This window comes from Cannabis sativa, chromosome X, assembly GCF_029168945.1.
Source record: "Cannabis sativa cultivar Pink pepper isolate KNU-18-1 chromosome X, ASM2916894v1, whole genome shotgun sequence".
Classification (NCBI taxonomy): Eukaryota; Viridiplantae; Streptophyta; class Magnoliopsida; order Rosales; family Cannabaceae; genus Cannabis; species Cannabis sativa.
Window position 1 is genome coordinate 43927215 of NC_083610.1, and position 72089 is coordinate 43999303.

The 72089-nt window shown below is 31.6% G+C and overlaps 3 protein-coding genes and 1 long non-coding RNA gene across 5 annotated transcripts; 1 reads left to right on the top strand and 3 right to left on the bottom strand.

Moving 5' to 3' along the window:
* Positions 1–5013: 5013 nt before the first annotated feature.
* LOC133032123 (uncharacterized) lies at positions 5014–7047 on the bottom strand. Its single transcript, XM_061105967.1, has 7 exons — positions 6863–7047; positions 6452–6777; positions 6210–6374; positions 6027–6131; positions 5875–5947; positions 5676–5777; positions 5014–5572 (listed from the first exon to the last, which is right to left on the bottom strand). Exons 1-7 carry the CDS (start codon positions 6941–6943, stop codon positions 5471–5473), a joined length of 954 nt encoding a protein of 317 aa, XP_060961950.1. The 5' UTR covers positions 6944–7047; the 3' UTR covers positions 5014–5470.
* A 2528-nt stretch (positions 7048–9575) lies between these two features.
* LOC133032191 (uncharacterized) lies at positions 9576–11934 on the bottom strand. Its single transcript, XM_061106058.1, has 3 exons — positions 10641–11934; positions 9984–10338; positions 9576–9888 (listed from the first exon to the last, which is right to left on the bottom strand). Exons 1-3 carry the CDS (start codon positions 11932–11934, stop codon positions 9576–9578), a joined length of 1962 nt encoding a protein of 653 aa, XP_060962041.1.
* Positions 11935–15195: 3261 nt separating this feature from the next.
* Positions 15196–17576, top strand: LOC115711178 (uncharacterized). 2 transcript variants are annotated; one of them, XR_009684955.1, is made up of 4 exons: positions 15196–15365; positions 15448–15559; positions 16890–17057; positions 17241–17576. It is a non-coding gene; the product is annotated as an uncharacterized LOC115711178 (long non-coding RNA). The 2 variants fall into 2 exon arrangements; XR_009684954.1 differs by having other exon boundaries at positions 15196–15559.
* A 3688-nt stretch (positions 17577–21264) lies between these two features.
* On the bottom strand, positions 21265–22757 carry LOC115709185 (protein FLOWERING LOCUS T). Its single transcript, XM_030637236.2, has 4 exons — positions 22466–22757; positions 22321–22382; positions 22107–22147; positions 21265–21879 (listed from the first exon to the last, which is right to left on the bottom strand). The coding sequence occupies exons 1-4, from the start codon at positions 22661–22663 to the stop codon at positions 21647–21649; spliced, it is 534 nt and encodes a 177-aa protein (XP_030493096.2). The 5' UTR covers positions 22664–22757; the 3' UTR covers positions 21265–21646.
* Positions 22758–72089: the final 49332 nt, after the last annotated feature.

Below are 72089 nucleotides of genomic sequence, written 5' to 3' on the forward strand. Positions count from 1 at the left end.
TCTTGTTGTTTTGTGTATGAATGTGTGAATCTGTTCTAAATCATTCTCATCCTCTTCGGTCATTATAAATACATACATTATGAACTAAATCATTCTGTCACAGAGCTTGATTTTTGCTTCACATTCATTGACAAAATTTACAGAGACAATTGCGATTATTATGCCATAAAAACATGTAACAGCACTAATGGGTGCGCTGGTTTAGTGGTTTGCTTTAATACTTTGTTGTCTCATTGGTTTGACTTATATAAGAATCTGTAGCAAAGTTTCTATATGACAAACTAACATTAAAAAACAAACATAAATAACAAGCTGGGATTGGGAACTGTAGTAAATGATGAGAATGATAATGTTGTTGTTGTTTTGGCTATTCCTGCCCCAAAGGGCTTTTGACTCAACTTATGCTGAAGGACTTGCTCTCAAAGCTGCTGTAAAGTGGTGTATGGCAGTTAAATTTTCCATTTTAATTATTGAATCAAACTCGAAGTTACTTGTTTATAAAATCATAGTGCTAAGTGAGTTAATCATTCATTATATTGTTGGGAGTTCAGAAGAAAGGAATACACTCCAACTTATTTTAGATGATGTGTGAATCTCTGTAGTTCGGTGTATATATCTTTTATTTATTGTTTTACTTCCTTTAAGTTTGTTCGAATTGTATTATTATAACTTGTTCTTATTTTTGTGGCTGTACTTTTTGATTTATTTAGGGATTTGAGATTGGGTTTGGATTGAATTTCCAACAGTAAAGATGCAAACTTAAACTTAAAGTGAGATTGGGTTTGGATTTATTTACTGATAGTTTCAGTCTTTAGTTATTTATCTTCACGCTGCAGTTTTCACAATTCTTCAATCTCACATAGTTTTAGTAGTATATCTCGTTTGAGAGGGTGAATAAAAGCATTTATGAAATAGCTTTGCATTATGTGTTAACTGCAGATTTGTGATATCTGGTATTATCTGCTGTTTGTGTTGTCCAGTGCCCACATCTGGTATAATGAAATCTCACTCCTGTTTTTTTTTTTTTTTAAGTATGGTATATTGGACTTGACTTTTGCTCTCTCGTACTACTCCAAGTATTTTAAATATAGTATATGGTCATTTGCCTCAGTGATTATGTTTATAGTTGGTTGTTTTGGACATTGACAGTTTGGGAGATTTGAGCCACTGTGTTAAATTATTCAAAAAATTGAACTACATGTATTTTTGTGGTCCACACTGTTTGAAGTCTTATGTTGTTGACATTAATGAAATGTATCCAATTTTATTTTTTGTGTTTTTCTTTTCGATGTACACTAATGTTTAATCATCTGATTTTCTTATTCCCTCAAGATGTCTATTTAATTTTAATATTTACTTTTGTTGCTTTAACTCGAGGTAAGGTCTTTTAACAAAAGTTTAATCAACTGAGTGGTAGTGGTGTTTGACATTACATAATGTGAGATTCATGGGCTAAGCCTAGAATGGGCTCGATTTGAGTGCTCATGATTTGAAACTGGATCCCATTTTAATTATTGAATCAAACTCAAAGTTACTTGTTTATAAAATCATATGTAATGAAGTGAATCTTGTTGGGATAATATGCTTATTATTATGATATTGGTATTTTAGGAAAACAAAATGAGGAAAGAGAGTAAGAAGGTTCCTAACTTTCTATAGCTATGCAGCTGTAGTGCAATTATTAGTTCCATTCAACTTCAAATATTGGAAAAATATTGGTTTCTTATTTTTATTTTTCACAATCATGTCTTGCTCTACTGCCCCTTAAAGGAAAAATGTAGGAGCTGGCTGTTCACAAAGAATATTGAGTTTCACATTTACTTTTATTTATATATACATACATATATTTGATACAGTGGATTGTATGAATATTTAGGACTTCATTGTGTATGAATATTTCAGTCTTGGCAAGTTAAGTGTAATTATTAAATAGGGTGTTTCTTATCTCTGTCATTTAGGACTTCATTGTGTATGAATATTTCAGTATATATATATATATATATTTTTTTTTTGTGATATGATGAAGAATTATTTAGTGGATTGTATGAATAATGGTAAGTTTCTTTTGCTCAATTATTGTCATTGTAAGATAATGGCTCGCTTAACTGTAAGTGAAAGACAAATTTTGAGAAAGAAGAAGATCATGATTATGCAAGATAATGCTCTGGTTTCTTACTTTTTCAGTGTCCCAGATGATGAGAAGGATGAATGGGCGAGACTTTTGATTGATGGCTCTCTTTAGTACATAGCTCGGGAAAGAGTTAGAAAGATCATGGTTATTCACTTTGGTCTAAAATAATTTGCAGGACAATATATATTGCCTTTGACATTCAGTAGTATACAAATTATAATCTTTTGGATCTGGTGTAATGTGTTATGCTCATAATTTTGCAAACAATTATTTTGAGCATAAATATGGGAATTGGACATGAATACTTATACTTTTGAACAAGTTTTTATGTGATTATATAGTTTTTTTAAGAAAATATATGTTAGGTTTTTTTTAAAGAAGTAATATTTTATAGTAAATTCAATAAATATAAATTTATGTATATCAATTTTTTTAAATAAATATTAATTTTTTTTAATACATATTAGTTTTTTTTTTTTAAAAAAATATAAATCAATTTTTTTTTTTAAAAAAAATATAAATCAATTTTTTTTTTAAAAAAAAATATATATACAAGTTAAATATATTTAATTTAATTTTTTAATCATGTTTTAAAAATAATAGTATTTTTTTTAAAAAAATAATTTATTCCATTCCATTCTATTATATAGTCAACCAAACATAAGAATTGTATTCAATTATTGATTCCATAAATCTAACCAAACAACCTAATCCTATTCCTATTCTTATTCCATTCCATTACCATTCCTATTCTTATTCCTATTCCTATTCCATTGCTTTCATTACCTCCAACCAAACGGGCCCTTAGTTCAAATGCTGGAAGTATAGCTTGGGAATTGGTTTGCAAAACAAAAAGACGGGTGGTCTTGGTCTGAGAAATATTGTAGCTTAGAATACAGCTGCCATGAAAAAATATGTTTAGGTCACTGCCTCTAAAAAAGATGATTTATGGGTTGAATGGATACATAATGTGTACATAAAAAATGAAGATTGGTGGGACTACTCTGCACCTATGCAGAGTAGTTGGTACTGGAAAAAAGTAGTGGTTGTCAAGGATGTTTTTCGATATTTAATGGAGCAACATCATCGTTAGATAGAGCACTACAACATTCGAGATGGATACTGTTTGATACGCCCAGAAAATAAAGATTTAAATGGATTAATGTGGTATGGAATAGATTTAATTGTCCAAAATATGCTGTTATTTCTTGGTTAACTGTTCAAAATTGGCTAAAAACTTTAGATAGACTACTCAAATTTAATATAGTGCATGACTCGACTTGTCTGTTACATGGTTTAGAAGCTGAAAATATAAACCACTTATTTTTTAATTGTAATGTGATTATGACATGTTTAATGGCATATATGGAATGGGTGGAATGACACACTTGTTCTAGCACTCTTGTTGCGATTTATATAACTCGGTCCAAAATGAGTAAATTTAGAATGAGTTGTTTTTCAACAATTTTGGCTTCTTTCGTGTACCATTTGTGGAGAACTCAGAATGAAGTTTTGTGATCTTAAAAATTAACAAGATTAATTATTCTTGTAAAAAGAATCATTGAAATTGTTAAAAGTAGAATTCTATTAATTTGGCCTAAATATGTTAGTAGGAGAGATAGAATTTGGTTTGAAAATCTTATGTTAAAGTAAGGTTTTGGTATAGATTTTCAGACTTTTTAAAGGTGTCGTTAGTTTGTAAATTAGTTTGGTTTATTGTAATACACTTTTAATTGTTGGGATTTTATGCTCTAAATAAAACTCATTTCAATATTATCTGATTTATTATCAATAGAAGATTAAAAGTCATTTATGTTTACATGTAGTTTTCATGTTTATTGTAAGTCCAGAACATATAGTTATTCACAATTACAGTTATGTCAACACAGTGGAAGGTAATTGTGATTATATGCTTCAAAAGATAATGTCCCATGATTCATCATTGTACTGGGTTTACACTGATGTGATAGTCAGCAATAGGGGTGAGCAAAAAATCCAAGAAACCGACCAAACCGAGTAAACTGACCGTCCGAACACCGAAAAAACCGACACCGAAAAAACCAAAAACCGAAAAAATTGCCTTCGGTTAAAACCGCCTTAACATGGTCGGTTTTAGTGTCAATGGCAAACCGACCGATTAAACCGAGAACCGACCGAACATATATATTATATATAATATATATTATTTTTGTACATATTTAATATACAATTTTATTAAACTAATTTTACTTATATCATTTTTATTTAAAGTCTCAATTATTCATTATTTTATTTTATTATAATTTGATGCATTTACGTATTATATACACACATTCATAAAATAATACTAATTTTTTAATATAACTCATTATCATATTAGTAGTACAAATAATCACTACAAGAAACCAACTTTTTAGCAACAAAATTTTAGCTACCAAATATAGTTGGTAGCAGTTAATTAATATTAGTTACTAAATTTTCGTAGCAAAATGATTTTGTAGCAAGTTCTAATAAAAAAATATTATATGAGTTTCCTACCAAATATTTTAGTAGCAAATTTATATTTTTAGCTACAATTATCTTTGGTAGCTAACATTTTGAGCACTAAATAAAAATTTGCTACTAAATTTTAGTAGCAAAATGAGTTTTAATCAAAATGACACTAAATATGCTTGTTACTAAAAATTTTGGTGGCATATGAATACTTTTAGCTACTACTATTTTTTGTAGCTAAAATTTTATATTGGCGTAAAATATAAAGTTGATGCATTTTGTGTATATTATTAGAATTTATTGCAATTATAAATTTATTGCTACTAAATTATATCATATTTTTACAATAGCAAATAAATATTTCTAGTTAAAGTGTTTTATATGTATTACCAATTAATAAATGTAGAATATAATATATTATATATGTAAGAATAGTAAACATAAAAACATAATTAAATCTGTACTTGTGCTCCAAATTAAAAAAATTAATCTATATTTTCTTAAAAAACAATATGTATATAAATTATATTTTGTTCTAATATTAAAGAAAGGTAAAAAGAAATAATTAAGTTTATAATAAATGAACAAGATAAACTAAATTTAAAAAATTATAAACGCCATATAAAAAATTGAAAGAAAAATAATGTAATAAACAACTACATAAGTCATATAGGATATATATAACTTTGTTGAAACAAAGATACTAGATGGACCCTCTAATAAGCTTCAGTAAAAATTTCAAAGAAACCAACATAGATAAAAGCATCTTAGGGAAAAAAAACAAGCACTTACTACCTTAAAACAAATTAATAAACTGAAAGGTTTGCATAACACAATAACAATGTTTCTTTTATTGTGATCACTCAATTAAAGCACTCCATCTTCTGTAATTTCTTCTAAAAATTGGTCAGCCCATTCCAAACGAATTTCATCAATTTCTTGTTTTGTATAAGTTTTTTTCCCATTCCACTGCAATGAGTAAGGTAAGTATTAGTTCATATAGTAGTATTTATAATAAAATAGAAAAATATTTTATCATAGTGTATATACCCCAAATATATATATAACTTACTTGAGTGGTTAGCCAATTGATAGGTCTAGAATTCATGCAAAATTCACGCATGTATCTCATTACATAATATCCACACTCAAAATCCGATATTTGTTGAGGACACTGCACATATTTATGAAATAAAAACACATAAATATTTTAAAATTTATAGAATAATTACTATATTGTTATATTAATGTAATTTTATTTTACAACTTACTTTTATAGATTTCCATGTAATGCCAGACTTTTTTGGCTGCCTATTACTGGAAGCATTGTAGTAATCAAAAGTCCTAATAAACAAAAGAAATATTAAAATAATTTAAAAAATAAAAATTAAATTAGACTAAACCATAATATTATTTAACTTACATTGCCATTAGAGATTTAATTTTATTAGGCGGGGGTAATCCAATTGAGTCAAGCCAATAACATGTTTCACGCAATACATCAATAATTGCTAGCATCCAATGGTCTCTGTTGACCACCAAAGTAAGATATTATATGTAAGTCAAATATATTGATAACATAAATAGTTAACTAAATAATTCTTACCCAGTATTAACAGAAAGCAACCAAAATTGTCCCGCTTCTGTTCCTTCCATGCGATCTGCCATTGTCATTGCATTTTGTGCTTGACATGAATCCAAAGCTAAAATTGGATGAAAGAAACGAAAATATTGTGCTCGATTTGCCTTCACCAACTTTTCATGTAAGATCCTAAATATTACAATTAGATTAATAAGGAAAAAATATTATTTAGTGCATTAAGTGTAATTTAAAGATAAATTTTTTACCTAATGTAAAATACTATGCAAGCAGCTCCAATCCGTTTCATAGTGCCTAGATGAATTACATCAATAGGTGAAATATGTAAATATTCATCATTATCCAAAATTTCTGGGTCCATGACCATGGAAAAAGTGTGTGAAGCTTTTATAAATCGAACAGCTAGTAATGCAGCTTTTACACCCTTTGGAGTGTCCTTAGGAATCTCAAATTTAATTGGAGAATCTCGCACTTCTTCTAAATTTGAGGACGATTTAGTGGGTTTTTGTGAAGATGAGGGTTGATCTTTTTCTTTACTTGGCTCCAGTTGCGTGAAAAAACTATTTTGTTTATCCTGAATCAAAAAAAAAATTGTTATAATTTATTTTAAAGACATGAAAAAAAAAATATGTGAGAGTAAATTTATGTTCTAATAAAACCATTGATGGAATTCTGATTGGTGACTCTGATGATCGTTCCTCTAATAATCTGCCTTGTTGTGATTCATAGAATATTTTCATATTCTCTTGAACGATTCTTGCAACATTATTATCTTGATCCTTCCTTAGATCTTCAATGATTTTCTCTAATTTGTCCAAACGTTCTTCTTCAATCTCTTTATGTTTGGATGATAATTCCACTGAGATCTTTTTTCCGTGTGTAGGACCTAAACCTCGTAACCAACCGTATTTTCCTTCACCTAACACCTGCCTATATATAGCAGCCTCATCAACTACTAGTAAGCGAAGCCATCTTCAAATTGAATAAGTTTGTCTCGTCGCAACTCAACCATTTCATTCTACAATAACAATAAAATAATAATTTATTACTTTTACAAAAACGATTAAATAAAATTATTAACTTTTAAAGTTAACATACATATTTTTCCTTGGCTATTTCATTGATCCATCCATTCTCAATCGTATAATGAGTTTTTCGAAACATTTCGATCTCTCCACACTTCATAGTTTGTTGTTGTACTTCATCACCTATGCTTTGTTTTGATTTCTGTAATACATTTAAATAATAAATAAAATTAAAATATAATAATATTTTAATGCTATTATACGAAAAAAAAATACTACCTCTTCATGTAAGTATTGAATAAAGGATTTTGTTCCACCAGAATGCATAAAAGAAACTTTTGCTCTATTTTTAGAACCTGCAGCTGACTTTTTCTACATAACATATTTCATGTCAGTATTAAGAATTTAAAAGTATTAAATGTGTACGAATTGAAGAAATATTATGATACCTTCCATTCTTCATTAGAAAAACAGTTTTTACACATCCATTCCCAGTCTTCGTCTGTTAGCACCAACTTTTTAGGTCGATGTTCTAATGGATTTTTACCTTCCTCGATAAGAGATTTGTATTTACTGTGGCATTTGTTACGGTAGCCCCTATATCTCTCTTGACAATAGTGATTGCAAATAGTTTCGAGGTATGGATCTTTTTTAAAATCTATGTCAAAGATGTCCTAAAAAAGATAATTATTAAATGAATTATAAAATTATAGCTTTATGTACATAAAAATTGTACTATAAATATGTATACCATGATGCGAGCATATCTTGCTTTCTTATCTTCGGAGGAATTTTGGCCCAACCACTATACCGAAGTGGAGCATGATGACGTACTTTTACACCAACAGTGTTTCCAAATATAGTTGCATTTGGCCCATACACTCTAAGTTCACCTTTCCTATAAGAAATTATTTTCTTACTTGTATCATTTTTTGATGAACGTCTAACTCCATCCCCACGAGTAGGGCCACGGGTGTTCTTCTTTGATTCTGTCCATAATTACAATATAATTTGTGATATAACTATATTTATGTATATATTATCTTAATTAAGTCATGCATGTATGAACGGTTGTACCTAACAATTCTTGAATTTCATCATCAGATGGTGTTGTTGAATCTTCATTTGGAGAACAAGGCACAGGAGGTGGAGATTTTGTAGATGTTGAATCATTATTATGTGTCTTCTTTGGACCAAATGACCTTGTACGACTTAATGGTAGATCACGTGACTTCTTATTTGACATGACTGTAAAGCTGAAAAATACCAAATTAATTAGTATTGCATGTAACAAATTTTTATATTGAAAAATTAAAAAAACAAAAAATTGACGCACTTTATACCTAATTAGTTTTATCACTCAATATTATATCTTCAGAATCATCAAGTTACGGTTCTTCTTCTGTATCATCATTGTGATTTATTGGAATATCACTAAATACTCCATCATCACATTCTATATCTTCGATATCATCCCGAATAAGATTGATATTACTTATTGTTGAATCAAAATTTAAATCAATATTATTCGAAAATTCTTCTTGATATGCTTCAGAACCGATGATAGTGGGATCTTCATCATCATCTTCACCATGATCTGGCTTTGGTGGTATATCCCAAATGTGGCGATGATTCACTTTCCGCACTACTTTCCAATCTTTATTTTTTTTAATATCATCTAAATAAAAGATCGAACATACTTGATTAGCAAGAACAAATGGTTCATCTTCAAACCATTTTGAGCTAATGTTTATACTAGTAAAATGATACTCAGTATACATTTTATTCCCATTGGTATTGTACCAAGAACATTTGAACAATACAACTGTATTCCAATAGAGGTAGTGTACTTCCAAAATTTCATCAATGACGCCGTAAAAATTACACATTTTTCCTTCATATTCTGCTTCAACCAAAACACCATGATTTTGAGTTGTACGTTTTTCATCTCGACTTTTTGTATGATATCGAACTCCATTAACCATACAACCATCATATGAACAAACCAACAAATCGAGTTGCACCTTGCAATTGCATACAAATCTTCTACCGCTTGACCGAAGTTGTTTCGTTCATTTTTTTTATCTGTGAATATTTCAAATTTCATATTGTCATTTTATGATGCGAACACAAATTTATGTTATAAGATATTTTAATTTATATTTTATACTTACTTTATTTTCAAACCATCTTGAAAATTCATTTTTTTGTACTTGGTCAATGTCGGAAAATCCTTGAGATTGTAAGAATAATCTATGTTCTCTGTTTTCATAACAAGTACTATGAAATATTAATTTTATGCTAAAACATAAATATTATAATATTTGGGAAGGAAAAACAAATTAACTTACGTTAAGTATGTGTCTAACTCAGGACAATTATTCAAAATGTACCATTGAACTTGGTTTCGTTCCTCTTGAGTTAGTGTGAAAGATGATTGTTTGCCAAATGGTCTTGTAGGCATGTTGAATATAGACAAGGTAGATTCTTTTCTGACGCCAAGGTTTTCAGAATTACGATCAGGGCGATTAAATCGTGTCTCTATTCCACGAAGATACATGGAACAAAAATTTAATGCCTCGGTAATAATGTATCCTTGAGCAATACAACCTTCAGGTCGAGCTTTGTTCTTTACATATTTCTTTAAATGACCTAATTCCCTGAAATTTATTATGTTTTCAATGTATAATTTTAAAATATTGTACTCAACAATTATCGCATAATACAAATTTAACTAAAATACACTTTATGATACCTTTCGATTGAATACATCCATCGCATTTGTACTGGACCTCCCAACTTAGCTTCTAATGGCAAATGCACCGCAAGATGAATCATCACATCGAAGAAAGCAGGAGGAAAAATACTTTCCAATTTACATAAGGTAAGTACAATGCCCTCTTCCAATTCATCTAAGTCTTTCACATTTAATGTCCTCGCACATAGTTTTCTAAAGAACAATGATAACTCAGCAATTGCATCCATCACCTTTTTATTCAAATATGGCCTTAAACCAATAGGTAACAACCTTTGCAGTAAGATATGACAATCATGGCTTTTCAACCCAAATAATTTTCCATCTTTCATGTTAACATTTCGAGAAATATTTCCTGCATATCCATCAGGAAATTTTACAAATTTTATGAACGTACCAAATTCTTGTCGTTCCTTTGCCGATAGTGTATAACATGCTACTGGTTTCAACCATTTATTCCCTTTCTTTTTCATGTGTAGCTGTTTCCGAATATTTAAGTCTTGTAAATCAAGTCTTGCCTTTTCGCATCCTTAGACTTCCCATCGATACTAAATATTGTACCGACCACACTCTCACATATATTTTTTTCAATATGCATCACATCCAAATTATGTCTTAGTTTTAACTTAGGCGAGTATTCTAACTCCCACAAAATACTTTTTCGCCTCCAGTTTGTTTTGTTTTCATAAGATGCATCCTTCATTTGTTGCTTATCTTCCTTAATGATCTTATCATTTTTCCCTGGCCTACATTTCCATAAACCTTTTACTTTGTCCAAGATTTCATCTCCTGTTAAAATTCTTGGAGCCGAACGTCTTTCAATTGTGCCATCGTACTCTTTATCCTTGCGCCATTGGTGGTTCAGACTCAAATATCGACGATGACCCATGAAACATGTTTTTCCTCTTACTCGAAATGAAGATGTGTCTTCCTCACAAACAGGACAAGCCTTATACCCTTGAGTGCTATACCCAGACACAGTACCATATCTTTGGAAAATCATTAATCGTCCATATCTTGCAGCACGCATTGTAAAATATTCTTGGTCAACAATATCAAAAGTACGCACCCCATTTTCCCATAATTCCTTGAGCTCATCAATTAGAGGTCGTAAAAAGACATCTATGTCTTTGCCTGGAGCACTGGGTCCTGGAATTAGTAATGCCATCATTACGAATTCTCGTTTCATACATTTCCATGGAGGCATGTTATATGGCATTAGCAACACTGGCCACATACTATGTGCGTTTGATAAATCACCGAATGGATTGAATCCATCTGTTGCAAATCCCAACCTAACATTTCTAGTTTCTTTTGCAAAATTAGGATATTGTCGATCGAAATCCTTCCAGACTTCTGCATCAGCTGGGTGTCTAAGTTCACCATCAGTATCAACACGTTCTTCCTTATGCCACCTCATATCAGTTGATGTATGGCGAGACATAAAAAGTCGTTGTAGACGTGGAGTTATGGGAAAATATTGCATCTTTTTGTATGGGATCTTCTTGCCTTTAGTTCCTTGAAATTTGTATCGTTCATGATCACATACAGGACATCTTTCAGCATTTTCATTCTCTTTCCAAAATAAAGCACAATTGTCCTTACATACATGAATGGTTTCATATCTTAAACCAAGATCACGCAACATCTTCTTAGCCTCGTAATATGACCGTGGAATCTTATTGTCTTTGGGAAATGCTTTCCAAAGTAAGTCCAACAACAGATCAAATGATTTGTTACTCCAATCACACATCACTTTAATGTGCATTAGATTAACAATAAATGTTAAGCTCGAGAATACTGTGCATCCGGGGTACAACTCCTTTTCAGCTTCAGCAAATAAGTTAGGTAATGAATTCCTTGCATTGTTGTCGCCATTTGAATCTCCAAGGTTCACAAACTCACTATTTCTATGAGATTGATTAGCCAAATCCTCTAATGCTGGTATCATATCGTCATCATCTTCATCATCACTATCATATAATGTGTTGTCTTCCTCAACGATTGATTACGCATTCTCTTCATCCTCGTGTATTTCTGTGATATCTTCCCCGTGGAACTCCCATAAAACATATTTTGTATAAAATCCTCTTACAAATATATGGCGCTCAATCGTCTCCAAGTCATAATAGTATAAGTTCATACATGAAACACATGGACATCGAATCTTATTTTCATCATTCAAGTGAAAGGATGATAATTTGAGAAAATTTTTAAGTCCATTGAAAAACTCCTCCGATAATCTATCCTTTTGGAAAATCCAGTTCTTATCTATCATTTTTTATTTTATCTTCCGATAAACACGATGAATTATACTACAAGAAAAAATATTTAATATTAATAATTTTGATAAATACTATATTGTATTTGAAAAAATATATGAAATAATATAATAATAAATAATATGATTTTTTTGTTTGGGTTGCTCTGGTAGTTTATATGTGAATTTTTTTTACGATTTAGGTTGTTCAATTACTATGAGGGTTTCTATGTGAAATTATGTGAAGATACAAAAAAAATTATTTTCAAGTGTAAAAGTAAAAAAATCCTATCAAATATTCTTTAGTTATTAATAATTATAGGTGCCGTTTGGTAACACTTTTTTAATCACTTTTCTGTTTTTAAAATTAGAAAAATCAAAATATTTTTCAAAAACATATTCTATAAAACTGTTTTTACTTTTCAATATTTTTAATTGAAAATTAAAATTTTAAAAACAAAAAAGTCACTTTTACTATTTTTTTAAACAATTTTTTTAATCAATGTTTTAAACTCCGACTCAGACCCAAACTCGGCCCTAGCCCTGGTACCGAACCTAGCACCCGATCCAGACCCGGACCCAGACCCGACTTAAATAAAATAAAAAAACAAAATAAAAATAAATTTTACAGAACACACTTTTGTTTTCAGCTTTTAAAATTAAAAAACAAAAGTAGTTATAGAAAACATTTTTGTTTTTCAGAAACAAAATTTTAAAAACAAAAATTCTACCTCATTTTTGTAATTTAAAAATTAAAAAACATAATTGTTACCAAACGGCACCATAGTGTATAAATTTTATTGGCACAACTAAAGTGACGATCTAATATTTCTTATTTATTGTTGAAGTGTATAAATAAATTCATATTTATATTTATAATTGATAATTTATGGTTTATATATAGTTTCAACTCAAAAATAAGTGCTACACAACTAAGTATAAAGAATATAATACTAATTTTTGTTTCAGATATATATACTTAATTGCTACTATTTTTGAAAATTAAAAGTTATGATACTCTAATTTTTTTAGTAATTAATTACATTTGTCATTTAAAAATAAAACATATTATATTTTTTAAAAATAATGTCACTCAATTTATTTTTTGTTAAAAAAATATTTTTTAAAATAGATTACATTTAATTAGTTTTGGTAGGCTAATAATAATAATAATAATAATAATAATAATAATAATAATAACAATAAAAAAGAGTTATACAGCTGCAAATATACGATATTCAATATCAAAGAGCAGCCGTTTCAAAAAAAAAAAAAAAAAATCAAAGAGCAGCTGAACCCTAAACTGCTCTTTCCCTTTGTTCGACTTCGCCGAAGAACGGCAGCTACGGCAGCTCTCAGTCTAAAATCGATCTCAGTATCAACCCTAAAATCGATCTCAGTCTCTCCCTCTCGTTCTGCTCTGTTCGATCCCTCTCGTTTTGCTCTGTTCGACTTCGGCGAAGAACGGCACCTCAGGCAGTGCTCGTTCTGCTCTGTTCGACTTCGGCGAAGAACGACAGCACGAAATATGGAGAGTTCAAGAGATTTGGCGGTGGGGACAGTGGTTGTGGGTGCATCGTGTTGCTAAGTCTGTCTCTCATCAACGTGAGATTGAGAGGCGGAGAATGAGGGATCAGTTGGAAGATCGGCTACAAAGAGTAATAATTTGTTCTACTGTCAATCTATATCTGCATTTTATTTGTTGATACTGTGTTGCTTGTGTTATATGCATATTTTCTAAAAGTTCTCTTTCTATGATTATCAGGCAAGGAGACAAAGAGCCGAGTATTTAAGGCAGAGAGGAAGGCTTCATAACATTTTTTTCCCTTTTTCTTTTACTCTAACATGATCTTTTGATCTTTCTCTTTAATTATATAAACTATATAACCTTGTTGATCTGTGGCTCTGACTTCTTTTTTCTTTTTTTCATCCAGATTGTATTGGATTCAGACGACTCATTATTTGGAGGGTTTAATAGGCTTAATCACGAAGCTGAATACTTCTCCTCTGTAAGAATATTATATTTCCATCATCCTTTTGAGTTTTATTGAGATATATTTTTAGTATCTTGATTGATGAAAAAATTCCAAGGTTCATGATGATTGTTAATTGTTTATTGAGGCATGTTTTATTTAAATATATGATTCAGATTTTAATATGATTCAGATTTTAATATTTATTTTTATCTCTGTTCATGTTATTTCTAATTTAGAAGATTGTAAATTCATTAGCCCAACAAAGAACAACTATACAGATAATTAATCCATGTCAATTCTATATTTCCTAGTTGATTTCAATGCATATTGTTTTAGTGAAATAGTATAGAAATTTATTCAAACCTGTTTGTGTGTACTGACTCCTTGTATCCTTTTTGAAATTCTTTGAAACACCTCACCAATTGAAACACCTGAAGGGATTTTTTAATTAACAATCTAATCAATGCAAGATTATAATGTCAATCATGATATATATCAAATATCATTTAGCTCATACCTTAACAACTATGGCACTGAATTGCTCTTTAGATTTGTTGAGACTGTTTGAGAGAAAAAAAATACAGTGAATATCGTTAACTGTGAATAGAGTAATGAAAAAAAAATGATGATAAAAATTAATGTATATACACGGTATATATTTAAAATCAAATTCAAATTTTAATTTTTGAAATACTTATTTGTAATTTTGTTATTTTGTAACCTTGTTTTGTGGGACACTTATCATTTTGCAAATTTAAATTTAAATTACTGTGTATACGGATTGTTTGTTGTATATACGTTTTTTTTTTAATTTTTTAGTTTTGGATAAACTAAATTCAATATTCTCAAAATTTTTGGTAAATTTATAACTAAAATGTTCTACACTTTAATTATTTTTAGGTATAATTTTTAATTTAAAAATAGATTAATAGATTTTTAAATATATTCTCCACATATATTTTTAATTGGTCAGTTCTTCACGAGCCTCATTGTAAGCATCAAGAGCTTCCCCTGATAAAGCCATGACAAAGGGTTGAGACATGTTTTCACATTCTTCTCTAGCAGCAGGACTTTCTTGCATTGAGGGATACTTTAGTGGACTGATTGAGAGCTCTCCCCAATTTCTACGTTCTGATTCTATCATTTGTATTTTTCTTTGGCTGTTCGAAGTCTTTGTCTCAAGTTCATTTACACGTTCTTCTAGTCTTGATTGAATAACCTCATGCAGACGCAAGCTAAGCTGCCTGGGAGAAACTGCATAATTTGCAGAGTGATGAGTGGTATGGGTGCTAGCTCGCATCTAGGCCTATGGCACTGGCCAAAATCTATTGAAAAGCATGGTAATTTTTGCTTTACTCCATTATTTGTTTGTGCAGCAGTGCTTATATTGTCATTCCTCATTAATAATTTAATTATGCGAATGTGATGTTGTATGCTTATAATCATGAAAATTGTTAATGTTTTATAAAACATTTTTGGGATCATTGCTTGTGGGTGATGTGTTTGTTTCAAGTAATTTTGTTTCGTTTGTGTGGTTATAATATATAATGCACTAACTTATTATGTAGTGGTAAGGAGAGACAGAGTACCAATATTTGGTATCTGTTCGTTTTAAATAACACTCATATAATAAGGTTGTTATAAAAATATATATATTTATTTATATATTTCACTGGCTTTGAATATCGTTGCGTGATCTTATGGCCGTGTTAGGTGGATACTTTAGGTCTTACATAGGCCTCTATAATAATTATTTATATATATATGTACGAAACGCACCTATACTCATCTCATTATTTTATACAACTATCACCTAAAGAGAAAAGGTATATATTGAAGCAGAGATATTATATATAGGCCATCCATAATGAGACAAAAACAAAATCAAGCTCAGCTGGGTGGGGTAGACTGATCTATTTAGTCAAAGTCGAGAATTAATGTTGATATATCTTTATAGAGCATATGTACTATATTACTACTACTAGTCAATAATAATGCTTTTGCAGACAGCTGAAATATCTTACTATTTAGATTTGAGATCGTATACAGACTCTCAGACCGCATGCTTTATTTTTCTTATTTAAACACTTAAATAAATAGATTGTGTGGATGAGCTGATCAAACCAGCAGCTATCATCTTCGTTCCCCAATTAATTAAAGATGAGTAGACCTTCTTTAGTGTGTTCTGATGATCTTTTCCCAGAAGAAAAACAATAGTAATAATAATAATTAATAGAGAAACAGTGCCCGCTTTTTCTTTTATCACAGTAAACTGTTCTTGCTAGTGTTTGTACTCTCTTTTTGCATCATTGACTTGGCCAAAATTGTCAGTTAATAATACAATTGAATTCACATACTGACATGATTTTTCACTTGTTCATATAATTGGTGTTGTACTGTTCACTGTAATTTTAAGCTTGGTCACATTAATTGGATGTACCATTCGTGGAGTACAATAGGATGCCTATCCATTTTTATACTAGTATTTGTTTTGTGTAATAAAGTTGCTAGCTGATACATTTAGTATGGATGTTTAGATTAAAGTTTCTTTTAGAATTCTCTGTTTTTTCTCTTAATCTTTTTTCCATTATCGAATTCCTCTAATCTTGTAGAAATGGACTTATTCTATGTACTAATCAGATTATGAGATACTTTTTTGTTTTTTTCCAGGAAGATCATCATATGCCATATTTCATGGAAGAGTATGTAAGTCTGAGCCTTGAACGGCTACATGTTCATCACAAGAAGTACCCTTGAAATCTCAGAAACTGTTGTTTTTTGAAAAGGAAGACAATTATCTTTCTGCATCACTATCAACATAAGACATTATCATAGAAGGTATATTAAGAGGATCAACCATAGATAGATTTAGCACCCTTTGTGGCCCTTAAAATCTGATGTGAAGTTGTTTGTACCCGATGAGAAGTGGTTTGTCGGCATGCAAATTACTTCTGTTAGCTCCCTTTTTTATTACCCCCAATTGTCAGCACTCTTACAATTAACTTTTCACTGTGGATGCAGGAAAGTTGGTGAGGTTGGAGGATGTGTCAAAGTGGGCAACAACATCCAGTTAACAGCCCACGATGGCAAAAAGCAACATAGTCATCAAGCGGAAATCTTAGAGCAAGAGCAGATGGGTGTCACTAATGCTTTGATTAAATGGTATATTATAGTTTGCTAAAAATAGCCACGAGATAATGCAGCAGACCTAAGATGAAAGATATATTAGTTTAGTCAAAAGAAACGTTGTCCTCATGCCTAAGATGAAATATGCCTTCATAAATAGATTTTTATAGATTTGTGTATGTTATATATTTTGAATTATGTTAGAGATTTTGTATTATCAACAATTTACTAGTTGAATTGTATATATATATATATATATATAAGTTATTAATTCTATTAAAATGAGTTTTGCTATTTTAATTATTCTATAAATATATAGTTAGAAATTCTGCATTAATGGAATAATTAAAATTAAATATTAAATATAAACTTGGTTGGAAAATCACATATAATTTAATTTAAATTTATTTTGCAACAAAATTTCAGTAGCAAAATTATTATATTTTTAAGTTCTAAAGTTGTATTTGTTACCAATTTTAAAGTGATTTGCTACCAAAATGTAGTAGCAAAAAAGTTTTAGTAGTCTTTCAAAGTAATTATTTTGCTACTAGATTAGATATTTTTTGCTACAAAAATATTAGTAGCAAATTTGCTACAAATTGTCTTGGTAGCAAAAAACTTTCAGCAACGGAGTATTAGCTACGAAGTAGCCACCAAAAAAAGTTAGTAGCAAAAAGTTTAATAGCTACTAAATATGTATTATTTGCTACCAAATTTGTGGTAGCTGAATATCCTTTTTTTTGTAGTGAATTTGAACAAATTTAAAAAAGTTTATTTTACATTATTTATTTAACTAAGAAAGTTTTATTTTTAAATTATATGATATTTGATACAATACTTTATTTTTTTTGGTTTTCAAATATTTATAAAAAATTTAAAAACTTATTTTTTTTAAAAAAAAATAAAGTTCAGTTTGGTCGGTTTAAACCGACCAAACCGTGGATTAAAACGGTCGGTTTTTTTATATTTTTATAATGGTCAGTCAATTTTCGGATTAGAACCATAAAAACCGAAAACTGAATTTTGGATTTTTTTTGTGTAAAAAACCGACCAAACCGACCGTTGCTCACCCCTAGTCAGCAATAAAGCTTACTTACACCTTAAATAAGTGTTATGTTCTTTCCAAAATATTGGCAAAGTATGCTAGTATCGGATGTATGGACTATACATTGGATTGTGACCGATATTGATCTTAGTAAAGATATTATAATCTTACCGTTGTATCTTTCTAAATCAATATTACTGGTTGATCTTAAATCAAAAGATCTTAATCCTGACATGGTTAGGTTTGATCTCAAGAGTGTTATTTGTTCTTTAAGTTTTTAGTCAAAGCCAACCATTTGGTTTGGGTCACACATACAACATGGGAACATGATAGTACAATTGAGCGGGAGCGTTAAATATAGATATGGAATCTATAGCTTCCATCTAGACATAGAAGTGAAATGATGATTTCTTTCGAGCTTGGCTTAATATAAATGGAAGAGCTGTTATTTCAGTGATTATATTAGTTTACTAAAATATCATTTATATGAAGCTAAGTGTTTTAAGGATTAAATACATTGAGGGGTGAAACGGTAAATTTGTCCCTACTCGATGTAAATCATCTATAGAGGATCCTTGATTATTGGGATTAGAGCGATGGTTAAATTTTCATAGCGTATCTATATCGTGGAACATATAGAGCGTTCTATATAATTGAGAGTGTATTCAATTCTAAATCTATAGTGGTGCAAGGAGGAATTAATAAGTTAAGGAATTTACTTGGTATAAATTCTAGAGCTACTTATTGGAAGCTCGGTTATATAGGCACATGGTCCCCATACTAGTTGAGATAATACTGCTTGTAAGACTCAGTTAATTGATTTTAATTAATCAATTATAATTCTAAAATTAGACTATGTCTTATTTATGAATTTTCACTAAGTTAGGGCTTAATTGTGAAGAAAAGAGTGTCTAGGGTTTATTTGTTAATTAAGAGACTTTATTAAGTCTAATTAATAAATATATTAAATGACAATTTTATTTGATAATTAATTTTAATTATTAAATAAATAGTTTTGGCATTTAAGTGGTTGAATTGGAAAATATGATATTTGTGAAAGAATAGGATAAATAGTTGAAAAATGGCAAAATTGCAAATGGTGGGCCCACATTCTATGGTCGGCCACTATTGCATGATTTTACCATTTATTTATCAAGTTTTTAATGCCAAATAATTTAAACCTAAACCTAGAAGGATTCCTATAAATAGATAGTGATGGACTCAAAACTGATAGTTGATGATAGCCTAAGTCACACTAGCCTTCAGTCAAAACTTGAGTCTTCTATCACTACAACAAAAGGGACTTTTTATCACACTTTTTACATTTGAAAAAATAAAAAGTGGAATAAAAACTTTTGATCCCACTTTTACATTTGGAACTTTAATTAAATAAAAGATAGGAGCAAGGGCCTTGTTTGGCAATCGCACAAAAAAAGGTGTTGGAAAATAAATTTTTATGCATTTGTCAAACGCAACCTTAGCATTTTAAGTGGGACTTTTTATAAAAATCGGGATAAAAAGTCCCACCCAATTTTCTTTTTTATAGCTGCACATATATAAAGAACATTTAGGTTTAGGGTTTCATTTATATGTTGTCTCTTCCGCCGCTCTCTCAGCGTGTAAGCCCCTCTCTCTCACTCCATGTTCTTTATCTACTGCTCTCTCTCCTTTCCATGCTCTCTCTTCCTTCTCTCTCTCTCTCTCTCTCTCTCTCTCTCTCTCTCTCTCTCTCTCTCTCTCTCTCTCTCTCTCTCTCTCTCTCTCTCTCTCGCTCTCTCTCTCTCTCTCCATGTTATCTCTTCTGCTGCATGAAGGACCAGCTTGTCCAACCGCCTTTCTCCAGCCACGGACGACCCAACGGAGGGCGAATCTGAGCCTCATACCCTCCAAAACCTCCAGGTATTATTTTATCTTGTTCTTATTTTATTTTTTCTGCTAAAACTCTGATTCTCGGTCATCATTCTGGATCTATCTCCTTCTTTCTTTTCTTAGGTAAATAGAGCTGATCTGTGGCCATTCGTCGGTCACAGTGCTTGTAGGTTCATGGCGTTTTGTGGTGCACGAAGCTTCGTCATTGGTGGTCCTTGATGAGTTTTTTTTTTTGTGTTGTGAACCCTTGATGGTGTATTAATTTGTATATTTTGATATAAATTTTTGGAATCTAATTGTAAAAATTATTTCAAAGAACTGATATAATATTTTTGGGTTTATTTTCTTATTATATTTTTTACTTTTAATCCCGGTTATTTCATAAAAACTGGGATAAAAAGTCCCCCTTCTATCCCGATTTTTATGAAATAACCAGGATAAAGTTTTTATCCCAGTTTTTCAAAGACTTTTTATCCCACTGGCATATATCCCGGTTTTTATTTTAGCGAAAAACCAGGATAAAAGGCCTTAAAAACTGGGATTAAAGGCCTTTGTTTGTAGTAGTGTATCTTCTCAAAATTCGAATCCTTCTCTCTCTTTCTCTCTTCTAAATTTTCAAATCCTATAGTGATAGAGTACATGCTCACGCATAGCAAGTTGATATTCAATCATAGTGTGTAAGACTGTGAATAATCCAATCAATTGAAAGAGAATCGGGCTCAGATCTTGGTGATACTCTGCTAGAGAAAGGATACAAAGGTTAGAGATCTGAGTGGGGAAAGAGTCATTTAGAAATTCATATTTAGGATGTTAAATAACATCATAGTAGTAAAGATCACGGTAAAATAATCTCCAACATTAATTTTCAAAAAAAAAAAAGAAAAAAGAAAAAAATCACGTGTACTATAGTTTTTTAATTTTTTTTCTTATAATATTTTTATTGGTTAAGTATATACAAATTGAAAAACAAAACTAATTAATAATAATATATAATAAAGATGGTAATAAGTAACAAGAAGCATCCATATATATATTATTGATGATACATCATAAACATTTACAACTTAACATCTAGTAATTTTAATATTTATAAAAATATTAAATATTGCTAGATGCGTAGTACGTGAAACATTTACAACTCAATTTCATATATTATATATCTGTAGTACAATAGTGTTAGCTAGCTTAATTATAATACTACTGTTTTATTATTACAAGAGAAATCACAACTATATATAGATATATCAATTACTTAGAATATATATAAATATTAATAGTTGTAGTTGTTGTGTCTCAAGCATTATTCAATATATAATAATATGACATATATAGATAGATAGATGGATAGATTATGATTAATATGATTAGTATATTATATAATTAATATTTATGATGTTGATGACCTCCTTCCACCACAGCCAAGTTCCTTTTGGCAGTTGAAGTAAACGGCAGCAACAGGCAATCCAAGGTTGTAGATTTCAGCAAAATCTCTTGTGTTGAAGTTATGTCGCCACCCGGGTGCATACACTGTCTGCCTTCCTAACTGTCGAAACAGAACAAACACAAAGCGATGAATTCCCACCGTCGGTCTTGGGCTCTCGTAGCACATCACTTCTTGTCCTACATATATGCGTACGCACATCATTAAATCATCACACACACTATATCTTTATATATTAAAAGTAATTATCTAATGATAATTCTTAATTTAACATTTTTTTTTAACTTCTTAAAATAACGTTGTTAACTTATCGTTAACTTATTGGTGTTATTAGTTCTGTAAAATAAATTATAATTGTGTTTTGTGCATAAATATTAACAAAAAAAATGAGTGTATTAATATGTACCAAAGCCTGTTCCCGTAGTTGCGGGAATATCAGTCACCAACCTGACAAAATTATACACTTTAATTAAATTTAAACTAAATTAAGAAAAATAAAAATTAATAATTATTAGTGGCACACACTTATTGATGGTGCCTTGTGATTCCTAAGTAATATATCTAAAAGTTATCAAATTAAATTATATGATACTCGAAGTGATATATTACTAAGTACATACCAATGCAAATATTCTTTAAGATTAGGTTCGCTAGGGTTAGGAGCATCAGGATCAACCATAACCTGCAACATTAACAGTATTAATTATACATTAATTTATCAATGATTTATTATGAAGATAGAGTAGTGAAGATATATATATATACCAAAGTGTAGAAAGTCCTGAGATCATCTCCACCAATCTCAACCCTAGGTGAGTTAGCAACTTGAGAAGGTCTAAGGTCAGTACCATTGTTAATAGCCCTATTCCCACTATATGATACTTTAAGAGACACAGTTTTTGTGAAAGGGTCCAACACATCACTTATCACTCTCCCAACCACAAGAGGATCCCTGTTAGCCATTTATATATATAACAACTATATATAAATATATGTAGAGAGAGATCAGAAGAGGGTTTGATGAGTTTTGGTTATATAATTTGGTGGCTGACATTCAACAATTTATGGCTCTATTTATAGTTATAACTTATATTCTCTCTTTTAGCTTTTGTAACATCAAAAGGTTCTAATATATATTGTGGATTCTCTTAATTAGTAAAAACATTTATTTATTTATATAATTCTTATAGCAATGGCCGACTACTGTAAAGTTATTGGGAGTTGTGTGGACCAATTTTTTTTTTTTTTTTAAGATTCATTTGATGATCATCCTTATTTTTCTGTCCAACGTTGTCAACTTTTCATCTTCTCATATATATATATATATAACATATATCCTTATATATATAATATTGTTATATATCTTCATTTTTCTTTCTTTATCTCCTCTCTTAATAATTAGCTCGATAAACAAATAGAAACATGAATGACATATTATGTTGTTTCTATGTTAAAATAATAAATCATATAAAAGTTAATAAAATAATGTTTGTAATATTCAAAATAAAATAATTAATGTGTTCCAAATAATTTTTTTTTTTTAAAAAAAAATTGCTAACATATCATAAAAAATTTACTCATCTCCCACGTTTAATATATTTTGGAACAAAAAAAATTATCTATATATCCTAGATAGAGAGCCAAGTCATTCACGTTGGTGTAGTGATGTTAAACATTAATTAATTTGAGAGTGTTTCTTGGAAGATTTTTCACTAAATAAAATATAGTTAAATGTCATTTTTGGATCCTATATGTGTTTACAAAAGTTATCGATCAAATTTCATATTTTTGTTAAATAAAATCAGATTTTGTATTTCTCAAAATATTAAGAGTTAGTCTCACATTGCTAATGTGTGGAAATAAATTATGATATATAAGATAAAAAGGCTACTCCTCCCATAGCCAATTGATTTTGGGATGGAACTTCATTCATCTTATTTCTCAAATTCTAACACAAAATAATACATAATCTCAATTTTAGTCAAAAATAAAAAATAAAAATAATAATAATAATAAGATATAACTAGCCTCGTTATACCACCTCAAGGATTTTATTAATCTTTTTTGTAATCAAATAAAATTGTATGCACTATCAATTAAACACTTTACAAACTTGGAGCTACAAAAGTTCAATTACAAATGGGTAAAGTATTGCTCGATCAAATTCGATCTGCATGTAACTGATTTTTTCTCTTTTAAAATGAGAAAATTAATCTGATACAAACATCTCTTTTGACATTCTATCTATAATTTTGTTTATAATATATACATGTTTGTTTATCCCACAAGGTTACACTTCGAGTCATTGCATTTAATAAAAACTGGACTTAATATTATATATAAATATATATATATATATTTATATATATGTTTCATTTTGAAAAACATATATGGAAATTTATATAGTCGATAATTTTTACTAAATATAAATATAGGTTTCAATAATATTTACCCTTAAATATATAAAAATTATTTATTTAATTATAATCTTCATGCACTTTACCATAAGAATCATTACATTGATCACGCACCCAACTCAACTATCGTGTATATTCAAAATAAATCTGAAGATGTTTTTTTCTTAAAAAAAATTGATAATAAAAATAAAATAATAAAATATTTTACGAGTAAATATTATATATTTTGGATCTTGTGTTTTGCAAAAGTTATCGATTGGACCTTATTTTTGTTAAATGACAAAATGGACCTTGTATTTTCTAAAATAGTAAAAATATGACCCTGAACTTAATTTTTGACAACTTTTTTTTTAATATAACCAACTTGAAGACAATTCCTAATACAAATAGATACAAAATATATAAACAGTTTTGTCATAGCAATTTTAAATCAAATTATAATTAAATTTTATTTTGACAAGATTTTACATAATCTTCGATCATTTATTTTTCTAGTTATACTCAATCAATTTTAACATCCTCTCAAACCAAAAAAAGTTAGTATTTATATGTACATTTTAAAAAGTTGATATCATGGAATCTCTTGAGTCATTTTTATGTGAGCCAAGAGTTTCTACACAAGTATTTTCTTTAATAAAGTGATTCAAGATTTCTATTCTTTTTTTTTCTTCTACAACTTTTATAGCCATGAAAATTACTAGTCTAGAACTTTCCAAGTGGCTTTATTTTGAACCAATCAAACATTAATTTGTTCAATTCGTGGCTCACAAACAATCGACCTAATTTGCTTTGGTTTTTTTCGATCGACTTCTTTAGATATTTTTATTATTATTTTATTTGCATGGGATATATATATATATATGGAGTTTTTACGTATTCTTTTTTAAAAAGTTAGGATTGGGATGAATATTATATAAGTGGATGAAAGGTCCAAGAATATTTTGCTTGGTTTTTTTAGTTAATTAAATCAATGTTATTGTCATTGTGAAATTGAGATATAATATGGTTCAATTTCATTACTTTATTCACTTTTTCTGTGTGCTTACTAATAATTCTAACACTAATAATAATAATAAATATTACTATACGTACAGAATATAGGATTATTTTGCGTCGGTCGTCGTCAATAATAAATAAATATTACTACAAAATAAATTTTGCGTCACCTTAATGCGTTAGACAATGTTGTTGACGTCATAAGAAAAGCAAAAAAAAAAAATTGATATTAATATATATATATTATATACATATGTCACACATAATGCAAATATGTCATAATATGGTCCAATATTAAAAAATAAAAAAGGGAGAAGGGGAATCGAAACCCCACGTGATAGACGTCGAAAACCAACCACTAACCCTAATTCCTCGAGCATGCTATCAGGACCTTAAATTATCCAACACCACATGAGATGGCGCCTTATAAATTAATAGCATGCGCAATTTCTCATATAACTTATTAAATTAAATTAAAATAAAAGGAATATGATATTATATTTACACCAATAATAATACTAACACTTTTTTTATAGTGTTTTAGCAATTCTCTAACCCCTCACCCTCACCCTCACCTTTTTCTCTAACTTATATATTTTACTTAATTTTTGAAATGATCTATTATTCATTTAAAAGTACTATAAATGAATGTAAAGTGCCTGATAATTTCCTTTTAAATTTCTAAAAATTTTGTGTTTAATAATTGAAAAATAAATTACAGAAATTAATTTATAGTGGTTTCGCTTAAATAGTCAACCTAGAGATTGACAAAGAGTATATGTGGATGACCTTATTATTATGATAAAATTTATGGAATTTTTTCTCAAAATTAACACATGTTCTTAAAAATAGTTCAATATTTTAACATTTATTTACATGGCATAATATTAATCAATATCTTTCATCAAGATGGTGGTTATTTTTTTTTTCTTTGCTCACCCAATCTTGATCACCGTATCACTAGTATAGTCATTTGCTCGCTTATATTTTATTCAGATTTCCAAATCGCACTATGCATATCTCATGCGGTGTACTTTTTTTTTCTAGCTAGTCTTATAAACTGGATAGGTATGAATCAAATGGATATGGCTCTCTGATACAATGTTAAAGTGAGTGTATAGTAAGATGCATAAAGTTCCATTTCAAAACTAATTGACAATGAGAAAAGTAGTTATGCAGCTTATATATGGTGTCTTGGGTAAGAGAAGTGATGTGCGACCAAGTTTTTTTATAAGGAATTGAAAATATCCATTATTGATAAATCACATATAGTTTATTCACTGCAAAAAAAAACTGTTACTTTTAGTGACAATTTTGTAATCACAACATAATTTTTTTTTGTGACTAAATGTGATTTTTAATCACATCAAATGTTATTTTGTGACTAAAACATAGTATTTAGTTACAAGTTGTCACTAATTTAATTTTAGTTACAATAAGTATTGTGACTAAAAATACATTTAGTCACAACAAATTGTAATTTTTGTGACTAATACTTTTAGTCACGGACCTTTTAGTCATAGCATAGGAATCATATAATTATATGAAGATAACACTCATATACATGCATGATTTATAATTAGTCACAAATTTTTTACTTTTAGTCACAAATTTTGTTGTGACTAAAAATAAAATTTTTTGTAGTGATTATATGAAGATGACACTCATATAGCAAAATCATGTGATATAAGTATACTAAGTTGTTTACAAAAACCCTAACAACAACTTCAATTAAAATTCTAATATCTACCAAGTATCAAGCGTCCAACAAGTATAAAGTATGTTAAGTTTCCAACTAATGAGCAACCAAGTTTTTTTGTTAATAAAAGGTTAACTTTTCTTTTTTTAAAAGAGGTGATGGACAAAATCTAGTATTATATATTATTCTCTCAATATATATTCACCACTTTATTTCATTGTTCACTTTGAAAGACTTCCATATAATTTCCCTAAAACTTGTATAATTGATCTTAGTTTCCATAAGCTAGCTTCTATCTATATTTTTAAAGATTTATTAATTAAATGTTTTCTCTTTAGTGGTAATCTTAATTCTTTATTCCAATTTTGGAAAGGAGGAGATTGTAGGTATACCTCATTTTTCTTTTTCTTTTTATGCTTCTTAATTATTTAATTATTAATTATCATATACATAATTTTAGTAAAATTACATAAATATCTTATGAAAAATAAAAATTATAATTATTTAGCACTTCCAAAATATACATCATATTGCTCATATATTAATAGTTTATCATCTTTTAAAAAATAATTTTATTGATAAGGTCAACTATATTACTTGGTGATGAACAAAAATCTAATATATATTATTCTCTTTAGATATTTCTATTCAGCCTGCACTTTCTTTTTAGATTCACAATTGGATCATTTATTGTAAGGTATGACTATTGTCCCACCAAATTTTTTTTTTTTTTGAAAAATTAAATTCATTCCAACTAGAAAGGAAAAATGAGAGCAACAAGAGGTGCTCTCTCCCCTTGATAACACTTAGCATTTTGGCTAAACATCTTAGCACTCTTAGCTAAACCATCAACAAAAGCAATAATACTACAACTAATGTAAATTAAACGGCAACTTTTAAACGACTTAATCAATTCTAAAACTTTTAAAGATAAATTCTAAAATCTCCAATCAAGGGGACAACTTGAATCATTAAGTGCTTTAACCACAATTTGAGCATTCGATAAAATAGTAACTTCTTCTAATCTTTTACTTTTTGCCCAAAGAAGAGCTTGAAAGATAGCTTGAGTTTTCGCTTCCATGGCCGAGATCGGATCTCTCTTAAGCATCTTGACTTCCCATTTAATATTGATTCTATCAATTAAGAGTACAGCGAGACCAGCAACGTTTCTACACCACGATGCATCCGTCATTAAATAAGTTTTGACAAGATCGAAATTTATTGCAGGTGAACTCGAGCCTAAAATATGACAACCCCAATGAACCTCATCCTGACTATGCGAAAACTCCTTGAACTTCGATTGAATTCTGTTGATAAGACTTTTAATAGCCTCAGTTTTTCCTGTTAATCTATATTGATTTCTTTGTAACCAAATCTCAGTGAAAAAACAAGCAGCAAACTTTAAAAAATCAACTTTCTCCTTGGCAGAAAATCCTTCAATTAGATTTTCCATGAAATTAAGCATATTTGTACCTGGAAAATGATTCAAATGGCACGGAAAAGAACTGGAGAACCAAAGGGCCTGAGCCAGAGGGCACTCTTTGAATAAGTGCATACAAGATTCCACTTCAGCATCACAGAAAAAAAATACTCTTTATCATTCAAAAAAGACAACTTCGACTTGGTAGGAATAGTTTCATTGATTGTGTGCCACAACATCAAAACCAAACGAATCCTTTACATCTTCTCTTTCTTATTTTTTTATCATTTTATCATAAAGTAAGAAAATTTATATATTTAATATATATTAAATAATAATATAATATTATTTTAATAATTTTTAGAGATGCTTATCATTAGAATACTTTGACCATTAGCAGAAGACCCACTAACATTAACATATTGGTATCTCTAAAGATAGTTAATAGCCCAAGGACCGACTATACTATCTGAGAGATCAAGCTTATGATCATGACCAAAAGTATTATGCCTATGCCAAATGTGTCAGCTAAGGGCAAGGAACTCCTCTAATTTCTATTTACTCAAAATATCCACACGACCCAGTAACAATTTATAAAAGCAAGAGGCGTTATTTAAAGAATCGAGACCTTTCAAAATCCAATCTAAGCAAATAGACTTAAGCGAAGGGAAAAGCCAAAGAACACGAATAATAGTCTCATTATTCTAGAAATAAATAGGACAAACCTTAGACGCTTTCATATTATGACGAGTCAAATTGGCAGATGACGATAAGAAATTCAAACTTGCCTTCCAAACAAACTTTTTAATCTTTGGTGGGAGGTTGAGTTTCCAATTAGCTTCCACCAACGAGAAGTCCCTGAGAAACCTGAAACTTGTCACCAACCCAAACTCGAAATTGTGCTCCAGTAACCATTCTTTACCGAATAAATATTGTTATCCAAGAAGTGCCAAATAAGCCTATCTTGTCGATGAAACAAAGAACAAGGATAGACAAGATAACACTAGCTTCCATATTATCAAACGAATATTGAACTAAAGAGGAGTTCCAACAACCAGGATCAAGCTTGAGATCACTAACCACTTGAAGATGAGAGCTACCAGAGAACAAATAAGACCAACCCACACAGTCCTTCGAAATCCAAGCATCCTCTCTAACTTTTACAGATTCCCTTTAACCAACAATCCAACAACATCCTTTTTTTCAAAAAATCACGACCCCATAAAATACTTTTCCAAAAGAACGAGGCTCGCTTCATCTCTTCAACATCCAGCAAAAGAACCATTACTATAATAGAAGCCCTTCATAATATGTAACTTTTTATAATTATATTTATTAATTTTCAAAAAATTAAAAAAAAAATATTCTAAAAGCTATATTAAGAAAACAATAATCAAACACTTTTTGTTATTTGAAAACTACAAAAATCGTTTTGTGTTTGCATTTTTTAAAACAAAAATTAAAAATAAAACATAGAATATATAATGCCACACATGCCTGTAAGCATTTTTCATTCTCATATTCACTAGGTCTCACTTATGTTAAGAATGTCGAGTGAATCTTAAATATTTCTTAAATATTACTTCGCGAGTTCACACTTATTTTGAAGTTGTAAGAACATTTTGGAAGACTTATGAGTCACTCACAAATATAGTTAATTGCACCAAAATCAAAATATCAATAACATTTTCTTGTTTTATCTCATTAATCAGTTACCGGAATTTGAATTATATTCTTAACATATTAATCAAATAAAAAAATCATAAAACTTCATGATTTCAATAGATTTTAATCATAATGGGAGAGCGCTAATCGAATGTATCATATACGCAAAATTTCTTTGGTATATCAATACTCTACCAAATTGTGTGCTCAATAGCTTGCAGAGAAAACTCGATAGCACAATATTTGCTTCTAAGAGTTAATTTTCACTTTTAAAATTTTTGTAGGGTTCATTAACATTTTTATCTACGTAACACATACTATACGAAAATGGGCTTTTATTGTCACCCAATTACGATAGTCAACGTTGTTGATTGTCATTATTGAGGATCGTATCTCTATATGGCAATAGTTAATTACTGTCAAAAAAAGAGAGCAAGTGGCAACAATAGTAACTATCAACAAGTAAAAAAATAACAACGATAATTATTAACCATCGTTGATGCTCTTTAGCGACAGTTATTAACTGTCAACAAAACGACATACATAATCAACACAAGCTATGGCAACAACTATTGTATTGACCATGTTTCTAAATATATTGGTGAAACATGTTTTTGGCGTAATAACAAACTTGTCGTTTGCCCTATTTTTGTCGTTAATCGAAATATGGACTACAACTATAAAAAAAAAATAGATATGTCTAATCAAATGTAAACTATATGATTGTAAATATATATAATAATGTATATATAAACCTTTTGAACCCCAAGCCTTAGAAAAAGATGTAAAACCAAGTAACTTTTCATTGAATATAATTGATCGATATTCATGTTAATGTTCTAGCTATAGTTCGTACTTATTAAACCTAGCTAGTTAATAAGCCAAAGATGATTATGACAACTAAATTTAATGTTGCCAACCAAAAAATCTTGAAACTTTTGGTATACCCCTTTTATATATCCCCTTATTTGGATCCAAACTAGCCAAGGAATAAAGTTTTAAAATACACATACCTTTTTTCAAGCAAAGAGAGAATAAAAATAAAAGACATGCATAGAGAATCTAACCCCATGCTAGTTGTAATTGATGTAACTAGCTAGACCAGTTGTGAACCAAAAGAATATGAATACATTAACTTGAACTTTTGATAAAAAAATATATATTTATTTATATAAAAATTATACGTTGTAATCATTTGGCATATTCTTATTTTATCGTGAATTAATTTATTCGAGAGAGTGATACATATACAAAGGTTTTGTATTGTAGTGTGAGTGGCATGATCATATACTTTGATTTGATAACGTAGGTACCAAATTAAGGATTGGAGAGTGTGACTTATATATATATTATACTATATCACTTTTTTGGTTTGGTGCATGGTTGGAGATAGAGGGTCTCAAAATTTAAGAAAAGAAAGAAAGAAAGAAAAGTATATAAATATATATATTAATTAAATGTTAATTGATAATTAATCACGACGGCACCATCTCATAGTGTTATTAGATATGAATGATACCAAATAACAATTAATCCTGTAATTCTTACACAATATTTACTAGAGAAATAACAACAGTTACTATTTGTTTCTTATTTTACAAATTACAAAAAATTTAACAATAATGACGACTCGACCCTAAATATAGGCAGATTAGGGCACTGACTATTGAGGAGTGACCATGCATTTAAAGTAACAAAGCAAGCTAATTAAGTAAGTAAAAGTAACCCATGTGTTTGTGTTGATGAGCCTCACAACTTGCAACAATATTACTGCTGAAATAAAGGCAACATAACGTAACATAACATAACAACAATTACCACTTGGCTGTAAATAAACGTGACGTAATGAACCAATATTTCAAAATTACATAATAATACTATATATATTTGTGATGATGAAGTTGTTAATTTATACATGTATTACTCTATATAATTTATGATGATAAGAATATTTATTTTACTAACGTTATTATATAACATTTATGGACAGTTTATTATATGTTATGTTAGAGAACAAAGTCACGCTTTGCATAACATATAATAATTTTAAATTATATATTTAATATGTATATATATTTAATTGTTTGATGTAGTTTATAAAAATAAATTAATAGTATATATATATCTATTCTATATAAAGTGTGCCTATATAACCGAATTTTTGGTCTATGAGAAATTCATGGGTGACTTTTTATTTATATTAAAATAAAATAATTTATGAGAAATTTATGGGTCACTTTTTATTTATATATAATAAAATAAATCTCATTAATTCTAAAAAAAATACGATTGGGTTTTTACTGTTGTATATCTACGATTTTTCTCTTTTTCTCTTCTAGAATTACCATTTTCCTATAAAAGTTATATTTTAGCACATACAGTATAATTTAGAAGCCATAAAATTTATAATTTCGTCTTCTGTTAAATAAAAATAAAATCAACTTAAAGCATTATTATAATTATGCTGCTTTGTACATGCTGGGACAAAAAGAAATGTCAATCTTATTAATTTCTCCATGTTCTAGCTATTCATGCAAATCAGAAAAAGAAAAACATTTACTAAAACCCACCAAAACTTATCATAATTAAACCTGACGCATTAGATGCAAACAAAAAAAAAAAACAAAAAAAAAACAAAACAAAACAAACCAGAGAGTACATTACAGCACTGTTTTTGATCACGTGCTCATAAATTAGAAGGACAATTAAATATATTAGCAAAATAGTGACTAACATCCAAATTTCAGAGTTGACGAAAAATCTGCAACTGAATGAGGTAAAGACTACTACAATATTTACTTTATAAAACTTTTGTTTCAATATCTTACTATTATTAACACCATTTGATTTGGATGTAGAAAAAATATTTTTAGATTGAGGCGGCAATAAAAATAACTGATACTACCCAGAGTTTTCATTACATGTCATGTGACCCATGTCATAAAAAAATAGATTTATACAATCGCAATGAAAAAATTATATGTGACAAGCCAACATGCGGCCAAGAAGGATTTCCTACACCACGGTATATTACAAAAAACATATGATGTTATTAAAATTAGGGTAAATACCATTTTGGACCCTTTGTTTTACAAAAGTTACTAATTAGACCATGTGTTTTGTTAAATGACAAAATGGACCCTGTATTTTCTAAAATAGTACAAATAGGACCCTGAATTGATTTTTTGTCAAAATAAAGTTTAATTATAATCCGATCTAAAAGTGCTACGACAAAACTGTTTACATTTTTTGTATCTGTTCGTATTAAGTATTGTCTTCAAGTTGGTTGTATTAAAAAAAAAAATTGTCAAAAATTAAGCTCAGGGTCCTATTTTTACTATTTTAGAAAATACAGGGTCCATTTTGTCATTTAACAAAACACAGGGTCCAATCTGTAACTTTTGCAAAACACAGGGTCCAAAATGGTATTTACCCTTAAAGTTAAGTTAAAATAATAATAAAAAAAGATACTAACAATCTTATTATGCATTTTAGAGTGCTATAGCATATGTTGAACTTGATGACAATACAAAAAGCCTATCTGGTGTCATGTTCGCAGATATTGTGGAACAATATTTTCGTGTACTGCTGCCCAACTAATGAACTATACTGCAGATGTGTAATTTTAAAAAAATAAAATAATTTTACATGTCTTTCATAAGTTGATTTTTTTAATTAAATAAGCTATGCACACCATGTCTAATCATTTTAAATGAAAATACATCACGGTTTGCAGGAACACCGCTGTTTTGTCGACACTACCATATTCAATTTATCAACGAAAAAATGGACAATCCAGATATATGCGGACCCGGCTAGAATAAAAAGTGCAAAATACAAAAATTACACTATTGTCTCTGTCAAAGCAAATGAAGATTGAAATCTACCAATGACTATCATTAGTTTTCTTATCTACAATTTTTAGACAAATGCTATCTTCAATTATCAATAATTTAGAGATCGATTTTTAATTTTCTTTTTATCTTACACCCATTTAAGTAATGTTTCTTTAAGTATTGGAACATCAATTTTTAATTTATTTTTAGATTAACTTAAGAACATATTTAAATCATCAAGCTTTCTTAAACATTAATTGACAACATTATAAACTATAATATTTAGATACACATAATAATAATCTCACCTAATAACTAATAATATTTTTTCTTTAATTTTTAATTGTATCACTTTCAACTAACATAGAAAAAAAACTAGCATAAAATTTAGTATACGTGCCTTGCACGTATATATATATCTATTCTATATAAAGTGTGCCTATATAACCGAATTATTGGTTTATGAGAAATTCATGGGTGACTTTTTATTTATATTAAAAATAAAATGGTTTATGATTCTTGGTTTATGAGAAATTCATAGTAACTTTTTATTTATATTAAAAATAATATTGTTTATGAGAAATTCATGGGTCACTTTTTATTTATATATAATAAAATAAATCTCCTTAAATCCAAAAAAAAAAACATCATTAAATAAAAATAAAAAAAATAACTCAACATCAAATCTTCAATTACATGATACATGTAATTACTCAAACATCACATCTTTCAATTATAAAAAAAAATGACTTTTTAGAAGGGAAAATATGGTTGTCTAATAGAGCTAAAACAATATGTTTCCAGTGTGATGAAAAATTAAAGCAATAATTTTGTTAACATCAAAAAGTTTGTAAAAGCCGAAAGAGTTTGGGCACAAAGAGATGATGTTTCTTTTTCTTACTCTTTCTAGAATCAATATATGAACAATAATTTGAATTAATCTTATAATCTTAACTTTTTAATTCAATTAATAATTATTTGTCACGTAATTATTAAGCCTTTTCCCTTTAATTTTCCTTTTTATTGATGATGCTAATTTATTTATATTTTGATTTCTATAATTTTTGTGTTCAGACCATTAAGGTAGTGTTCTACTAGGGGATCTAATGAGTTTCGCCCCTTCGCTAATGGCCTCTAAGAGTTCAAATTCCAGTATTGTATAAATCTTCAATTTGTTCTATTTCTTATATTAACTGAAATTTTGCTACTTTTTTTTTTAATTTACAACTTTATTGTTTATATCTTATTAGGGACATTCATGGAAATTAAGGTTTCTTTGAAATATACAATTAATGAGCATTACTTTTTGATCATAGTGTGTTTTCCATGGCTAAAAACCTCAATAATTTCTATCCTTTGATATCAAATAAAATAAAATTATCATGATGTATACATTATGGTTATTTAATGAGTAATTAGTGTGTTGAAATTGTCAAGATCATATTTAGAATTGTTTATAATTGAATTGTTTCTTTGTCAAAATTAATATTAAGTATACTTATATGTTTATAGGTTTATCTATTTTCTCTTAGATCAATCATGCTCATATAGCAAAAAAATCATACTCATATAGACATGCTATTTTCATTTTGTAATTTAGATCTTCTTAGTCATTATTTAATTCACTTAAACATTTTCCGATTATAGTAACTGAAGTTTTTTTCTTTTAAGTACTCCATTACTAAGATCTATATTACATGTATTATTTATTGGAAAACATATAACGTGATAAATTATTATTCATATATTGAATAATTATTTTTGATTAATGGGATTCATATATATAACTGTGTATATTGAATTCTTTATTCAAATAATTATTTTTGATTTTTACCTGATTAATTATTGTTCATATATCTAGAACCCTATTTGATTAAAGTTAAGATTATAAGATTAATTAATTTGTGATTTCTTCCTATACATATATTAATAATCTCACCTAATAATTAATAATATTTTTTCTTTAATTTTTAATTGTATAACTTTCAAATAACATAGAAAAAAATTAGCATAAAATTTAGTATACGTGCCTCGCACGTAGCTTGTTGCTAGTATATATATACTTGTAGGAAAGCTAAATGAAGCATTTTTTCTTCTTTGTCTTTACCCCGTCATTAATTTCTTTTTTTTTTGTTTTTTAAATATCTATATCTTTTTTTTTTTTTTTTTTTTCTTTTTTTTGACAAAGTGATTAAAATCACTCATGAATTTACGACGCCCACGTCCGCCACCGGCGCTGGAACCTCCTCGAACCAAGATAGCTCATCGTCTAACCGCAGAGCATGCTTTGCCAACCATGGGCCGCTAAAATCTTAGAGCAAGCCCCATGGGACAAAACTGCCCCCGGAAATTTAGACAATAAAGCTATAACATCTTCAAACAACGCTCCTAACTCAATAAAATACTGAAGTTCTACCTGAAAAAAATATAAAAAAACAGCATAAAACTTTAATTAGAAACTTTGAAGAGAATCAACCAACCACCAAGACTAAGCAACTAGATCTCCCTATAAAATACTAGAACTAGCCAAAGGGATTACCCTTTGGCTAGTAACAACTAAATTATAGCATTCTACTTCATAACCTTAGGATCCCTATTCCTTACTTTTACCCTTTTAAAATCAAACATAAATAAAATTTTCCTTTTAATACCCATTATTCCTTAAATATTCAAAATATTATATACTAATTATTTCATTTTATCTCTTAAAAATATTACTTATTTATAGACTAAAACATGTCAAAATCCTTAATAAGTCAAATTATTTATTATTTTATTTATAGCGTAAAACATGGTATCTATAATCTTTATTCAATCTAAATAAAACCAAAAATTGTATTAATATCCTTAAAACTTAAGATTGCACTTTTCACATTCAAAAGTATCATTTTCCTAATACCGCTTCATCATACATTTAATTAAAATATTAAATTAATATTAATTAATCCAATTCGGCATTATGACATAATGTTTCCTTATTTATTATTTAAATAGATAACCTCCTAATTATTACTCCATTCAAATTATTATAAAAAACTATTTATATTAGTATCTTCCTATACAACTAATAAGGCAATAATCTCAATACTTCATTAGCATTTACTTCCCATTTATTTCAATATCTTCTCAAAAATAAAAATAAAATAAAACAAAGTATTCTCAATTCACAATTAATGTCCCTACCTCCAATTTATTACAAAATCTCATATTTATAATTTATATACCAAAATTAATATTATTTTATCTATAATATTATGTTATCTATAATAAACTCTTATTTATAAATTATAAATCCAAAATTAATATTATGTTATCTATAATAAACTAATAAGTATCTACGTCAGAGAATTCTATGTGACTATTTATATAAAATTTCATATTTTATTTTATTTATAAGGGAAATTTCATTTTTTTATTAAATATTTATTATGTATTAATCAATTTCTCTTTATTTTGCAGGTGTTTTAGTTCGGAAGTGACAACTCTTAGTTTTGAGGTTTTCTTTTCTGATATTATGGTTTTATTGTCTAGCTCTCCTAGGGTATCTCTGCATGCTCTTAGGATAGACAATAAACTATTATAGATGGAAGAAAATTCTCCTCTGGTTGTGTAACTTTGTTACCTTTGTTATTTTAACCTGTATCGGTTACCCTACAAAAAAAAAATAAAATAAACTAATAAGTATATACCATAATGGTTAGCTATTAAATTTTATAATATTTTTACAATTCATGATATCTTGTAATTTTAACCAATTACCCTAAATAATTATGACATAATGCTTCCTCATTTATTATTTAAATAGATAACCTCCTAATTATTATATAATTCAAATTATTATAAAAACTATTTATATTAGTATCTTCCTGTACAACTAATAAGGCAATAATCTCAATACTTCATTAGCATTTACTTCCCATTTATTTCAATATCTTCCCAAAAATAAAAAATAAAATAAAACAAAGTATTCTCAATTCACAATTAATGTCCCTACCTCCAATTTATTACAAAATCCCACATTTATAACTTATATACCAAAATTAATATTATGTTATCGATAATAAACTCATATTTATAATTATATACCCAAAATTAATATTATGTTATCTAAAATAAACTAATAAGGCAATAATCTCATAATTATATACCATAATTGTTAGCTATTAAATTTTATAATATTTTTACAATTCATGATATCTTGTAATTTTAACCAATTACCATAATTGTTAGCTATTGAATTGAATAATTACTTAAAACTAAATTCGGTATTAAGACAAAATTTCCTTATTTATTATTTAGGGAAACAGTTGTAACTTTCCAAAAAACCAACCATATCCTTTTTATTACCATAAAACATTTAGGATAATACTTTCCTATTCAAATTAGATTACAAACATTGCATAATAATTTGACTTTCCAAAAAAATGATTCATTAATCTTCTTCAAACCATTAGTATTCCACCACCTTTTATTACAGGATCCTCGTGATTTCAATTCTTCAAATAACTAAAATAATTATAATAATATAGTCTAAATACTTAATTCCAGCCACTTTTCTTCTATGCTAAATATTCCTAAAATATAAACCAATACATAGCTAATAGACAATATCATTTAAAATACCCTCTTTAACCTTATTTCATTTTAAGGTATTCTTAAAAACATACCATAACCAAAAATGCTTATATTCCGACTAATAGAATTTGTAAAGCATAACTTATAACTTTAAAATATTATTGTACCAAAGTTTGCTCATACCTCCAGTACCTGAAAAAGTGACAAATTAAACAAAACTACCCTAAATAAATAGGGGCCCAACCATATAATAGGTGCTAAAGCCTTTTAAGGCGCCAAAGCCATAAAAATGGCGCAAAAAGAGCAAAATCAATATAAACAAAACTATAGCAACTTTACAATATAATCCATTATATTGGCTTACCCAAAACTAATATATAGCAAACAACAAGATGAGAACAACTCACCACCTTCCCAATAGTCAACCCTATACCACATAAGCCGAGACTCTTGGCTCAAAACTAATGTAACAATTTACTTAAAATTCATCACATTATACATAACTGTTAAGCAGAAAGTTCAATAACAAGGGCCTAACTCAAAAAGAATGAGTACAAATTCTAAATAAAATATTAATGTATACCAAATAAAAGCTTAATGATTCAAGCAAAGTGACCGGTAGTATCTATAATCACAAACCATACATATATACAATCTATGACACAAACAATAAGAATACTAGAGGGAAAATTATTCTATGTTAAAACTATCCACCGCCTATGGATAAATGGGGCCTTACCAACCATAAAGTTATGAAAGTTAAAGTTTTAGATTCAGAAACATTTCTAAAAATCCTATCTCATATGAATATCTAACCAAAAGGAGATTTAAATCAAAAAAACAAAACTCACTACATAATCGGGTTTTCTGTTAAACCGATAAGGATCTGACATATCATTCTTTTTACCCATAACTGGATTACCACCACTTTCTTCATTCTCCAGAACTAGACTTCTTGGTCCTCTTATTATGAAATAGCTTCAAAATCACAATGCATAATTAACCACACAAAACACAGAAATAAGGAAAAAATATCAATAAATGACAAGGAACAAATCCAATTAAAATAAACCAATCACTATATCAAAATTAAAAGCAACGCAAAAGCAAACTGGGATACATCCACAGCCGATGCTTTGCCAGCGATAAAGATAACGATACTGGCGCTTCTTACGGCAAGCACCCGCCATCTTGGATCTGGTATTCTCCCTCCTGGATCTGGTCTTCCCCATCATGGATCTGTTCTTCTCCGTCCTGGATCTAGTCTTCTTCTTCGTAGTTGTTCTAAGCCAAAACCCTCTTCTCTGTCCGTCTCTCTCTCTCTCCTCCAATGGATTTTGAACCGAGGGCAAGCTCCCATGGCTATGGCTGCTGGAGCGTGCGCGGGACAGCAGATTTTTATTCCTTCTCTACACGTACTTTTCTTACTTTTTCTTTCTTCTATTTTTCTCTTCCACCCATGGACAAGCTTAGATCCACCATTCTTCAGGCTGCACTCATACCCCAAAGCTATCGACTAGTAGAGATTTCATACCTCAAATTTAGTGGTAATCGGAGCTTAGACACACTCATACGGGTCGTGCAAAGTTTCACGTAAAAATTTTAAGTTGATTATTGGCATAGCTCCTTAATATTACTTCAACGATGAAACCAGAGCCCGCAAGGAGAGGAGAAAATTCTGTGTGAACTTTTTCTTTATGATTGAAAATTCAGTGTGAACTTCATCAAGATCCACTTTTTCTTTGTATTTTTCTGTGATGCCTTTCTTAAATATCTATATCTATATATATCTATAATTCTGTTGTTAAGCTTGATGATGTGGCAGCCTAACTATTGAGAATTCAAAATTTTCTATTTTGTGAATTTTTTAGATTTTTCTTCAATTTTTAGATTATTTTAATTAATATTATTTAAGATCATTAATTAATTATTTTTTTCTTCTAAAAAGTCATACTGTACCGATTATTCTTCTTAATTTATTTTCCTTAAAAAAAAGCATAAATTTAAGTAACTGATTATAATTATTCTCACCTATCCTACCATTTTCCTTTTTTATATTAGTCAATATTAATATTAATTATTAATTAATATTTATTAATACACCAATAGTCCGGTTACAAAATTGCATAACCTTACATATATATTACCAAAAAAAAAAAAAAACATTTCAACTTTTTCTCTTGATCTCTTCCTCCCACTCACTCCAGTGCACTCATGGAGACCAGGTAAGTCAATCTATTGTTTCATATTCTCAATTTGTTGTTGTTTTATATAAATTATATAAGATATAATTTATTTTATCTAATTTATGTCTATTTTTGTTACTTTATCTATTGTTTGAGACTCACTTTTTGTACAATTATTTTCTCTTCATGCAACAATATATATGCCACAATGGGGTGTTGGAAGGTATATGTATGCGTATTGTTATATTTCATTTTATTCGTATTAATGTAATTTCAAATAGTAGATGGTGGCATTTCTTTTAGAGTAAATACAATTTTATCAACGCCAAAAACTTTCTACTGTCTACAGATTTTGATTAGCAAATATGTATATTTTGTGTTTATGATTTTTCTTTTTCCTTTTGTTTATGTATTAATATAAAGTTTTGATATTATGTTACTTTTAATGAGCAGGGAAAGATTTTTCTAATTTCAAAATATGGAAATTTTAAACTTAATATATTTGTTTCTACGAGGAAGTGTCTCAAATACTTTATTGCCTTGATTTCAACAAAAAAAAAGAAATACTTTATTGCCTCAGGTTCATTTTTACTATGGTAAGCTTTCTATCTCAAGTTAATTCATTTATCTTATTCTGTTATTGATACTGATTTTTAAATAATAAGAGAAAATTATTGATATATATTCTAATTCTATAGCAGTTAATAATAGTATATTTGTCATGGTATTTTTTTTCCTCTATTCAAGTAATTTACGTGTTAATAATTACATAAACAGATTTTTTTTTAAGATATTTTTATACACGATCTCCATTTATTTATATATTACATTTTCTTTACTGTCTTTATTATATTTTTCATACTCAAGTGGTGATAAATTAAATTGTGCTTTTTATGATCTAACATAATGTATTTCAAATTCCTATAGGACATATCTCCAAATAGGCGTAGAAGTAAATTTTGAGTCATATTAAGACTACAATGCAAGACAAAGTGTTGTTTTAGATTAACACAAATATATAGCATTTTTTAATTATGTGTTTTTCTCATTTGTTTCTTCTCTTTCTATGGATATGTTTTGTATGATTTTTTATTGATTTCTATTCATTGGTTATTTTAGCAAGACTATCCCACAAATATTTTGGAGTAATTTAGGTGTCGTTTGGTAACACTTTTTTAATCAATTTTCTGTTTTTAAAATTGGAAAAGTGAAAATATTTTTCAAAAACATGTTCTATAAAACTGTTTTCACTTTTCAATTTTTTAATTGAAAATCAAAATTTTAAAAACAAAAAGTCACTTTTATTATTTTTTAATCAATGTTTTAGACTCCGACTCAGACCCAAACTCAGCCCTAGCCTTGGTGCCGATGCCGAACCTAGCACCCGATCCGGAGCCGGAGCCGGTCCCAGACTCAGACCCGACTTAAATAAAATAAAAAATAAAATAAAAATAAACTTTACAGAACACACTTTTGTTTTCTGTTTTTAAAATTAAAAAACAAAAGTGGTTATAGAACGCATTTTTGTTTTTCAAAAATAAAATTTTAAAAACAAAAATTCTACTTCATTTTTGTGATTAAAAAATTAGAAAACATAATTGTTACCAAACGGCACCTTAGTGTATACTAATTTAATAGTTTTTGTTGCTGTGTATTTTGGAGTAATTAGTCTTGGTATTTATGGTATAAGTTTTATACTTTAAACTTATATAAAATTAATTATAAATTAATAAAATTATATATTTTTTTTTGTCAATTATTGAAAGGACCGCGCAACGCGCGGTTACGTTACCTAGTATTTATATAATTGTGTTGTTAAGGTATGTGACATGGCATCTTCTATGAGCTTTGTTTCATTTTTTTCTATTTTTTCTATTTTTCTTATTTATTTAGAGTTTTTAACAAAAAAAAAGTTGTACATTAATTATAATTTATTATTATTTTTCAGTTTTAAGTTATAAAACTCATGAGTGTATATTGTTTTATTTAATACAATAAAAAATCGGTTACAACTTTTGATTTTTCTATGATATTTTACTTATTACTCCACTTTCTTACATCTATATATATGTACATGTATTTGTTGGAGTGTGTAGTAATATTTTAATTTGTGTATATGTACATGTTATTGTTGGCATTGAACATCATGAAGAAGTTCAATAATTTGTGTATAATATTCTATATATATAATTGTGTTGTTAGGATAGATGACATGGCAAGCTCTCCTTCTAATGTTCTAACTTTTCTAATTTGTGATTTTTTCTAAATTTTTATTTAAATAAAATAAATAATGTAACAACCACATACATGTCTCTATACATTGATATAAATTGATATAAATGCATAAAATATAACAACGTATTATATTAATACCATTTATTTAACATTTTCATATTATCAATTTAATTTTTGACCCTTTATATTCAATTTAATTTTTGACCCTTTATATTCAATTTAATTTTTGACCCTTTATATTCATATTTTTGATTTTTTTTTCTCTCTATCATATATGTTTTGGTTGTGTCTATATAGCTTCACTTATCACCTATAAATAGTGGCAATGAATGTAACATTTGGCACCGTAATAATCTGTCTTTCACCTAGCTATTTATTTTATTTTTCTTTCGCAAGGTGATTAGCTTTGCTATTTCTTTTTAGTGTACTAAATAAAGACAATTTGTATTATATATGTTTGACGTGTACGTGCCTTTTTGAAAGGAAAAAAGTCACATATCTATAATTCTAAGTGGAATCACACATATAAATATAGATAATATATCCATTGATTTGTTTGATTTAACCCTTTTTTTTAGATAGTTTCTTTTTTATTTTTATTGCAAGTTTGTTTGATTTTGTTTTGTTTTTTTTTTCTTTCGAGAAACTTGGCAACACAAAATTGATTCTCAACCATATACAATTCGAATAATGGTACATATTTAAGTGTAAGAGTTTGTCAATATACATTGTATGTATATCTTTCTTTTTTTTTTCTTCAGATATGTAGTTTCTCTTTTATTGCGAGGTTTTTTTTGGGGGACTTGGACTTGGAGAAACTTGGGCAACATAAAATTGATTGTCAACCACTTCTACAATTGGAATAACGGTACATATTTAAGTGTAAAAGAGTTTGTTAATATACATTCATGTATATTATATTTGTTAATTTGTTTGATTTTGTTTTTTTTTTTTTGATAAAACTTTTTATTGTTGTAGCTTTGGAGAAATTTCAGCAATGAAAATTAAAGTGATGAGGTGACAGCCTCTATGATCTTTTTTATTTTCTCAATGTTTCTCATTTATTTAATTTTTAACAATTTTTTAATTTAATCATAATTTAGTCAAATGGAACTCAATAATTTATTGTTTCTTTGAATATGTGTAAATTAATTATAATAATGAAATAGATAACATACGTTATGTTTTATAAAAAATTCTCAGCAATAATCATCTTCACTAAATAAAAAAGCTTTCTCAAAACGTTTTTGTAAAAATTTTCTTTATTAAGTTAAATTATTTATTGTGACCTTTTCTTTTTGTAAAATTTTCATTTTTATTTATTTTGCATTCATAAAAAAATATATAATTAATTAATGATAATAAAAATATAATTATAACCCTTTACTTATTCATAACCTCTTTCATATTTCTATATTTTATATTCATTAAAAATATAATCATGATAATAACAATTCTTCAACCTTCCACCTATCCATAATCTTTTTAATTATTGTATGCTTAAATTTCATGTATGTAACAACTAAATTCTGATTAATGTTCCAATTAATTGTTAATAACAAGTTATTATATATATATATTATTTCAATAATGTTTAACGCTTCAATTTTCGTTCAGTAACACTAAAAAGATGTAGGAAATTTTAATCAATTTTGTTTCATAAAAATTTTGATTAATTTTTTAAGGAAAATGATGTATATCATGAAAATGAAAATGTATCAAGAATTTTTATCTTGAATGACATGGCATGACATGTCATGTCATAGTAATTCATGATAATTTATCATGCATGATGTATAGTATTGTTCTATTTTTTATAGCATCGTGGATTAATTTGTATGTTAATATAAATTAGAACCAACACATAGAATTTCATTCAAACAAGTGATTTAAAATTTATGGAGATTACTGTGAACTTTATGGTCAAAGATCAAAATTGATTTTGAAATAAGTTTCATGTTATGTTTTGAGGGTGTTGGATGAGTTTTATTCATTTATTTTTGAATTTCATGTTACAAGCTTTAGTTGTGTTGCAATTGTAAAATATATATATGAAATTTATTAATAATTAATTTTTCATGTAGGGTCAATTCATTCATCTTAAATACCAAACACAAGGTTATATTAAAGTGTTTGTACTATTAAGTGTTTGAATTTGGGATTAAGGGGAATGAGGTTCTATTTCAAAATTAATTAGTAAGGGAAAAGTAACTCATTCATCTTATATATATATTTTATTATCTTTCCATATATTAACAATGTGGGATTTTCTAATATTATGTATTTGTAATTATATTTTAATTCACCTTTCAAATCATTGCAAGATTAGACTAAAAAATTTATTAATTCTTTTACATTATATTTGTTTTACTTGGCTAAAAATAATGTGATGCTTTTATTATTTTCTTTTTAACTTTTGGACCCTATAGATTTTCTTTTGATGTCATATGATTAATATGCACTTTTTAAATTGTAATAAAAGTGGATGCCCTTCTATAGTGTGAAATGATAAATTTAATTTTTCTCACATTGAGAGAGAAGAATTCAAACTTGAATTCCTCTATGCCTATGACCACTATTGAATGACAACTTAATTCAATATGTTTTATAAAATGGTATACAGTATAAATATATTCACATAAAAATTTGGATCACAATAGTTAGCTAGAGAGGCTAAGAAAGAAAGTTTTAGGACCATAATTAAAAATATTTGACCAAAATCAATCTCAAGGTGTCATCATGATTTATTTTGTAAAACAAAGAACCTAATAAAATTAATATTTAACAAAATAAAAATGATATCACCGATAACTTTTACACAATAAAAATTTTGAAATTATATTTATTTTATTATAAAACCGCGCAAAGCGCGGTTATGTTTACTAGTATTTATATAATTGTGTTGTTAAGGTATGTGACATGTCATCTTCTATGAGCTTTGTTTCATTTTTTCTATTTTTTCTATTTTTCTTATTTATTTAGAGTTTCTAACAAAAAAAAGTTGTACATTAATTATAATTTATTATTATTTTTCAGTTTTAAGTTATAAAACTAATGAGTGTATATTGTTTTATTTAATACAATAAAAAATCAGTTACAACTTTTGGTTTTTTTATGATATTTATCACTCCACTTTCTTACATCTATATATATGTACATGTATTTGTTGGAGTGTGTAGTAATATTTTAATTTGTGTATATGTACATGTTATTGTTGGCATTGAACATCATGAAGAAGTTCAATAATATTCTCACATGTAGTTTTTTTTTTTTTTTAAATGATTCACACATTAGTTTGTAATGCATTAATGAGATAAATGATCATTTTTGTAACAAAACAAAACCAAAAAGCAAGAAAGAAGAGGAAGAAGAGTTTTTGGGTCGATGACTCACCAACCCCAATTCAAAAAGCTTGGCGCGGAGTGAGGGTGGAGTGTGGAAGGCCACATTCGGAGTGGGACAGTAGAGGGACAAAGCAGAACATGGTAGGAAAAAGTAGTTTTTTTCAATATTTTTTTTTATTTTCTATATGTATTTTACTTTTTTCAATTATTTTTTTATTTTTTTCATCTTCCCTAATTAATATTGAATCTGTAATATATATTTATTTTAAGAGAACCTGTAATACATACTTTTTTTTATCAAGAAAGAGATAATCTTTATTAATAACTATAAAATGTTTTTTTTAGTACTGATAACCGTTCCTACTATTATTTGATATTTAACTACTGTCACGAAAACAGAAAAAGAAAAAGAGTATTATTGAATTCAAATTACAATTTTAGTATAAACTTCTTCCTCATAAAAAAATACATTTCCAATTCTAAGTATTACAACATTATATTTAGGGACGGAGGGACTTTAGCCCATATGTAGGCTAAAGCCCTCACTCAAATATATACATTAAATTTTTTATATGTAGATATATATATATTAATTCACTTCACTTAATTTATTAAAGCCCAATTCACAAAAGCGCTCACTCAATATCTTAATCATGACTCATGAGCTACTCTCATTCTAATCAAGCCCATTTTAAAAGTAGTCTAATACAAATAATAAAAAAAAATAATACTTTATTAAAAAAATAAAATAATATTATTAACAATATTTTATTTTATTTTGTTGAAGATGAAAATTTGAAAGATAAGTTTTGACTTAATATTTATTCAAGCCCTCACTCAACTAAATTTCTGACTTCGTCACTGATTATATTATATATATGCATTATATAAAAGAAGTATTTTTTTTTATTTTGTAGTATTTTTAGATTAATTTTTTTATACTAACTAATAGTCTAATACCAAATTTATACTCATTAATTAAATAAAAATAGCAAAAATAGTAATAATAATTGTAATAAAAACCTGCATACATTATTCAAATTTTTATATATTCATTATTCATTATCTATTATTAATAATTTAGTAATCTTTTATTATTTTTCATGAGTTAATAATAATATTTTTATTTAAATGAAAAGTGTCCTTTCATTCTCTTAACTCCCATTCTAATTATTATATTAACATTTAAAATTATAGTAAGTTCAATTTTGATGAAATGTGTAATTGTAGGTTCTTTTATTTATAATATATAAAACTCAATTGTTATTTTCTTTAAATGCGTGTAGTGTATATTATATTATTATAACTTATACTATAATAGATTTGACTGTAGCAATATCTTGCCATATTTCATTTGCACTAATTTATATATATATATGTGGGATTTATTTACTGGTGTAAGTAATAGGTAGTTATTACAGTTGGTTTTTTAACAGTTTTTCTGTTATGTTTTTCCCACTCTTGTACTCTTGTTCGACCTATATATAAAGGTCATTTTTCTTCTGTTTTTAAGTGAGAGAATTGAGAGAAACAGAGAGAGGTTTTGAGTGTTGTAATAGAGCCTGAGATCATGAAACTCAGTAGCTCTCGAGTGATATATGTGGGTACTGTAGGAGCATGACTCCATGAAGTTGATACCTGTAATCTTTGTTCTCTGAGCTGAATCTAATAACAACAAGGCAAAGCCTCAAGGCAGTTCCTCCCAAGGATTAGATCCAAGTGTTAATTCACTTGTGATTGAACCTTGTAATTCGGTTGTGTTCTTTCTTTTATTGCTGCTGGTTTATTGTATGTTTTTCCTGGTTTATGTCATCTGTTTTCTGGCTTTATTTTGATCTTGTTTATGTTCTTGAATGGTGATTGAATCACCACAAATGGTATCAGAGCACAGGTTGCATTTGAGGATTCAAGAACTGTAAAGATCAAGCTTGAAGAACATCAATGGCGACAGCAAGATTCGAAATCGATAAGTTCACCGGAGTTAATGATTTCGGTCTCTGGCGTATCAAAATGAAAGCACTGCTCGTGCATCAAGGCATTATCAATGCAATTCTGGAACCAGCTACCAAAGAAGGAAATGAAGAAAAGAAAGTCTCCCAAGAAATTGAAATGAAGGCTCATAGTGCAATCTTGCTGAGTTTAGGTGATGAGGTTCTTCGAGAGGTTGCTGATGAAGAAACTGCAGTGGGATTATGGAATAAACTGGGATCAATTTACATGAAGAAGTCCCTAGCTAACAAACTTTATCTGAAAAAGAGACTCTACACCATGAAGATGGAGGAAACCAAAGAACTTAGAAGACATCTTGACGATTTCAATAAACTAATCTTGGACTTAAATAATATTGGTGTCAAGATCGATGAAGAAGATCAAGCTATACTCCTACTCAGTTCCCTGCCTAAGAACTACGAACACTTTGTAGACACTATACTGTATGGTAAAGATACACTTACCATGTCTGAAGTTAAGGCAGCCCTCAATTCAAAAGAAATACAGAAGAAGGTCGATGACAAAACTGAGATTGGTGGAGAAGGCTTATTTGCCCGTGGGAGATCAGATAAGAGGGATTTCAAGAAATCAAAGAATGGACACAAGTCCAATTCCAAGAACAGAAATGCTGCTGGAAAGAAATGCTACTATTGCAAAAAGGAAGGCCATTTCAGAGATGATTGTTACTTGCTAAAGAACAAGCTGAAGAGAGACAAAAGTAGGGACAGAGGTGAAGCTGATGTTGCATCAAGTGGATATGATTCTGCAGATGTTCTTGTTGCATCTAGTGAGGATTCTGGTGGAGAATGGATACTAGACTCGGGCTGTTCCTTCCATATGACCCCAAACAAGAATTTGCTCTCTGATTTTGAAGATAATGTTGCTGGTACAGTACTCTTAGGGAACAACAAAGCATGTAAAATTCAAGGTATTGGCTCAATCAACATGAAAATGCATGATGGCATCATTCGATCAATTCAAGAGGTGAGGTATGTTCCTGATCTTAAGAGAAACTTATTGTCCATAGGAATGTTTGATAATAATGGCTATGCTGTCAAAATAGACAATGGCACACTAAACATCTCTAAAGGCTCTCTTGTAATAGCTAGAGGTAGACTCAAGAATGGATTATACTACTTGATTGGTACTGCAGTAACAGGGACAGCTTCACCAGCCATAAATAATGTCAAAAACAACATTGAGTTGTGGCATTTGAGACTTGGTCATGTCAGTGAGAGGGGGCTCACTGAACTTGACAAACAAGGGATGTTTCAAGGAGGTTTAAATGGGAAACTTGGCTTTTGTGAGGAATGTGTGTATGGGAAAAGCTGCAGGGTAAAATTTGCCACTAGTCATCACACAACCAAGGAGAAATTGGCATATATTCATTCGGATTTATGGGGGCCATCTAGAATCAAAACCCTTGGTGGTGCTAGTTATTTCATTAGCATCATAGATGATTTTTCTAGGAAAGTTTGGGTATTCCTATTGAAAAGCAAGGATGAGGCATTCAATGCCTTTGTCAATTGGAAAAAGCTGATAGAGAATCAAACCAAATGCAAAATCAGAAAACTAAGAACAGACAACGGTTGGGAGTATTGCTCCAATCAATTTGATGCATTTTGCAAGGAACATGGGATAGCTAGACATCTCACTGTTAGAGATACACCTCAGCAAAATGGTCTTGCTGAAAGAATGAATAGAACTCTCATTGAGAGAGTAAGGTGCATGTTGAAAGGTGCTGGTTTGGATAGGTCTTTTTGGGGAGAAGCTGTTAAGACAGCCTGTTATCTAATTAATAGGTGTCCTTCAGTCCCTTTGAGGTGTAAGACTCCACAAGAATTATGGACAGGCCATGTACAGGCGGCCATTTGAGGGTGTTTGGATGCTCTGCTTATGCTCACTACAGACAAGACAAATTACAACCTAGAGCACTAAAGTGCATGTTCCTAGGTTATCCTGATGGAGTAAAGGGATACAAGTTGTGGTGTCTAGAACCAGGGCACAAGAAATGCATAATTAGTAGAGATGTGGTATTCAATGAGGAGGAAATGGCCATGAAAAGAAGGGTTACTGCTGCTGCACCAGAAACCAGCAGCCTTGGTGATCAAATTAAGGTGGATTCAACCACCTCTGCCCCAGCTGAAACTACTGAAAGTAGTAATATGGACAATTCAATCACAGACACTCATTCCAGCCTTAGTAACTACCAGCTTGCTCGAGACAGAGAAAGGAGAACAACCAAGGCACCTGACAAGTTTGGTTATGCTGAATTTACAGCCTATGCACTAAGTGTTGCTGAAGATATGGAGAGTGATGAACCTTCAAGTTACATGGAAGCCATTTCAGGTAAAAATAAAGTTGCTTGGTTGCATGCTATAGAGGAGGAGAAACTGTCCTTAAAGAAAAACAAGACATGGACAGTGGTGAAGAGACCTGAAAACCAAAGAATAATCAAATGCAAGTGGCTATTCAAACAAAAGGATGGGGTACCTGGTAGTGAGGGACCAAGGTTTAAAGCAAGACTAGTTGCTAAGGGTTTCACTCAACTTGAAGGTGTTGATTACAATGATATATTCTCTCCTGTTGTCAAAGAAACTACCATCAGAGTTGTGTTATCCATGGCTGCTAGATTTGATCTTGAGGTGGATCAAATGGATGTTAGAACTGCATTTTTACATGGGAACCTAGAGGAGAAAATCTACATGGAGATACCTGAGGGCTATGATGAGAAATCTGATCAGGTATGTCTCTTAAACAAATCCCTTTATGGCTTAAAACAGGCTCCAAGACAATGGAACCTTAGATTTGATGAGTTTATGTTGAAAATTGGTTTTTCAAAGAGCAAATATGATACTTGTGTTTATTTTCACAATGGAATCTATCTACTATTGTATGTTGATGACATACTAATAGTAGGGAAAGAAAGATGTGAAATTGAAAGGTTAAAGTCTCAACTTAGTGTGGAATTTGAAATGAAGGACTTGGGGTCAGCAAAGAAAATTCTAGGAATAGAAATAAAGAGAAATAGACCTCACACCATAAGTCTATCACAAGGAAATTATCTCAAGAAGGTAATTGAGAAGCTTGGCATGAAAGAAGCCAAACCTGTGACAACCCCCCTTGCTCAACATTTTAAATTGTCACAAGATCAGTCCCCTCAAACTGAAATTGAGAGAAAACACATGGAAAGCATACCCTATGCTACTGGTGTAGGCTGCCTTATGTATGCTATGGTGTGTACTAGACCCGATTTGGCTCATAGCATGAGTGTTGTGAGTAGATTTATTAGTGACCCTGGTGAAGAGCATTGGAAAGGGCTGAAATGGATATTGAGGTATCTAAAGGGCACTCTTAAAACAGGTCTTGTACTGGGAAATGACAGCAAATTCAAGGACAATGTCTCTGGTTTTGTAGATGCCGATTATGCTGGGAATTTGGACACTAGGAGATCCTTGTCTGGTTTTGTGTTTACTGTGTTTGGAGGGTGTGTTAGCTGGAAAGCCAACCTACAAAAGGTTGTGGCTTTATCCTCTACTGAAGCCGAGTATATGGCTGCAACAGAGGCTGTGAAAGAAGCCATTTGGCTAAAAGGATTGACTTCAGAACTGGGTATTAATTCAGAGAACTTGTTTATTCATTGTGACAATCAAAGTGCAATCCATCTTATGAAGAATCCTATGTACCATGAAAGATCTAAACATATTGACATCAAGCTACACTTCATTAGAGATATCATTGCCAGCAAACAAGTCAAAGTGAAGAAGATAAGCACCCATGAAAATCCTGCTGATATGTTCACTAAAGCAGTCACTAGTGAGAAGTTCAGGTTATGCCTGAAGCTTCTAAATATTGAAGACTGCTGACCCTTCAATCATGAAGGAAAATCTTATTGATGGAACGACTTTGCCTTATTTTTACTGCTCAGAGATCTTACTTACCCAAGTAAATAAATCAGGTGGAATTTGTGGGATTTATTTACTGGTGTAAGTAATAGGTAGTTATTACAGTTGGTTTTTTAACAGTTTTTCTGTTATGTTTTTCCCACTCTTGTACTCTTGTTCGACCTATATATAAAGGTCATTTTTCTTCTGTTTTTAAGTGAGAGAATTGAGAGAAACAGAGAGAGGTTTTGAGTGTTGTAATAGAGCCTGAGATCATGAAACTCAGTAGCTCTCGAGTGATATATGTGGGTACTGTAGGAGCATGACTCCATGAAGTTGATACCTGTAATCTTTGTTCTCTGAGCTGAATCTAATAACAACAAGGCAAAGCCTCAAGGCAGTTCCTCCCAAGGATTAGATCCAAGTGTTAATTCACTTGTGATTGAACCTTGTAATTCGGTTGTGTTCTTTCTTTTATTGCTGCTGGTTTATTGTATGTTTTTCCTGGTTTATGTCATCTGTTTTCTGGCTTTATTTTGATCTTGTTTATGTTCTTGAATGGTGATTGAATCACCACAATATACTTTAGATATATGAGAATTAGTTAGAAGATACTTAATTTTTCTTTTTGCTACTTTTATATTTTTATATATAATATTTTGTTCTTTAATTAATAAGGCACATAAAAAGATATCCTCAAAAGAAATTATAATTTTATTGCCTTTGATTATACTTAATGGAGACTTCTATTGTAAATTTTGTAAATAATATTGAAATGATTAGTAACTATAATAAACCATGAAGATAGAGTTAGAATAAAAATATTATTATAGAATTGTTATTTAAGAAAATAATCTCATTTAATATCACTAAAAATGAAAAACAATAATGCAACAAATGTAAAGGATTTTCTTAAACATCTCAAAAAGCATATATCATTATATTCAATTATTTGTTCATCTTTAAATACTTTCTCAGATATAAAAAATAATTTTTTGATATAAAGTCTTAAAATTTGGGACTATTATAGAAAATATTATGACCATATTTTTTTGTAGATTTTTATTAAAAAAATTATTTAATTAAAAGAAATTACAATAGTCATATCTATAATTACTTTATTTAATTACTACTAATAAAGTAAATTTATGTAATATTAATTTTAATAGTAGAAAAAAAAATAGAATATCAATAGTCTTATGGAAAAATATTGATTATTATAGTGTCCATATTATTTTTAAATTTATTTATTGATAAATGTATATACAATAGATGTTAATGTATATTAAATTAATGATTTTATATTTTTAAGTATTTAATTACTTTGGTATAGTTTCATTTAAATAAATTAATTTCAAAATATTAAAAAACAAGCAACCAATGAAAAAGAAGAAAAAAATGTCAACCATCTAAATATGTAACAAATTATTTAGTTAATATTAATTAATTCTATTCATAATTTTTGTGGTATGTAATTCAAAAAAATTAATATAAATTTTTACAATTATATATCGTGCCATAAAAATATATATCATATCTCTACTATTAATTTTTAATTGGTCACGTCAAACATATATATATTTATATATACTGTTTAAGTTTATTTTTTTTTAGTAATTTTGCTAACAATTTTATTGATTGTCAATTTTAGTAAGTACATGGATCTCTTTCTTAATTACACTTAATATTCGAACTTCAAACTCAACTCTTTCTGATATTATTTTGTTAGGTAAAAGTTTCTTCAACTCACTTTATATATACATATATATTTATATGTATGTATATTTATATATAGATATTTATTTATAAGTACGAAATAATTATGTATTATATAAATTTGTTTTAGACTTAGTTATAATTTTTTATAGAAAATTCATAATTTGGATATAGCTACATTATAAATTATTTATTTATTTTAATATTTGTTTATGTAAAATAATTTCATATGATTTTTTTATTTTATTTGTAATTAAATACAATAAATAATAAATTTAGCTGATAAAAGAGAAAAAAAAAATATATGATATTTTTTCATTTTATAACTCATTTATAATATTTATTAATATTATGTGTAAAAAAATTTATGTTGTTTTTATTTATAATGTCTAGATATTATTATATGTACATTCTTATTATATATTTCAATATTTCTTTTAATATTTTTATATTTAATAAATATGTAATGTTTACTATAATAAAATTAAAAAATAAAATAGGTAACGTATATATTATTATGATAGCATTATCTTATTATTATCTCTATAAATATTTCAGTTACCTTAATGACATTATTTGAGCAATATTAAGGAACCATATATTTTACCATAATGTGTGTTTAAATATACACTTATAAATCTCTATATATTATAGATGTGCATAAATCGATCAAATATTATGAGAATCGACCGATCCAATTACAACTGGCCGCCAAACATTAGATATCCAATTGTGATCGGATCGGATTGGATGTTATTTTTAAATATCTAATTGGATCGGATCAGATGGTGAGGTTTCTAAAAATCCAATACATCCAACATCCAATCGAACTAATTAGTATTTTTATTTAGTTTGGACGAGTAATTAGATTTTATATTATTATACGTCAAATCTATATGTATATATGAAAATTAACATTAAAATTTTACTCTTTTTTTCTTAGATTGGATGGATCCAATCCAATCCAATACATACTGGACCTAAAATATTGGATGGATCCGATCCAATCCAAAAAATACTAGGTCTAAAATATTGGATAAACTCAAATTAAACCAATAAATATATATGAAATACATCTAATGGATAGAACCGATCCAATCCAATATTCAATGGATGTTGGATCTATTGGATGACCGAAATTAATTGGATCGGATCGGATTGTAAAATCTAACATCCAATATATGATTAGATCGGATCTGGATAGGCATAAAAACATTGAATGTGATCCAATGAACATATAATTTTGTGCTATTATTTTTTATTTGGTAGTTACTATAATAATATTAATTAATTAGAAATTAACATTATAAATAATATTAAATATATATTCATAAAATAAATTAATTATATATTTATAAAATAAATTAATATATAAGTTCAATTATTATTATTATTATGACACCGCGCAACGCGCGGTTATATTCCCTAGTTAATGCATAAGAATTAAACGTATTAATTTGGATCACTTCAAATATTTTTCTCAATAATGAGTTGAACACCACTCCTTATTCCTTAAGGTGAATTGATTAGATTATAGTCCTAGTTTCTTCTTTAATTTATTGGCTCAAAAAAATTTGTTAACATGTATTATAACAAAATATAAAACTTAAATTTGAAAATGAAAAATAAAATTAAAAAAAAAAACTAAGTGCATGTTTGGCATCATAACTAAAAAACTATTTTTTGTTTTTAAAAACAGAAAATTGTTTTTTGAAAACAATTTGGCGTGTTTGGCCTTGTTTTTTTAAAACAGTTTTCAGAAAACAAAGTTACAAAAAACAAGAATTTTGAAAACAACAAAATGTTGTTTTCTGTTTTAAAAACCAATTCACTTTTGGTCAATATTATTTTTAAAAACACTAACCAAACGTGACTTGTGTTTTAAAAACTTCAAAAAGAATTTTTTGTTCTCATTTCTAAAAACAATTTTTTGAAAACGAAAAACAGAAAACAATACCAAACATGCTATAAGAGTTTGTTTTGTTGTGTTTTTCAGTTTTTAGTTTTTAAAATTGTGTTTTTAAAAGCGATAATAGAAAACAGTTTTTTGTCATTTTAAAAATTTAATGGTGTTTGGCACAAGTTTTTTAAAACTATTTTTAATTTTTTTTCTTACTAAAAAAATTAATATTTCAACACCATACCATAATATGAACCCATTCGGGTTCGGGTCTAGACTCCGAGTATGTGAGCAAAAATATAAAATATAATAGGTCAGACAAAAAAATAGTTTTTAAAAATTGAAAGCAACATTTTGATGTTTTCTGTTTTTAGTTTTTTAAAACTCAGTTTTTTAAAAACTATTTTTATAAAATTTTACCAAACAACCTCTATTAGTTTTTAAAAACTGTTTTCTGTTTTTAAAAACTGAAAACAATTTTTAAGTTATAAAGCCAAACAACCCCAATGTATGACATAAGTCAAAAAACAAAACAATAATCATTTATAGATAAAACTAAATCAAAGAGATGATAATTACTTATTGTGGTATTATTCCTAAAACTCCTAATCAACATTTGTTTAGTTAGTTAGTCTTTAATTAATTAAACTGTCAAAAAGGACAGGTTGCGTCCTTTGGCCTATATAAAAAAGACTACTCATCTCATTTCAATAGGAATTATAAAAAGTCCATAGAAAAAAGAGGAAGAGGAATAATAAGAGATATACAACACAATAGAGAGAGAAATTAGAGTGAGAAATTGAGAGAGAGAGAGAGAGCTGGGATTGGAAAATTGTATTGAGCAACATTGTCGATTATATTTGCTCAGGTTAGTGAGTTAATGAGTGTTGAGGGATAACACCATGGATGACTTATACTGTGATTATTTTTTTTGTAGCTCCTGAGATTGATATCTCTAGTTCTCATTATTAATAAAGATTGGTGGCAATACTTTCAAATTGGAGTATGACCAAGTTCACATAGAACTTAGGATCAGAACCAGTATAAATCTCATGTGTTGTTGTGTCTGAAAGCTATCTAGATTCATATGTGTTGTTTTTTTTGGTTTAATGTGTTTGCTAGTTTTTGTTCTTAATTTGTTTGTTTTGATTTAACATTTGTTTGTTTAAGTGTGATCTTGAAGCTAGAATTACAGAGGTTAATTCCTATATGTATCAGAGCTAAATTTCCTACAAATTAGAGCTTGGTTCTTCAATCATCAAGGGAGATTCAAAGATCACTTGCTTCTGGACCAAGAACTCATCAAGTACTCATCAAGAAATTCTACAAGAACACAGATTGAAGGAGAATATCGATGGCTAGGTTTGAACTAGAGAAGTTCGATGGATCAACTGATTTCGCACTATGGCGAGAGAGTTTGAAGGGTATACTTATGCAAGTACTTAGAGATGAAAAGTTACTAGCTGAGAAGAAGCCAAAGGAAATTGCAGAGATGGAAGAGATGGCATGTTGCACCATCATTATGTACTTGTCCAATGGAGTAAGAAGAAAGCTAATCCAAGAAAAGATCGCAAAGGATTGTGGAAAAAACTAGAGCAGCTATACATGGCACCATCAATATCGAGCAAGATTAATCTTCTTGAAAGATTATAAGGGTTTAGAATGAACTCTTCTCTTTCCTTAGATGATAATATTGATAAATTTAATGAAATAATTGTTGGTTTAGCTAACAGTTATCATAAGGTAGATGAAAAAAGTCAAGCAATCATATTGCTCAGATCAAGAAGTTAAAGTAGCAATCAAGTATGGCATGGATGTGATCTCATTGAAGGGTGCTCATGCGGCATTGAAGTCAAAGGACTTTGAATTGCAACTTCAGAAGGAGACTAGGAAAGAAGAAGCCTATCTTGCTAGAGGAAGAAGTCCAAAGAGAGGGTCATCAAAGACAATTGACAATGTTACTAATGTGGAAAAATTGGCCACATTAAAAGATTCTACAGTCGATTGAAGATACAATCTGGTTTCATATTAAACTACGATGACAAGAGATGCAACACCGTTTTCAATATGTAAATGAGGAGAATCCACTGAGAATGAGAGGGATTCGGCTACGAAGTGACGTGGGGCCGTCATCACGAGACCAGGCCATGTTATCGTCTTCAGGTTCAGGTAAGAAGGAAAGAGGAAAATGAAGATTCCTCGGTTCATGTTATGCCTTAGATGGAATAGCCTGTTTTTCTAGCTATTAGTTTCCTTCATTCAGGTATGGTGGCAGGGAATACGAAGTTCGAGTAGGCTTCGTCGGTTTGTACATGCACTCATTTCAAGGGGGTGCAACACTTCTCAGTTTGGGCATCATATTTATCTTATATACAATGTTCGTATGGTGGCGCGATGTTCTACGTGAATCCACGTTGGAAGGACATCATACCAAAGTAGTACAATTAGGACTTCGATATGGTTTTCTTCTGTTCATCGTATCGGAGGTTATGTTCTTTTTTGCAAATTCAGGGAATGGTTTGGGGGCCGAGATTTCAGATACGTGGGGCCCGCATAGCCCGTTGATCAATCAAATGATCGGCTGATGGGAGAGTTTTGCCGTCGCACAGTGAGTACTATATGGCACTACCATGGTGGATGCCTTGTGGGCAAGGTAGTTGATTTTTGAGGGGGCTGGTGGTCATCGCGGTAGGTTTGCTCCTTCCAGCGCTCATCAATGCCGAAGTCATACCCCCCATCGCAAATATGATGTTCCCCGCAAGGAGCTTCTGGCGCATCAAGTTCGAGCGTTCCCCCGGCTCTAGAAATCCCTTCTGAACAAAATGAATTGGGAACAGTATCGTTCGGAGGACCTCACCTCAACTTCACCCAGACCAAGCCGAGTCGCGGCTTTCTTGGTTTGGCTGGCTCAGTTGCTATTGCTACGGTTGCTTGCAAGACAATTGCAATAAGCCGCTTAACTGATTTAGTTTAGGCCAGGATATTGAATATCTGGGATAAAAACCAGGCTGCGACCCATCTTTGCAAAGCAAGAGCGAGGCCAAGAAGCAGCAAAGCACGGATTCTAGAAATTGACTCCTACAACCGGAAGGAATTTTCTTATTTATCTTTTTCCAGTTTCTTTGCGGCTTAGCTTAGAGAAAAGGTTACTTCTAGTTCCTTTCGGGTAGCGCTAACAATATAGGAATTTACCCTTAAACGCTCGTGGAGTAGAAAAGAGGAAAGAGAACCCTATGGAAGTAGGCTAGTCCTAACCTTAGCAAGGAATCACAGAAAGGAACAACTATCCTAAGCTTAAAGGAAAAAAAGAAGCCGACCATATATATGAAGATATACACACTCTCGTTGAAAGGATTGAGAGAGCCCCTCAGGGAAAAGTTAAGACCTATCAAAAACCATACATTTAAGATAGATAGCCACTTTAGAGAGCTTCCAGCGCTGTAAGGAAATCATGCTTAGTCACTAAGGGCAAGCGAGATAAAGAAAGCAGCTGGCCCTTAGTGTAAAACCTTGCCGCGGGATAGTCTTTCTCCAATGAGAATAAATTCAGTTTTTGGGCAAGACAAGAAAGGAACTCGCCTTTTGACACCAAGGGATAATAACTTTTTTCTGGCGATGACTTGGTGAAGGGAATCTATGAGAGAAGGTTCTCGAACCGGGTTCCGACCACAGCACTGCACGGGTCGATACGCACAGTGCCTAGTAGCCAGGCGTCTCTCTGACTTGATAACTAGTATCGTCTCCCCGCCCAGCTCTATCAGCAGGCCCTTTCTTTTGCAATACTTAATAAGGTCTCTCATGGCCCAATTATTATTACAGCGTTCTCCACCATAGAATTCGGCCTTCGGGGTCAACCCGGCGGCTTCTATGAGGAAGGCGGCGCAAAGGAGGCTCGAGGGCTTGTTAAGGAAGGCCCATCACATGGGAGGGTATCTTTCTCGTCTGGCTCGGCATCCCAGGTCGGGTCGTCAACTGAGCGAGAAAATCCGCTACTACTTGTCCTTTCCCGGCCAATAGAATAGGCCTTAGAGTCGCTCTTTCCAGATGGGTCGAGTAGCCCTTTATAGAAAGGAGCTCTCTAGTTGGGATTCACACGCACAGCCTTATCCTATGAGTCCGCCTATGCTACGCGCCTGCCTTTGAGAGCCTTTTCGCTGGTTCCCTTCGTCGGCGTCATCGAACCACGTGGGGAATGCTTTTCTGAAAGGAAAACTGAATGAGGAGGTTTACATGTCCGGGCTTCTTTTCTTCTAGTTAGTCGACTTAGAAAGGGGTTGTTTCCGGCTCGAAAGCAAGAAGCAAGGGCGCGAAAGCGTAGAAGAGAAAAAGTCTAGGATTGAGATCTGAGCAGGAATTTTTCCCAGGTGAGTGGCTACGTTTTAGGGTGGTAATTGGTTGCTTGGTCGAGCAGCTGCCTTTGGCACGGAAGGAAAGGTGTTCCATAGCATCTGGGGCCCCCTCCCCGTGGGATTCGATAACGAATCCTTCGGTTGCTTATCCTCTCACCCGAGCCCGGCGTTCCGAACAACAATGATTCGGAAAGATAACGTCTATGAAAGAAAATTCGTAAAGCTTTTGCCCTACTCCTCAAGAAATACTGCGAGCGGTATTGTAAAGGTATGGGCTTTTTCGGTCGATTTAGCTCAAGAGGGTGGGGGGACTTCGGATTTTCCTTCTCTTTTCGAGTGAATAATACAATTAGGAGCCGTACGAGATGTTCATATACGGTTCTGCTTACCTAAAATCTATGCTATTCTTGCTTCGAAGAAGGTCATTCAGGCAATTGCGGATGAAAGACATAATGAAAACTGCCTGGTAAGGGCTGTACAAGGGAACGAGAAAGGAGTTTGATAAGAAAGAGTTTGGGAATGCGCTTAGTTAACAAACATCGAATTTGGAGTCGGGGCAGCATGGATACGAGACTATTGAAGTGAAGTTTGGAATCATTGTGGTTTTCTATCTTCAGATTACCCTATTGGAGAATCGCTAAGGCCTTTCAGCGATTCGAGCTAAAGCAAACAAAATGGAGCATAAAAGAGGAAGATGCAGTACAGATGGTTATCGATAACCTGCATGGAAACCAGAACTAGTACTCAAAATCCAATGATCATGGAAATCAAAGAAAAGACTCTGCAACTATGGCTGAGAGCAATGGAGATGGAAGTTCAGATGGGGAATTATTTTCTATTTCAGAAAATATTAATAGTAAAGAGTGGATCCTTGATTCAGGATTATCATATGTGTACCAACTTAGAATATTTTTTTGATTATAAAGAAACCAATAATAGTCGTAGAATACTAATGGGTAATGATGTTTCTTGCAGGGTTATTAAAATTTGTAATGTGGCTATAAGGCAATTCAATGGTGAAGTGAAGATTCTGCATAATGTGAGGCACATTAATTCCAGAATTGAGGAGGAATCTGATATCACTTGGAACCTTAGAAGATGAAGGTTATGGCTATAAGTCCTTGAATGGGAGCCTAAGGATCACAAAAGGTTCAATGCTTGTGATGAAAGGAAAGAGAGTACATGGGTTGTATGTACTCAAGGGTGAAGCTGTACTTGTGGCCAAGGCAGATACAACTATGGCATCAAAGGCTCGGACATATGAGTGAACAAGGCATGAGGGAATTGTACAAGAAGTGAGTCATTGAAAAGCTTCAGGCATGTGCATTACCATTTTGTGAGACTTGTGTTTATGGCAAGTAACACAAGATCAAGTTTACAACAGTAACTCACAACACAAAGGCAGTCTTAGAGTATGTACATGCTGACCTTTGGGGGCCAAGTAGAATCCCAACACATTTAGGCAAACACTACTTTATATCTATTATTGTTGATTTCAGTAGATGTGTTTGGACCTATTTACTTAAGACCAAAGATGAGTATCTAGAACAATTTAAGATATGCAAAGCTCAGGTTGAAAACAAAATAAATTTAAAGGTTAAGATACTTAGAACCGATAATGGTCTAGAATTTATCAACACTAAGTTTGATAGATTGTGTAATGAGCATGGGATAACTAGGCATAGGACAGTTGTGAAAACTCCACAATAGAAGGGAGTTGTTGAGCGCATGAATAGAACCCTGTTGAACAAAGTGAGGTGTTTACTTCTTAGTTCGGGGTTAGGAGAGCCTTATTGGGGAGAGGCTTTAGCTACTGCTTGTTACCTTGTTAATAGGAGTCCTAATATAGTCATAGACTTGAAGACACCTTATGAGATGAGGTATGGTAAGATAGCAAACCTGAAACACTTGAAAGTGTTTGGATGTGCAACATATGTACATCAATCTGATGATAAGCTTGATGCTAGATCTATTGAAGGCACGTTTCTAGGATATCCTATAGGCACAAAAGGTTATAGAATATGCATAAACCAGAATGGGAAACTTAAGGTGATTTTTTCAAGAAATGTTTGTTTAATGAAAATAATTTTCCTCACTTGAAAGTCGATAAGGGTAGTGTGTTGTAAAGACCGCTTAGTTTAATTTGGAAGTTAGCAGTTAATCATGTTTAATTATGAAAATTATTTATAGCTATTTAAATAATTATTTATACTGTTATTATTGATTTCTGAGATGCATTTTATGTCATTTAGAGATTTTCATAAGTTTGCATTTCTGGTGCCCGGTATCATGGAACTCGGTGTTTGGCTCAGTAAAATCACAACTTAGTATGTTAGTAGATTGGGACGGTTTATTAGACATTGGGAATGTTGGGAATGGCCGGGAATTTAGAAATTCCCAAAATACCCCTTTAGTGTTATTAATGTGATCTTAGTGTGAAGGGGCAAAATGGTCATTTTGCCCCATTGCTAGTTTGTCCTTTAGTGGACTTAATTTTGGAAAAATATGTGTTTATTAATGTTATATGTTGGCTGAAATGAATAAGTGAAATCCTTTATTTTTATTTTACAAAGTTTCAAAAAATTACAAAGTTAGAAAAATTTTCAAAGGAAAAGCCATTTCTCTCTAGCTTCTCTCTCTCTTTCGGCCTCTTGGTGCAGCAAGGAACTTTGGATTTTTCCTTGTGATTTAAACTCTTTTTGGTGTTCAAATCAAGCTAGGTTAGCTTCTAATCATTTCTTCTTTAAGTTTGTTGAATTTTGATGAAAAAGATGACGTTGCATGCTTAGTTTAGGTTGTTGTTGCTGCTGTGATTTTGTTGATGTTTACAAAGATTTAAGCATGTTTATTTGAGGTTAATTGAGCTGCTAGTAATGCATGATTAGTGGTATTGTTTAAGTTATGGATTTTCTATGCAAAAGTTTAGTTTTCAAAGAGAAAATTGGAAATTGGTGGCTGTAGTTGTTGCATGAGTTAAAGTTTGTTTTCTGCAGTATTTTGATGCATGATTATGTAGTTCTAATCTAGGTTTGATGCTTGTAGGTGAGCTTTAACCAAGTTTGAGTTTGAAACTCAAAGCTTGGAGCTCACATGGCACTTTTTGATTCTGTGAATTCTGGGCTGTTTTAGTGCTTTGGTTTTGTGCTATAGGGTATTTAGAACAGGTCTGGAAGTTTTGGTATTGTTTGGTTTGGATTTGAGCTATGTATGAATTTTTGAAAAATTCCTGCGAGGAACCGGAATTCTGGTTGTGCATCCGGAATTCCGGATGGGTTTTGAAAATTTCTAGAACCGGAATTCCGGTTGGTCAACCGGTTGGGTGATTTTCAGAAACCCTAGTTTTTCTCGTTTTTATGTTGTTTGGGGTATTGCCATGCTTTTTATCGATAGGGAAACTTTTAGTTCCTAGTTTAAGTCCCCGGGAAGTGATTTAGCGTGTCACTTATAGTGTTGTGATTTTTATGGTTTAGGAGCCTGTAATCCGCCGCGCAGTTAGTTCCAGTCAAGTTGACCGGCACACCTGAATTCGGAATTGAGGTAAGATTAGTATAACAGTATGCATATATAGATTACATGTTTAGCGTGCATGTTAGGAAGCCTGTTAGATTACATTAGATATGTATGTTGGCTTCGAACCATCTGACTGTGTCACATCGGTATAGGCTAGAGTATGACTAGCAGCTGGAGTATGACCAGTTTGACCGAGTATAGGCTGACACTGTATCACACTCCAAGACAAAGCGTAGTATGACTAGCACTCGGAGTATGACCGGTGTGCCGATTATAGGCCGATACTTAGGTTGGTGGTTCCGTACTATGTGACGTATCACATCGGTACAGGCTAGAGTATGACCGGCAAATGAGTATGACCGCCCGACCGAGTATAGGCTGATACTGTAACACATCGGTACAGGCTAGAGTATGACTAGCAGCTGGAGTATGACCAGTTCGACCGAGTATAGGCTGTTACTTGTCAATAGTACCGTCCCTATGAACGTTCAGGACTCAGTATCGTGTTGGACACGACAGTTAGGGTTATGGTCAGGGGTATGGGCGTCTGATCATGACTCAGGATTTATGTATGATTATTTTTATGCTTTTCTTACTGAGTCTGTCGACTCACAATGCTATGTTTATGTGTAGGTAAGGGCAAGGCTAAGGCTGATGGACCGTGAGAGCGAGCCGGTGAAGATTGTACATGTCGGGGCGGTTAGGCCTGGAGCGTACGATCCTCGGGACAGCAAGGCTATTTTTGTAATTAGTCGCTAGGCGACAAGTATTTTGTATAGACAGTAAACTTTTGTAAATGGTTTTGTAATCGGGATCCCGAGTATCTTGTATAAATATTTTATAAGTTTAATTAAAAAGCAAAAATTTTAATTAATCACGTTTTCCATAAACCTCGTTGATTAGCAACGAGCTGCACAGTATGTTTAAAAATCACGTAATACGCCTATGCTAGTTAGGGTGTTACATGTGTTACCTGATGCAGATTTATCTGGAAAGAGGAAAGATTTGGCAGAGTTTGAAATCAAGCTTAAAGAATTTGAACCAAGTGAGAAGAATGATAGCACAGACACATCTCCAGATGAGACTGAGGAACAACCAGATCTGTCTGACTACCAGCTTGCTAGAGATAGATCCAAAAGAGAAATCCATATACCAGCAAGGTTTGTAGAAGCTGATCTGATTGTCTATGCTTTGTCAATAGATCATTCACGTGACATACCAGTTTTATTGAGTATAGAAGGGGCTTTAAATGAAAATTACAAGAAGGAGTGGTCTCAGGTTGTGGATGATGAATTAAGCTCGCTTAGAAAGAACAAGACATGGGTATTGGTTCCAAGACCTGAGAACAAGTAGGTGGTCTCATGGAAATAGATTCTAAAGATTAAAGAAGGTATAACAGAGGATGAGCCAGTACGACTTAAGGCAATATTAGTTGTCAAAGGTTTCACTCAGAGGGGAAGGGATAGATTACACCGAAGTGTTTTCACCTGTAGTGAAGTACAAGACCATTTAGAAGTAGAGTAGTTTGATGTCAAAAGTGCGTTTCTAAATGGTTATCTAGAAGAAGAGATATATCTGGGGTAACCACCTAGACTTTAGGTGGAACAAGATGGAAAAGAGAAGGCTATACTTCTATGGTAAGTTTAATCACAAAGATAGCAGTATGTATAGCAACTAGGAAAATTATACAAACAACCTAGGTACTTTCATCCTAAATTGATTTGCATCCATAACAATCAGAGCATATTAAAATCTCCCCTTTCAGAATTTTGATTCGAATTCATAGATTACAATTAAAGTTGATCAGTCAATAATTGTAAAATTAAAACAGATTGTATGGAATTAAATAAAGAGAAGAAGAAGAAATTGAACAATCACATTAATCTATAAAATAAACTCAAGTGGTTCACATAATAATCCTTAAAAGAACTTAGCTACTATCAGACATTCTAAAACAAAAGAAATTTAACTAAAGACATAAAAGATAGAGTTAGAGGAGAAATAACAGTGTTTGGAGTCCTCCATCGGTGCCTTCTGCTCCTTGCTCTCCTTCTACACTTAGAATTTCTCTCATCTTTCGAATAGTGTTGTTGTAGTGAGATTTCTCTCACCTAGAAACGCGAGACCAGACTCCTCTTTAAAGGACACGTGTATTCAGATTTCCAATGAAGGCTGAATGTCCGTGAGAGACTCCTCGAAGTTTAGACCTCGCTCAGGATAAAACCAGCGAGGTATTGCAAGTGCGACTTAAGTTGCACCGCGTAACCGTAATTCTCATCATACAGGGTAGACCCAACTCGCATGTGTCAGAGCATGTGCGAGTATCCCCTCTATATCTCCGCGACAAGTATAGAGACCAACTCCCTATGATGCAGTTTGGTCCCAACGACTCAATAGCCCTGACAGACCAATATAAATTCGCATGTCCAGACTTTAATAGCTCCAACATGCGACGTCTACAAGGGGCGATTACCTAAGGACGCAGACGTTCCAAACGTACTGGCGATCCTGCGAGCTCAACAAACGGAACATGAACGGTCAACTCGTAGATGCGGATGACGCATACGTTGATGAACTTAGTAACTGTCATACATTTATTAATGTTAACGTTGTTTGAGTTTAGTTATTGCAATTCAATGTGTAAATAATGGATTAACAATGAATGTGATCCTCATGTAACCGATTGGACACCTACTTTGTATATAAAGGGGTGATCCACCATGAAAATGGACCTACGAATCCTTTGCTACAGTGGACTAAGCAGATCGAAATCTGACTGAACCACTATAATTCATTGTCTTGTTTACTTTTTCCAGCCTTGTTACTTGTTCTTGCATTCCCAGTCGAGTACTCGCCATTCTAGGTTGAATACTCGCACTTGTCATTTCCCTAAAAATTATCTTTTATATCAATTAAATAGTACTTTTTGGTGTTGCAAAATTCACTCGACAACATTTGGCGCCGTCTGAGGGAAATTCGACTGAAAGATTTTATTCACTTCAAAGAACACCATTCATCATGGCTGGAAATCACGTTAACGGACCTAACAACGGATCCATCAATATTGGAATGATGAGCGTACCATTGCCTGGAGCTGGAGTGCCACCTGTAGACGTCATCAACGGCGGAGTAGGGAGGAGCAACATCAGACCTCTCAACCTATTCCCAGAAACAACTGGCCCTCAAGTCGGAGACACGTCCACACCACCAGCAACCATGCATTTTCCCCCCGTCACCCCGGCGGTAGTGTCCGAAGGAATGGTCCAGCTCACGACCGATCAATATGCTGCAATTCAGGATCAACTGCGAGCACTACAAGCCGAGGTAGATGGACAGAGTCGAGCTCGACGCCCTCCTCGAGTTCCTGCCATTCGCAACGAAAACCCTCAGGTAACAGTTTCCAGACGTCAAACTAACCGTGTACGCAGGGAACGAAGAACTGACCCTGAAGTTCTGGACTTGAATCACCCGACGTCAAGAGATCAATCTGCAAGGTTTCCTAACCAGAGCGCACAAATCGACGAGGATCCTGAGCGCCGCAACCCTCGCAGTCGTCCATCTCGAGATAACGACGCAGAATCGGCCTCTTCATCTTCGCATGGCCGCACTCCGAGCAGGTATACGAGGTCAGGCTCTGTACAGACACAGCAGGGAGGACGTTATCGTGTACACCGAGGTGATCTGCGTGATCACCTCAACGCAGTTTTTAGGGCACGCTCCAGCGGCCCACATAACACTGAGACGCTCCATGATCCCCATACGGGCGATCAGGGTGTCAATACAGTTAACAACCCGCCTATCGCGCCGATCGCGACCACTGGGATTAATATCCCCTCGAACCTTGCCGCAGTAGTTGCGAGCCCCGCAGTCGCAGCGACTCCAACCCCTGCGACAGGAGGAATCGATCAAAGCATGCTTCTGCAAGCTTTGAAGATGCTCGAGCAGCAGCGTAAGCCCATATACAAGCTGCATGGCACTTCGCCTTTTACCGCAGAAGTGCGGCAGGCCCAACTTCCAAAGGGGTTTCGTTTATCCGAATCCCTCAAATATAAAGGTACTTCTAACCCGTTAGATTACTTAGAAAAGTTTAATACTATAATGGAAGTGGACCAGGTACCGCAACTTGCGAAGTGTCGCATTCTTGCGGCAACACTCGAGGAGAATGCCCATGATTGGTTCACCCAATTACCAGAGGCATCGATATCGACGTGGGAAAACTTCGTCGACTTATTCCTCACACATTTCCAGGCCACAATGACGTATAGGCCACCCTATACGACTTTGGCCAACATCAAACAAGAGCCTGGTGAGTCTTTACAAGATTATTTCAAGCGTTTTAACGCCGAAGTAACAAAGGTCGAGAAGGCCCCCGAGTCTTCGCTTGTTTGCATGTTAATTACAGGTATCTTGCCAAGAACCGACTTCTGGAAGGAGCTACAGGCCCGACGGCCGGAATCCTTGGTAGAGTTCTTCGCCATGGCCGAACCTCACAAGAGAATCGAGAATTCTCTGGCAGAGTTAGAGAAGGGCAAGAACAAACGACAATCACCCATACCGCGGTCGCGCTCTCGCAGTCCGCGAGGGAAGAATTCCAGGGGCCGAAGCCCAAGAAGACGCAGCCTGCGCAGACCGCGAAGCCCGAAGTTGGCTAAGTCACCCCCAAAGAAGCAGTCCTCGCCGAAAAGGAAGGGGGGACCTCGCTTCGTCAATTATACCGAACTGGCCGTACCTCGAGACCATATCTATGCGATTGAGGAAAGGAACGGCGTCTTCAAGAAGCTTCCCCCCATCAGGGGAAATCGCGACCGAAGAGATCCCAAAAAATTCTGTAAGTACCACAAAGATATTAGTCACACTACCCTTGAGTGTTGGGTATTCCAGGACGAGATAGAGGAACTGATCAGAAGAGGGAAGTTTGACAAGTATAAGAGAAGCGAGGAGGGACATCCCCAAGCGGATGGCAAAGAAGATAACCAGAACGCGAGTGGCTCGAGAACGCCTCGCAATATCTTAACCATAATCGGAGGACCGCACATCGCAGGCGACTCTCGCAAATCGCAGGAAAGGTATGCCAGAGAAGCCAAGGAGAGGCCGTTAACCAATGTGAACAATCTTGGTGAACGGCCAGAGAAGCTCTTCAAGAAAGAATGCGAGGACATCGTCTTTATGGAGAGCGATGCGAGATGGGTCCACCACCCACACTCTGATGCACTTGTGATAGTCGCCAATATTGGTGGAGACAATGTCCATCGTATACTGGTCGACAATGGGAGTTCGGTGAATTTGCTGAATTTCCAAGCCTTCAAGCAAATGGGATTGCAAGAGAAGGATTTGCGACCTATGACATCGAGCATCTATGGCTTCTCGGGAGATGTCATAGCAATCAAAGGAATGATCAAACTCCCAATCACTTTGGGAACTACCCCGATAACTGCCAAGTCGATGGCCGACTTCGCAGTGATCGACTAATACTCAGCGTATAACGTCGTGATTGGTCGACCAATTCTGAAGGAGATGAAGATCATAACCTCGATCTATCATCTAACGATGAAGTTCCCTACTCCCTCTGGAGTAGGATCGGTGAGGGGAGTCCAATCTGACTCTCGAGAATGTTATAATGCAGCTGTCAAACTCGCAGAAAAAAGGACGGTGAATGTTATCCACCTTTTGGACGCACCACCACCTCGCCAGGAGATCCTCAGGATCGAGGAGGTACCGCACATAGACAAACCAGACTTGGATCCAAGAATCCTTGATCACACCGCCGCAGCCCAAGCCGCGGAAGATACAATCGAGGTACCTATAGATCCTATACATAATAACAAGGTCTTAAAAATTGGTTCTAGATTAAACATACAGTTGGGAGAACAATTTACGACTTTTCTAAAACAAAATCTTGATATTTTTGCTTGGAAACATTCAGATATGGTCGGGATATCTCCACAGGTCATGTGTCATCGCTTGAACATTGACCCCGAAGTGCGAGGTGTCCGACAAAAGCGCCGCAAAATGGACCCCGCGAGGTACCAAGCGCTGAAAGAAGAAGTTGACCGCCTCCTTGCCTGCGGCTTTATACGGGAGTCATTTTACCCCAACTGGTTAGCTAACCCAGTACTCGTGCCAAAGCCTAATGGCTCATGGCGCACATGCGTTGACTTTACAGATCTGAACAAAGCCTGTCCCAAAGACAGCTTTCCTCTTCCTAGCATCGACCAGCTTGTCGATGCCACTGCAGGTCACGCGCTTTTAAGCTTCATGGATGCGTACTCGGGATACAATCAAATCCAGATGTATGAACCGGACCAAGAACATACCTCGTTCATTACCGATCGAGGATTATACTGTTACAAATAATGCCTTTTGGTTTAATAAACGCAGGTGCGACTTATCAAAGGCTAGTGAATATGATGTTTGCGGATCTTATTGGAAAGACAATGGAGGTATATGTTGACGATATGCTCGTAAAATCGCAGCGTGCAGAGGATCATATTACGCACTTGCAGGCCATGTTCGACATATTGCGGCGATACAAGATGCGTCTAAATCCGTTGAAATGCGTCTTTGGAGTGGGTTCCGGAAAATTCCTTGGTTTTATGGTAAATCAACGAGGAATAGAAGCCAATCCTGCGAAGATCAGAGCATTGGTAGAAATGCCGTCACCGACTAAGCCAAAGGAGGTTCAAAGCCTCACAGGCAAAGTCGCGGCTTTAAACCGCTTCATATCCAGATCCTCTGACAAGTGTAAAGAATTTTTCCAGACTTTGAAAGGTAACAAAAGGTTTCAATTGAACGAGAAATGCGAGCAGGCTTTCCAAGCTTTAAAAACGCATTTGGGGCAACCTCCAGTTCTATCAAAACCGTTGTCCGGAGAAGTTTTGTTTATTTATTTGGCCGTCTCCGAATATGCGATTAGTTCAGTACTAGTCCGCGAGGACCAAGGACGCCAACACCCGGTGTACTACGTCAGTAAGCGATTATTAGACGCCGAGACGCGTTATCCTCAAATGGAGAAACTGGCTTTCGCCTTGATAATATCCTCAAGAAAATTGCGACCTTATTTCCAGGCTCACAGCATTGAAGTTTTGACAAACTTCCCCTTAAGGCAGGTTTTGGCAAAACCAGAAGCATCAGGGAGATTGTTAAAATGGGCGATGGAGTTAAGTCAGTTCGACATCAAGTATAAACCGAGAACTGCGATCAAGGGGCAAGCCTTGGCAGATTTTATACTTGAATTCCCAAGCACCGAGGTGGCAGTTGTAGAGGGTGGAAATGACATTGTCGTGGCAAGCAAAGAAGTATGGACATTATATGTCGATGGAGCCTCAAATAACGAAGGTTCTGGCAGCGGGATCTTGTTAATCAGTCCCAATAATTTCAAGGTACACGCTGCTTTGCGTTTGAATTCTCTGCATCTAACAATGAAGCCGAGTATGAGGCTTTAATCGCAGGGCTGAAATTGGCCCTCGAGATGAAAGTCGAGTATCTACAAGCTTTTAGCGACTCTCAAATCGTGGTATGCCAAGTGAATGAAGAATACCTAGCAAGAGGCCGAAGATTGCTTAAATACTTAGCCATCATTCGTGAAATAATGCAGAAGTTCAAACATGTAGTTGTGTCTCGAGTACCGCGTGCTCAAAATGCCCACGCAGATGCATTGGCCCGACTGGCCTCCACCAGAGAAGCCGAATTACTCGATGTAATTCCGGTAGATGTATTGGCTCACGCAACCATAGATCGAGAAACAATTATGGAAATCGATGATGTCCAGAAGATTACCTGGATGACTCCTATCCTCGCATACCTTGACAAGGGGCTCCTACCTGATGATAAAATAGAAGCAAGGAAATTGCGACAGCGAGCAGCCCGTTATGTGATATATGACCAGAGTTTGTATCGCAGAAGTTTTAGTCAACCACTTCTCAAATGTATCAGTGGAGAAGACTGCGGTTATATACTGCGTGAAGTACACGAGGGAATTTGTGGCAATCATACTGGAGGTAATTCCCTTGCCTTAAAAATTATGCGGCAAGGGTATTACTGGCCAACACTGCAACAAGATGCCCTCGCATTTGCAAAAAGGTGTGATAGATGCCAGCGAATAGCCACTTACACACACCAGCCCCCGAGTAACCTCCATTCTATCACGAGTCCCTGGCCCTTTGCAATATGGGGAATCGATTTAATCGGCGAGTTACCCAAGGGAAAAGGCGGAGTCAAATATGCTGTGGTCGCGGTTGACTACTTCACGAAGTGGGTTGAAGCAAAAGCACTCGCAACTATCACTGCAACGAAATTACGCGAGTTCGTCTACACCTCCATCATTTGTCGTTTTGGCATTCCACATAAACTCATTTCGGACAATGGAAAACAATTTGACTGTAAAGAGATGCGACAGCTATGCGACGATTTGGGGATTAAAAAAGCTTTTTCCGCAGTTGCTTACCCGCAGAGTAATGGACAGACTGAAGCAGTTAACAAGATAATTAAGCACACAATAAAGGGAAAATTAGAAGGTCGCAAAGGGGCTTGGCCAGATGAATTATCGCAAGTCCTATGGTCCTATAATACGACCCCTCGATCTACAACTAGCGAAACACCCTTCTCACTTTCTTACGGGTGCGAGGCCATGTTGCCAGTTGAAGTGGGGGCAGGTTCCCTACGCAGGGAT

Excerpts from the sequence above, each read along its gene's own strand:
- LOC133032123 (XM_061105967.1), bottom strand. The coding sequence starts at position 6,943 with ATGAAAATATTCTATGAATCACAACAAGGCAGATTATTAGAGGAACGA. Across the intron at positions 6,375-6,451 it reads TGCATAGTATTTTACATTAG|GATCTTACATGAAAAGTTGG; the intron begins GTAAAAAATTTA and ends TGTAATATTTAG. Across the intron at positions 5,948-6,026 it reads ATTAAATCTCTAATGGCAAT|GACTTTTGATTACTACAATG; the intron begins GTAAGTTAAATA and ends TTTGTTTATTAG.
- LOC133032191 (XM_061106058.1), bottom strand. The coding sequence starts at position 11,934 with ATGATACCAGCATTAGAGGATTTGGCTAATCAATCTCATAGAAATAGT. Across the intron at positions 10,339-10,640 it reads AACAAACTGGAGGCGAAAAA|GAAATATTTCTCGAAATGTT; the intron begins GTATTTTGTGGG and ends ATGGATATGCAG. Across the intron at positions 9,889-9,983 it reads TGGATGTATTCAATCGAAAG|GGAATTAGGTCATTTAAAGA; the intron begins GTATCATAAAGT and ends AATAAATTTCAG.
- LOC115709185 (XM_030637236.2), bottom strand. The coding sequence starts at position 22,663 with ATGGCTAACAGGGATCCTCTTGTGGTTGGGAGAGTGATAAGTGATGTG. Across the intron at positions 22,383-22,465 it reads TCAGGACTTTCTACACTTTG|GTTATGGTTGATCCTGATGC; the intron begins GTATATATATAT and ends TTAATGTTGCAG. Across the intron at positions 21,880-22,106 it reads AACTACGGGAACAGGCTTTG|GACAAGAAGTGATGTGCTAC; the intron begins GTACATATTAAT and ends GCATATATGTAG.